We start from the raw sequence: 72,089 nt of genomic DNA, 5'->3' as shown, positions 1-72,089 counted from the left end.
TTCCAACTTCCCCTCGATAACAATAGTAACAACTTTCGAAGAAAAGCAGTGCAGAAAGTCACTTCAATGCAAAAAGTTATTGATGCTTCACCGCCTAGAAAGAAACAGCAGTTTAGTTTTTCAATACTTATACATAGGAAAACTTCTTTTTTAAAGTTACTATTTGGAACTCATTCTTTAAACATAAATAAAGTAGTTACTAATAAATGTTTTTTACTAGTTTAGAAATAAGAGTTAAATAGTAAGATATAGCTCAATTAAAAATGATTATATTTTTTCAATCAAATAACTCATATCTACACTTGTATTTAGATAACACAAACAATTTACTTATATTTATAAAGTTTTTAAAATACTCTTTAATATATAACTAAACATTAGATTACAATATTTTACAGATTTTTTCTGCCAGTAGCTCCCGAATCGCCAGTGAAGCCAAACAACCAAGCGTTTCGTTCAGTCACGTGACAAGTTTTTCGACCAATCAAATATCGACAAGCCGTCTTTCTTCAATTCGGATAAGTTCATCCTGCCTTCGTACAACGGACCCAACGGAACTTTCAGAAAATAAATTTTCTTTGAGATCCGTCGAGGAACTGTGTAAGTTATATATTTTAATGTTTTTTTCGCTAATTAAAAGCTAATTTGACTTCATATAGTATTTAGCATTGTTTTTTTTCTTAATAACTTCTTGTGATCTTTATTTATATAAATAATCTATTAAAGTTAATATTTTTTGAAATTAAGACAATAGCAGCATTATACCAATTTAGTGCTTGTGTAAATATTTTCAAAGTTTTTGGTCTCAGTGTTTTTTTTATAAAATTTTATTACTTATTTTTTTGTTTTAGTTGTTCAAAATTTGTTTATCGAATTTAATTTTTCAGCTGAAAGATACAATCAAGTTTATTGAAAATTTTCAAATTTCATAGCTGTTCAATCTATTGTTAGTTTGTAACAATTTTTACATAAGTAATACTGATTTATTTATTTTTTATTGCAACTTGGTTAACTCCTAAAGTCAACGATGTCATATTCTGTCCTTCTAATATAATCCGTAACGATAGGACAAGTAGAGGTGGAGGTGTTGCTGTCCTTTACAGATCATTATTTTCTTTATATGCTTAGAAATATTTTTTAATGTAACTCTTTAACTGGTTAAAAATTATTAGATAAATTTAAGAAATATTTATAAACGTTATTTTCTTATAACTGTTGTTGTTAAGCAATAAATGGATAACAAAACTGAATAAAAGAACTCCCCGTCGGGGAATCGAACCCCGGTCGCCCGCGTGACAGGCGGGAATACTCACCACTATACTAACGAGGAAGATATGTGGCCAGTACGGGGATCGAACCCGCGACATTCGCGTTATTAGCACGACGCTCTAACCAACTGAGCTAACCGGCCACACGTTCGGTAAGCATTTAAAAGGTCTATACTTCTGACTAGCGTATTATGACGCAACAATACCACAAATAATATTTTGGTAAAATTTCAGTTTATCATACAATTGTGCATTCTTAAATTTTATGAAACTTGTATTTTGGTGTAACTTACTGATGTTTTACAACCTGTTTCCTTGTACAATTATTTAATATTAGATAAAGTTTTAATATAAGTTTTGTCTAATTATATACACATATACCTAAATTTTGTAAGTTATTTGATTTGTTATGTGAATAACTTCTATATTAAAAACTTAATATGTGTGTTTAAATTTGGTTAAGCTTTTATTTAATCAAATTAAAACTTTATGCTAGTATACTTTCTGTTCTACAACAATTCATTTATTGAAAATTAAATACTTGAAATAACTTGTAATATTATTTTACAAAATTAAAAATACTTTCTTGATCAATTATATTGATTTGTTCTTATAAAGATTTATACTGTAACTATATTTGAACAATCTTTTAGCAGTAAAAAGTAAGGTGTAAATTTAAAACAGCTAAACAAATTTAGTTGGAATTTAAAGTTAAGTATTAATATTTTCAGTTTTAAGAAGTTGATTAGTTTGTAGTTACAGCTAAACTATTTTATTTGTACTTATTGCATTTTTTTATAAGTTATTTCCCATGTAGAATAAAACTCAAAAAATTGACATCTTTTGATGTATCTAGTATGTTTAAATGCAAATAGATTATTCTTATAACTTATCTAACAAATATATACCAGTTAAATTTATATTACTTACATTGTTTTTGTATAATTAAATCATTTAAATTTAGTTTATAATTGAGTTAAATACTAATAGAACCAAGTAAAATATAGTATCTCTATTTATTTAAAAATGTTTATAAAATATGAATATTATTTAACATAAACAATGTTTTAGAAGAAAAAATGGCCTGACAGGGGACTTGAACCCCTGAACGTTGGATTAATGGTCCAATGCTCTATCGACTGAGCCAGCCAGGCTTACGCTAAGTAGTTGATTGTTGACGATATAAAACTGATTACTACGTCATAACGCTTATACTGTCAAGTTTTGAGTTTAAAAAATGCAAAACCTTAATTGTTATACTGTGTATATCAAGGCGTGGATAGTTTTGTAAGTTAAAAATAACTTTCCTTTATTTCTTAATTTTCTCTTAATTATAATATAGTTTGTTTACTTAATTATATTATATTTTAACATTAAACGCAGTACTCGTTTTATAAAATAATATATGACTTATAAAAGTATATTTAAAAGTATGATAAGATAGAATTATAAATTGTTGACTAAACTAAGTTATAGTGTGTTAAAATTGTTTAGATGTTTCGAAAGTTTCATCGTCTACACAATAAAGTCAGGAGTTTGAGAATCCAAAATACCTTTAAATACATGTTTGATAATAAGATACTTAAATATACAACTTTTTAAACCACTTAATTTTTTATGCTTAATTTACTTTACTAAACATGTTGTGAAAAGGTATTAAGTTGTTTAATTGTGTTGGAAACTATTGCAAATCTAAAGTTTGTTTTCAAGTTATTTATCATTGTTTATTATTATTTACTTGGGAATAAAGATTTAAAAATAATGTTTATTACGTAACAGTTTTATACAGCACTTCAAAAGTTAGAAAGTGAGACAAAATTGATGTACATCAGATTAGTTTACATATTAATTTTAATATATGAAGAGTTCAAAGCAGAATTAATCATGTTAAACAGATTAAACTTGTTTATTAATTTGTTGCTTATATATTTAAACGTAGCATTGTTACGTCATATTATATATACGCTATTTCACTAATTTCACCACAAGTCAGGATGGCCGAGTGGTCTAAGGCGCTAGACCCAAGCGTAAAGTTTCATCGTAATGCGATGCTGAGTGTTCTGGTCCACAGTTGTGGGCGTGGGTTCGAATCCCACTTCTGACATACTTTTTGCAAGTTTCAAGGCAGTATTATTTTACAACCAGTGTAAGTATCATTTTTAACTATAATTAAATAAAATACACTGTTTAAATAAATGTTATTATGTTTTAATTTATGCAAGAAGTGTTGTAAACTACAGCAGGGTTGCCACATGGTCAGGAAAAGTCAGGAAAAATTTAAAAAAATGAAAAAAGTCATGAAAAAATTGGGGGTTGTGATTAAAAGTCAGGAAATTTGATAAAATTAAAAAAAAATCAGATTTTGTCAGTTTAATTTTACAAAATTCCTTATTTTCCAAAGCCTTCAAATGGTTAAAATTTATTAAAAATCCTTTAAAGTCAGAAAATAATTCCAAAATTTTCCTAGAAATTTACAAAATTAATTAATTTCCATGCTTTCATCTGGTATAAATTAGTACAATATCCTTTATAAAACTGCAAAGTTTTTCTATTAACATATTGAACAAGTACCCTACTTGAACAAGCAGATTTTGTAAGCTTTTTAGTATTGATGATCTGTAGCAAGGACATTTCCATAGTAAAACTGTGGTATATACACAAAAGTTTATCTAGCATAATTGTAGAAATAAAGTGTTTTTTGTTTAAATAAATAATTGAGTTCGTTATATTAAGCAGTTAGTTTAGTATTTTATGTAACAAACTGATGTGTATTCTTAACCTCTTTATAATTTTTTATCAATCTCTTTAATATACAATACAACAGCGTAACAGCACCTCATTGCACATTATATACATTACACAACATTATTTTTGAGTAAAAGAAAGTGAAATTTTACAATTAGAATAGATTGCTTTCTAATTTAATGTAGGTTAGGTATTAATCTTAGAAAATTAAATTGAATTATAATAAAATTAAAGCAAGATGAAATCAGCTTATTACATATTTTCAAATTTTGATTAAATACAAATCAAAATTGTCAAAAAAAAACAAGTTAAATGACAAATGTAAAACACAAGACGTAGTGAAAAACTGTTTTATGGCAAGTTTGAAACGTAAGACTTAATGACAGTAAAACTAAATATCTAAAAAACAAGACTTTAGCACTAAAAGAAATCAACGATTAAATAAAATACAAAAATTTTGGTATTTGAAAAAAAATTGCAAGTAACTTGAAAAACATTATCAAAGGTATTAATACATATTTGAAAGCGAATTTTTTTATATAAAATAGCTATACAATTTTAAACATAATAGCAAAATAAAAATCAATATCTTTTTTATAACTATTCAAAATATAGATTTAATCGTTTGCTAGTAAAAGATCCTAAAATAGATAAAAACAAATTATACAGTAATCTTTTTTACTAAAAATTATTTATACGTAAAGAAAAATAATGCAGATTAAACTTAAAATACTTAGCTTATACTAGTTTACTTAATTACTAGGAAACAATTAACAATACCGAATAATTATGCTAGAAAGTTGATAACTTTATCAGACATAAAAACATTAAAAGAAAGATATCAACTGAATTATACGTAATTGTCCTTTTTGAATGATTGTATTAGTATAAGCAAGTGGCTGTTTGCAAGATTATTACAAAATATCATTCATATAACAAAGTGATTAACAGACAAATAACGTACTTACGTATGCTAAACATGAAAAAAATCATCAACGCACACAGATAATGTAGTTAAAAACAAAGGTAAATGCAGATGTTTTTGGACATAAGAATACTTTTTGATAAAATTATAACTAAAACACACATCGGATCAACAGGGTTATCTTTTATCGGCCTTGCTACAAACATATTATACAACAACTGATATGTTTATGAATATATTATAAATTACAGTTTGAAAAGTTGATGCTTTTTGTGCACTATGGAGCTGTTAAAATATAAAACATTAAAGTTATGAAAACTACTCAAAAAAACTTAGTACAAAGCGTCTGTTTAAGTATATGATAAAAATAAAGAAAACATTGAAAAAATTTTAAAGCTTGATTGAATAGAAAAAAAAATTAATGGAGTTAAACGTAATAATCGAAAATAGTTTTTGAAATGTACAAGCATGTTAGTTATATACGTCTCGTTCTCTTTAAACAAATACTTGCTAAGGATGTGCTTAAACACTGAAAGAGCTATAGAAGTTGAAAAGTTTTACTTGTTCCTCTTAATATTATATATATGTATACAAAAGTTTAGAACGCAGAAAAAGTAAAACAGTATATCGGTTAGTCAAGTCTAACACTTACAAACCGTTATACAAAACATTAATATTTTTTTTTATTTTACAACACAAAATTAAAACTTAAATTAACAAATTTAAAACTGTTCATCTAAATTAACAATTTCGAAGCCAACTAAAATTAAATTCCTGAACAAAACTGCTTATATAAAATAACAAAATATTGAAATTCGATCAATTAAATATCATTAAAAATTTAGAAAAGTTTAATTTTGGTATTAACAAAAACTTAAAACTTTTCTGAGCTTTTTACAAAAATACTTAAGTATTCTGAGTCAGCCGGAGTTTAAAAAAATCATAAAACCCTTAGTTCCTTAATCAACCTGAGGTTTACAAAAATTTCAAATTATCCTGAGTTATCCTTAGTGTGTGGCAACCCTGATAAATTTTAAAAGTGTTTTAATAGTTATCATTAGCTAAATGACTTAACTATTAGAACATCACTCCTTAAACTGATTTTAGTAGTAGTTTCAGCAAAAAGATCAGTTTGTAATTTTTTCTAATAATCTATAGCTGTATAAACATAAATAAAACATGTAGTTGTTATATTTAAAACATCTATTATAAAACATAAAAATGCTTTCATCTAATGACTGTTACATTCTTAAAACTATACTTTTTATTAGTTATTGATTAAGTTAGGAAACTTATAAAAAAAAGTAAAACAATTGGCAGATAAATAATACTTTATGACTTTAGGTTTTAGATATCTAATTTTCCGTAAAGTTAGCTTCTAAATAAACTTTAAAAAAAAGGATAAACTCGATGGGTTCGTATGAAGTAAATTTTTGAAAACATTAAAGCATTTTCTCTCTGAAACTAGCTAAAAGAATAAGCTTATTAGTCTAATTTTACTTCAAAATACGTTGTTTTGTGAGCGTCTGGTAAAATTTATCAGCAAAAAATTAATCAGTAAATTAGAAGAAAAAGTCTAACGCTATTTTTAAAAACGTTCTCAAACTGTTACAACTTTTGCATTTAATTTGATTTAGTAAAAAATCTATAATACATTATAATTATTATTTCATAAGTGTAATCATTGTAAGCATGAATTAAGAAAAAAAAAATTTTAATAAATCGCATACAGATTAATTAATATTGTATTTGCCTCAGTAACATGACTATGTGTAATAATCAGTGTACATGAAAATTAAAGTTACGACTATTAAAATGACGACAACTTTTGTTTAAAAATTTAATTCTAATGGTTTTTTTAAGGGACCACACTTTGGAAAACAACTTAAAGTTTGAGAAAATAAATGTTTTAATAGATTTTTTTAACAAAGATTGTTTTTTGTTATTCTTTATTTAGTTGGGTTAGTAAAAATATTCGTTAAATAATTTTTTTTTCAAAATTCCTTAAAAATGTAAAAACTACCAGCTTCAGTTTTGAAGTAAAAACAAATGCTCATCACATGTTTTTGATTAAAGTTTAAGAAAATTATTTGAAGCACTCCCATTTTGTTTCAATTACACCAGTTTCTTATACTAAAAGCACAACTAATATGTAAACACAAGCATACTAAATGGACAATCTTTTTACAAAAACTTCAAAACTCTTCAATGATATGAGTTGAAATAAAGATGATAAAACAAAATATCAATGGATAACAAGTTTTAACCAAATCTAACAAGTAAGTTTAGATTGTTGTTAGTTTAATTATATAGTTAATTTTCTCTTAGCTTTTTCAAAAAAGATAATTCTTTTTAAATTACTAGATATATACTAAAAAAGTTAATAAAATATAGCAACTTTATTAATTAAGTTTTTAAAACAATCTTTTAATCTAGTATAAACCTAAGAAAAAGGTCCAGCAAGCTATTTTTTATATTTTAATTGAAAATACAATATCAGTAGATCAATAACAATAAAAGATTTCTTGGTTTAAAATAAGTTTATAAAGTGTTTTATAAAGATGTTTAATAGTATAAATATAAATTTTTATAACTATATGTGCAGTAACAAAGCCAAAATAAGGTTCATATTTAGATTTTCATTCTACAATTATCCTTAGGTAAGAAATTATAAAACAATTTATGGAGGTTGAAAAAGTGTAAGTTTACCTAATTTTGGACATAATAGATGTTAAAAATAGTCATTTTTACATAAAAAACTAAACTAACTGATGTTTCTTATTGTTTTCAAAAATTTAAAATAACTTTTGAGATATAAGCAATCAAAGTTTGAGAGTTAAGATAAATTTGTGCAAATTTTATGGGAGGTGCAAACTAAAAAGGCAAAAATAGTCTACTTAATTAAAAATGTATCTCCTCCTTCAGTTTTTAAGCTTGGTTTTTTGAGTTTTTTGTTTTTAATTTTCTCAGTCTTATCTTTAATGAACTTTAAACAATTTGTAGAACAGATAATTTTAATTTTTTTTTATGATTTTCTCTAGAATTTTATGTAGTTGTTGTAACATATTTAATACATGATATGATAATAAATTAATAAAACTTGGCTCAATATCTATAAAATATAAAAGATGGGAATTTAATTTATTAAAACTGTTTATAAAATTATTCATGTCAAATATAGGGTTTTTTCAATCAGTTTTTCTCATATAAATATCAATTAAGAAGGAAAATAAAAATTTAAACATAATTTCAACAACAGTAGAGGCAAGGTACATTTTTTCACAGACCATAAACTATTTGGAACCACAAGATGTGGTATTGTTTGGGAAGTAGAACATTTTCCTTTTAAACTAAAAATATTTAGTTTAAATAAGTTTCAGTGAAATTCAATAGTTTTCACTAAAAACAAGAGTAAAAAAGTAAATTATAAAATTTTATCACACCTAATTTAATTACTGATTCTTTTTTTTCTATTTATAATACTATTTTTTTCTAAAATCTCCACCGACAGACTATTAATTTACTTTTATTAAGTTTGTACAAATGTGTTATTTCTAAAAAACAATGCTTCTAAAAAGTGATTGATTTATTAGTACTTTCTTCTAAATGTGCATTTACTATGATTTTTTTTTTGTATATTCTATGTCTTTGCCTTTTATTTTAAACAAATAACTTTAGATTTTATAATTTAATTCTTTATGAGTTTAAATTTGTTGAATTGTTTTTTTTTTGTTTTTTTATCTTAAATTGTTGAGTATGAGTTTTTTTTTATTTCTTTTTTGCCTTGGTTAGTGGTTCAAGTTTTGATGCCTGAGTCCAACATTGCACAATAAACAATATAATAATGTGATAGTTAAAAAAATTTGGTCATAGATTTTTAAATTTTTATCATTTTTATTTTACTTTCTACAAGTTGTTTCTAGTTTTGAAAATAACATTTTTTAATAGCTTGATGTAAATTGCTTTAAAATTGAAGGAGAAGATAAATTTTTAGAGAGTTTTTTAAAATTCAGAGAATATTGTCTTTAAAAATTTCCATTAAATAAGGTTGTATCTTTTTTTTTGGTAACTGTAAAAAAACAAAATCTTAGTTTAATTTGTTTAAAATGAGCATATCAACTACTTTCTGAAAGCTAGTATAAAAAGTTATTAACAAAAGTTAGTTTTGTTTTAAAACTATTTTTAAAGCCTATTTTTTATAATGGACCCATTTTATAATTATCTTTTTTATAATTATAAATATGGAATCATTATAAACATAGAGTTAAAGAAAAACTTTATTAGTATTATCCTCGCCCCAGTAACAGGACTATATGTTAAAATCAGTAAACATGACAATTCAAGTTAGGTTAACTAAAATTACAGCTTCTATATCTAAAAACAAATTCATACGAAATATTTTTAGGGTGATTTTAGTTTATCTAATCATATTATTTTCTATTTATTTATATACAATAATATTACAAAACTTATAATAGGATAACAATACAGATGCGTATAAATAAGAAAAGTTTAATCAAGAGCAATTATTTTTTTTTTCCTTAGAAGTAAATGTTTGTTAAATTATTTTAGGAAACCATGTATTAAACTAAACTAGTAGAGCCTTAAAATATACTTAAATCTGCAATAGTTGACAAGTACACAACATTATTTTTCAAACAGCTCTTCAAAAACCTATAAACAAATAAATTAAAGCCATAGGAGGTTCAAAACAATTTATTAACCAAAATAACATTGACTTTTGTACAAAAGATAAATACATGAACTATAAGTAAAATTTTATAAAATTTAGACACTAAAATAATTTCTTGAGATATATTTAGTTTTGTAAAAATACAACATTACAAATGTATGGACCACAGTTTTTTTATTTTTAGTCTTTTAGTCTACAGAAAAAATTCTTAGTATTTAGAAAAGTTTTTAAACTTATGTATTAAACTTTTTACTACAATATATTTGACCAAAGTTAATAAAAAAACACTCAGTTTTTGTTTTCAAAACTTTATTTTAATATTTTGACAATAATTAAATTTTTTGACATCTGATTTTTTTACAGTTTGTCTTGTTCAGTAGTTACCTTATTAAATATAATTAAAATATTTGTATTATGTGGTATAACTTAAAAGTTTATTTTTAAGCATCAATTTATAAATTTAATAGCTTAGGTGTTACAAGTGTGCTGGTTAGGTTGCATCTGTTGCCCTGACATTAGAATTTTGCTTAGTCCATTTTTTGTAGGTGGGAAATCACATAAATAGACAGCAAAAAACTAGCTTGCTAGCTTTTACCACCGCTACGCTATTTAAATTTTTCTGAAAACCACCCCCTCTATATAGATTGTATTGGATCTTAAAATTTTTACCTTCGTGTATTTTACTGAAATTTTTTTTACATGTAGCAATCATCACAAAAACACATTCTACGCGTTTTCAGACCATTTGAAGAAAGTTTCATTGAGGTATTTTTATGTTTTCTGTTTTTTTAATCATTTTTTATTATTTTAAGTTCTTTTGAAGAAACCAAAGTTTTATGGTCCCATACAATTTACATAAAGGTTGTTTTCAGAAAAATGTAAATTGCTCATCGGTGGTAAAAGCTAGGAAGCTAGATTTTTTGCTGTTGTTTATTTATGAAGTTTGCCACGCACAAAAAGTTAGACTAAGTTTTACTACTAAATTTTCATTTTTATTGAGGGGCAACAGATGCACCCTAGTACTGATTTATCAGTAGAATTATTAAGTCATATGGTGGTAATTTAATTATTTTACAACTTGATCTTTTTTTGTAAAGTTTTAATTTTAAGTTTAATTTTATACTTATATCTTTACGGAAATTTTTTTAATATTACAAGAAACATTTCCTGAAAATTTGATGTGTACGTCTCAAAAAAAAGATAGGAAGAGCTAAATTTATAGTGAAACAGTCTATTTTGTACTTTTAGTTTGCACCTCTCATAAAGAATTTATTTATCTCTCTTACTTTGCTAGCTTTTATCTCATAAGTTACATTAAATTTTCAAAACAATAAAAAAGGAACTGATAATTTAGTTATTTAAATAAAAAATAACACAACAATAAAAATTATTTTTCCCCCCTCCCTATGCCCTTAGTCTGCAAATATCCATTAAAAAAAATTATATATTACTCAACTTTTATTACTAAGCTATTGATAAGTAGTTCTTGAAACAAAGAAGTTTATGAATTTATGATGCAATTTAAATATTGATCCTTTTCATCATAGAAGTTCAGTCACAGACTGTATAAAATGCAAACGTAAATTTCAAATTAATTAAAATGCAAATAAGTGTTTGCTGTATTACAAGAAATGTATGATTGAATTTTACATTCTCTTTTTGTACTTCTTTTAAGTCAACAGTTTAACTAATATTAATCTGAAAACACTCATATATTTTAACAAATTTATTTTCATTAGTTTTTTAAATACAATCAAAAACGAATAATAAAGTGTTGTTGATTTTTATTCTATTACCTTGAAAAATTTGTATTAAGTATTTTGTTTTGTGAAAATGAAACCCGATGTAAACCAATATTTAGTTATTTTATGTTTGTTTCTAGAAATATTTTTCTTTGTTAACTTATAAATTGTTTATGATGAATATTTTGACTTTCAAAAAGAAAATGCTGCTTCAAAAAGTTATAAAGTGTAAGTTTAATTCGTAAAAAAATCAGACTTGTCATATTTTTTAAGTTTCTTAAAAAAGTTTAGTAAAACATTGATCAATTTAAACATATATTAAAACTATGAGTTAAAATTTATTGTAAACAATACATGGAACTTGAAATACACAGAACAATTTTACTCTTAAAAAAACTAAAAGTTGTTCTCACCTTTCAAATGTTGTTCTTTGAACTTTATTTAACTTGGTTTTAGTTTAAGGAATGTTATAGTTAATTTTTAATGTATTTCAAATCAATATAAGGAGAATTACAATTAATATTCAATTACTTGTTGAACAGCAAACTTTTACTTGATTAATTTAAATAGACTAAAAATTAGTTTGATATTTTCTATTAAAAAAAGAAATGAAACTAAGTGAAAATTACTATAGTTTATTTTGGTAAAGGTAAGCATTTTTCTCTAGGTCCAAGGTGCGTATTTTTAATTAAATAAGTTTTAGTTAATATTACAATCACTAATATTACATACATATATTAGACTAGATAATATAAGAATTAGAGGATAAATGAATAAGATAAAACATCTTATTTTAAAATTATGATTCGAATCCCAATACTAAAATCTGGTAGATTATTTTATTATTATTACTATTATTATTACATTTTTACATACTCCAGCTTTATTAACAGTAACTTTTTTCAGTTTTAGGCTCTTTATACTTTATTTTTAAGTTTTGTAATCAAGTCATTTCTTATTGTTATGTTAGTTTTTGGTCACTTGACTGGATAATTGTGTGTATTTAAAAACCAGTAATTTGCACATATTGTTACAAGACTAATAACAACAAGATGTAAGTTTACAATGATCAAGTTTGATTTTTTTTGATCTATTTGTTATATGTTTGGGTGTTGTGGGATATTGATTGTGGGATTGATAGACTTAAAAATTAGTTATTCAAATTAAAAAAAGCTATGTTTAGATGTATGCAAATTAGTTGCAAGTTTTCGATGAACTTGAGTTTTTTGCTTTAAATTGTACGTAACATTTTTTTACTTGTACGCATACTTTAATAAAAGAAAGCTTACAGATAAAAAATCAAATCAGAATGTGAAAGTAACTTTAAAACCGCTGTTTAAAATAAGATGCTGCTATCATTTATTAAGCACTAGACTTAGCAGACAAATATCAAAATAACAGTCTATGTGACATTCTTAGACCTGGTTTTGTCCTCATTAAGCAGACACAGCCATGATGTACCGCTGTTTAATTCTAACCATGTGGGCTGATTGTATGTAATGTATATCAAAAATATATTTAAATACTATAACTTAAGTAAATAGAAGAAGTTTTAAATTATTTAACAATGAAATGTACACCAGCTATTACAAATGTTTACAAATAATACATTGTTGGAAAACTTGAAATTTTATATCACAAATTTATTTATGTATTTAGAAGCGTTTCGTGGACGAATTCCAATTTTATAAGTACTTAAAGTTTATAAACGCAATAATGCCTTTATTGCCACAAGCATTGTTAGTCCAGTGGTAGAATTCTCGCCTGCCACGCGGGAGGCCCGGGTTCGATTCCTGGACGATGCAATTTTTGGAAAATTATGTTAATTAAAGTTACTATTTACCATAAAATATGAAAAGTTATTTTTGAACATATTAGTTTATGACTAAAACTTATTCAAAACTGCTTCTAAATTAGTTTTAAGAATAATTAAAATGATTTTTTCTTAAAAAAATTTTAATCTTTTAACACTAATGTGTCAATTTCCCAAACAAAATCCATTTAATACAGTTTTAATGGTTAATATGTTTTTCAATTTTAAAAGCAAAAATTCTTATTAAATAAATTCAGTGACAAGTAAATGTATTGCTACAAAATTCAACCAAAATACAATTTTCAGGACTGTTATAAAATGATAAAAAGGTGCGCCCAACGTGGGGCTCGAACCCACGGCCGTTGGTTTAAGAGTCCAACGCTCTACCGACTGAGCTAGCCGGGCACGTTCGAAATTAACTGAATACATTTTATGAAGCCTCTGTGATGATGTACTGACGTAATAATGCTTTCACTGCCTTCAAAAAGGGCTCGCCCGGGAATGGAACCCGGGACCTTTCGCATACAGAGCGAGAATCATACCCTTAGACCAACGAGCCACTTATGTGACCATATCTTGTTCGCATTCTATTCATTAAACATGTATTTATGAATGAAATTTCCATTTCACACAAAAAATTTACTATGTAGATCAGGGGTCGGCAAACTGCGGCCCGCGGGCCATATGCGGCCCTCGAAGGGTAAATCTGCGACCCGCGAGCACGTTTAATTTTTGAATGGAATGCGGCCCGCGGAAGAAAATTTTGTGGCCCGCGAGCATGTAAACGTGGCCCGCTGGGCAAAAAAAATTAAGTTAAACTTATTTTGTTTTTTTGTTTAATTTAATAATTTCGTTTTATGTCCCTGTATAATATTTTAAAACAATAAAAAACTTTACAGTAACAGCTTAAAAATGTAAAAAAAAAACAGATTAGCATTCCACCAGGTTTTTTCTCAGTTTCATCATAACTTTCTTCTTACAACAGCAAGTTTAGGTATTTTTTACATGTTTTTAAAAACTCAGTTTCTTTTATAGATGTTTTATTACTAAAAGTTATGTTTGAGTGTGCACAAAAACATGTAAAAAAAAATTTAGTAAGAAAAAAGGTTAATTTTGATTTTTACACATTTTGATTTTTTTATAAGTTTTATTTAGCACTTTAAATTAACTCCTATGCACACAAATGTACAAAGATGGTCATATTTTAATCGGCATACTGACAATTCCGAATCCGCGATCATTTCCCACCCGATCAAATCCCATCCGCGCTCAATTCCCACTCAAAAATATTTTTAACTTTCTTTATTCATTCCTTTATTTTCTAATATTTTTGTTTTATTTTTACTTATTATTAATTTACGTTTTACTATCACTGTTACCCCTAACCTTTGGTTGGTAAGCGGTTCTCGGATTTGATCGGGTGGGAAATGATCGCGGGTTGGAAATGAGCGGTTCCCATTTAAAACGACGTTTTATTCAATACTTAAATTAGATTAAGTTTAGTTAATTCATAGTTATCTAAAATTATTGTTTATACATGTAGTATCTTGGTGTGTAAAGACACATTTAAAACAATACATGATATAAATTAAAATATTTCTTGATAGGTATACATTTTAATTTTTTAATCAATGTTTTTTTGACAAACTAAGTTGATTTTTATGCACTAATATACACAGTTACTGTTTTTTTGAACTAGCTATTTAAAACAAACTAAATTTAGAGATGATAAATTTATAAGGTTTGTATTTTGTTAATCAAAATAGTTCAAATTCAAGCTAATAAACAACTAAACATTGTCACACACTTAAATTATAACTACCTCTAGATTTCAAATCTTAAGTCAGTTTAGTCATTTTCTCAGTTTTTAGTTTAAAAAATTATTTGTATACTAAAATATTAGGCTAGTTTTTGGTCTTTTAGGCTGTTTTTTTTGCTTTATGAGTGGCAAATTAAATTTATGGGGATGTATGTTTTGTTCAAATTACAGTGTTGGTTTAAATTATGATATATGTTAAACTTTAAGTCTTGCAGCTGATAAAATTTGAAATATGTATTATTTATATTAGTTGTATACATATAGGTGTGAACAATTATTGATGCTAAAAAACTTGAATTCCGGAAAAGCTTGGAATTTGAAAATTTATGCTTCAACATTCTGGAAAAATCTTGAATTTGAGAATTTGTGAAAAAAACTCGAATTTTAAACAATTTTTACGTGTAAAGTAATGAAATTTCCATTTCACACAAAAAATTTACTATGTAGATACTTTTTTTGAACACATTAAAAGTAGCTTAAACTCTCAGATGAGCAATATTTGTTGTACCAGTTCTCTCATCTTAACAGATTGATTAAAGTTCTAATTTGATTTATGCTGCTTTATAATCTTTAGAGATTTACTAAACACGACTTCTTTTTGTCATTGAAGAAATAAACAAAAATATTTTACTACCGCCAACATAAATTCTTAAAAACAGTTTTTAACTCTAAACGGTATCTTCTTTTTATTAATTAGTTTTGCTACTTTATAACTTGCCTTAGCAGTTTTTTCTGATCAGTCTGTAGTTACTGAATATAATCATTTGCTTTGTTGAAACTGACTATAGCTATTTTCAATTTTTTTTCGCAATAACTCCTAATTAACGTTTTTAGTTTTTATAGCTCGTCTTATATTTCACATTTACTCTTTAAATACAACATCTTTATTGCAGATAAATAATTGCTATAATGTTCAATAAAAAGTTAAGTTTTTCTACTTTATTAATGGCTTAATAAATTTTAAAGTTTTGTTTAAAATGTTTAAGAAACGTAATTGTCCATTCAAACTGACTTATGATACTATTTTTGCTATATATCTAATTCACTGCTAATAAACTTCGTTATTTCTTTATTTGTGACTTTATTTTAAAACGTGTTGCTAAACATACAGTCTAGTTAAATTTGAAAAATTGAAACTAGGTTAAACCTGTTTGAGACATTTGAAAGAAACTCAGGTAAACTTTTATTTCAAACACTTTAAATAAATCTTCGAATTCTCAGAACATTTTTTATGACTATAGTGTAGTTTACTAACTGTAATTTTTTCTGGTCTATCTATACATTTTGTACTTTTTATACTGATGATATTTTAGTTAGGTATCTGAGCTTGATTAATTGCAAGTGTTTGCACTTTTTTCTTAAGTGGAAACCATGTTAAAAGCTATTTAGTTACTAATAAGGTACTTTATTAGAGTATTTGAGCATTAATTATGTTAAAAAAAGTACACAGTTAATTAAGACTTAAGTATATTTGTCAATGTAAATTTTACTCCTATAAATATTTAAAATTAAAGTAGGTATTCTATGTGTAGCTAAATATATTTAAAACTAATAAAGTGAAAAAAAGTAAAAATTTCTTCAATGTAACTATAACTAAAACCAAAAGATTTTTCAAATGTCACTAAAAATAAAACTGCGGCCCGCGAAGACTTTGGAAACTTGAAATTTGGCCCGCGAGCACCAACTGCCTGCCGACCCCTGGTCTAGGTGTATGATTCTCGCTCTGTATGCGAAAGGTCCCGGGTTCTATTCCCGGGCGAGCCCTTTTTGAAGGCAGTGAAAGCATTATTACGTCAGTACATCGTCACAGAGGTTTGATAAAATGTATTCAGTCACTTTCAAACGTGCCCGGCTAGCTCAGTCGGTAGAGCGTTGTATTCTTAATCCAACGGTCGTGGGTTCGAGCCCCACGTTGGGCGCACCTTTTTATCATTTAATAATAGCTCTAAAATTGTTTTTTGGTTGATTTTTGTAGCAATACATTTACTTGTTACTGAATTTATCTAATAAGAATTTTTGCTTTTAAAATTGAATAACATATTAACCATTAAAACTGTATTCAATGGATTTTGTTTGGGAAAATGACACACTAGTGTTAAAAGATTAAATATTTTTAAAGGAAAAATCATTTTAATTACTCTTAAAACTAATTTAGAAGCAGTTTTGAATACGTTTTAGTCATAAACTAATATATTCAAAAACTGCTTTTTGTGTCTTATGGTTAATAGTAAGTTAAATTAAACATAACAGCAATGAAATTATACAAAATTACGTATTACGTCATACCAGAATAGTTGATTTCAAACAAAGTTATTAACATAGTTTTTAAACAAATTGTTATTTGTGATGTATGCAGCCAGTTTGTAATTTATTTCTTTTGTTTAAAGATTCTGATTTTTCAACGTTTAAAATTTAGATTTTTTCCGCATTGCATAATTTGAATCTATTTTTTAAACTGTATTTGTTTTTCGTTCTTGTTTAATATTTTCCAGTGAACTTAAAATTAACTTTGTTATCTAAAATGCACGAAGAGACTTTTTTGCAAGGGTCGTTTTTTTTTATATAAATGAGTTTTCTTCTTTTTTTCTACTATCACTTTTACCCCAAATCCTTACTCATGGTCGATAACTTAAATTATTTATTTATTTATTTCTCATTTCTTTGAAATTATCACTGTTACCCCCAACCCTTACCCTTAGTCAGTCACTTTTTTTTTAGTCATCTTATTATAATTTTTTATTATTTTTTACTTTAATATTACCCATAACTATTACCCTTGGTCGTTTTTCTATTTTTGTTATTTTTATTTAAGATCGTGCAAAAATGTCACTCGTGCAAAAAGGTCTTCGTGCACCTTTAACTCGTCCCCATATTTTAAGTAGTAAAGTAGTTGTTATTTTGAGTGTTTATAATCGAGTACCAAGTTTAATGTTGAAATATAGTGTTGAACTATTTTAGAATGGAAAAAAAAAAGAGTTAAAGATAAGTTATATTAACTTACAAAACTATCAACAAATTGGTATACTTAGTTTAATGGTACATCAGTTAAGATTTCAGCTTTTATAAACTCATAAGTCGACAGTTCTGCATTATGACGTGATAATCAGTTATATATTCACAATAATCAAACTATTAGCAAGAGCCTGGCTAGCTCAGTCGGTAGAGCGTTGGACTTTTAATCCAACGGTCAGGGGTTCAAGTCCCCTGTCAGGCTTCTTTTGTTTTATAAAAATTATTAAATTAAGATTTTTATTCAAATAATATTGTAGTTTTTAAATAAACAAAAATATAATGTCTTAGTTAGCTCTACTTGTATTTAATTCATGATGATCAGTATAATTTTAATAAACTTATAGGATCAATAAAATAATAATAAAATACAAATTTTGTAATTAAAGTAAACTTAACTGGTATATATTTATTTGATAACTTATGAAAAATTATCCATTTGTTTTAAAAAATAGATTTATTAAAAGAAATCTTTTTTTTTTGAATATCATTCTACATTGGAAATAACTTATAAAACAAAATGCAATAAGTACATATTAAACCATTTAGCTGTAACTACAAACTAATCAAGAAAGCAATAACTTTAACTTTTAACTCTAGTTAAATTAGTTTAGCTGGTTTAAATTACTACCTTACTATTTGTTGCTAACTTTTTTTTTCACATATAGTTACAATATAAATCTCTATAAGAACTAATCAATATGAATATCTAAAAGGAAAGTATTTTTTGTTTAGTAAAGTGATGATACAATTATTTTTAAAACATTTAATTTTCAACTTATCACACAAAGTTTTGAATGAATTGTTTTAGAACAAAAGTCTACTAGATTTTAGTATTTTTAAATTTTTTATCAAATTAAATATAAGCGCAATTAATTGTAAACAGCCATAAAAATTTTTTAAATGTAAGTTTTACTATATAAAAAAGGTAAATAACTTGCACTATATATATAAATATTATATTATTTATATAAACTTGTATATATAAATAGACAAAAGCATTATTAAAACTTAATCTTATATTAAATAATTCTACAAGAAAACGGGTTGTGAAACATTAAGTTTAAACCAAAGCATAAGTTTGATAAAACTAACTTAACCTTAAGACTTCAAAGTTGTATGATAAACTGAGTTTTATCAAAATAAATATTTTTGGTATTGTTACGTCATAAAACGCTAGTCAGATATATACTGCTGAGGAATTCAGCTTTAACGTGTGGCCGGTTAGCTCAGTTGGTTAGAGCGTCGTGCTAATAACGCGAATGTCGCGGGTTCGATCCCCGTACTGGCCACATCTCTTCCTCGTTAGTATAGTGGTGAGTATTCCCGCCTGTCACGCGGGCGACCGGGGTTCGATTCCCCGACGGGGAGATTTTTGCATACTAATATTATCAAAGTTGGTATTGTTATCTATTTATTTTTTTCAACAACAATTTTGATAACATAAGGTATATAAAATATTTTATCTAGTTTTCTAACAAGTGTTAGACTAAAAAGAGTTTTTAGGTATATAAAGTTAATAATGAGCCGGCTCAACAGGTCTTCGTGGCGCAATCGGTTAGCGCGTTCGACTGTTAATCGAAAGGTTGGTGGTTCCAGCGTCCAGCCCACCCGAGGACGTTATTATCTCTGTTAAAATATTTTTACACTGAGCATGTTTTCTCACATTCACACTTTTACAATAGTTTTAAGTTATTTTAAACATCCGGTTCTTATACATAAGTGTTTCTTATCTTTTTTGTTGTTCAAAAAGTTCGTCTTTAATTACTAGTTAACCGTAAATACAAACTCAGTATTAAGTAACTAGTATTAAAGCGGATATACCAAGATAATAGGGTGGCAAAAAAACCTGGAATTTTGTACAAAAATTGTAAAAAAATTACATAATAAAATTACTTTTTAACTTGCATTTCCATTGTTTTGAATGTCGTGTAAAGTCAGGTTACAAGAACCCATTTGAGGCGAATTTAATTAACTTTCTTGAATTTTATCTTCTAACATCTTAAAATCTTATATTGGATTCAGATAAAAATATCTGAAATCAAAACTCTTCTTCTTTACTGAAATTAATCAATAAAGCTTTTAAAATATTTTTTATAGCAGGGTTTCCCAAGTTCATTTTAATAAACGCTTTCTTTTCATTTATTAAAACTAGCTGCCTTACTATTATTGTACCCTGATAGTAAAATTCGGCCACTTACTAGTTAACAGTAAGTACAAACTCTCTATTAAGTAACTAGTATTAAAGCGGATATCAGGGTTGCCATTAGTTTTTTCAAAAAATTTTCCAGGCTTAAAAGTAAACGTTTTTGGGTCTATTTTTAGTTTAAAGTTAATTTCTTTATAAGAAACTGTCTTAAATAGTATAAAAACATTGAAAAGATACTGTAAAGTTACTCAAAATATTTTTTTAATATAAAACATTTTTGAGTATGACAAAAAAATCTTATTCATATGATAGATTTTTCGTGGCAAATCGAAACTTTACTACTGAAAATGTTAAAATTAATAAAAATTTCAGGTTTTTCCAGGTTATTTTTGCTTAAATTGTCAAAATCCAGGTTTTTCCAGGTAAAGTGGCAACCCTGAGATATACCAAGATGGGTTGCAAAAAACCTGGAGTTTTGTACAAAAATTGTAAAAAAAACCTGGTATTTTTAAAATCTTAGCTTATTAACAACTTTGATATAATAAAAAATGTAAATTTTATCTTTATTAGACTTAGAAAAGTGTGTCGAAGTTTTAATTAGTAATCGGTAAACTATTAGTATAATTATCACCTTAACTATTAAAACTACTTTGTTACTTGCATTTACATTGTTTTGAATGTCAAGTCAAGTCAGTCAACAAAAACCTTTTTCTGATTGGTCTAACTGAATAGAGTTCAGATTAAGAGAAAATTGAGAGCAGAGCCGAGTAAAAATGTCTGATGCAATGTTTTATGCTTAATGTATTTTATATTAAATGTTGCAAATTTTAAATACGGTTTTGCCACAGATCGAGCTGAAATTTTTTTCCTGACTTATCTAAATCAAACTCTTAATTAAATCCTACTAAAAAATACATAACTAAAGACTTAAAAGCTTTTAGTTTTTTAAAAACTCATTTGACCCTGAAAAAATGATGAATTGCAAAAGAAATGTTTTTTAGAAAATAGTATTAGCAAAATGCAGTTATTAGTGATGATAAACTTTTTTTATTTAAAGCGTATTTACATCAAACTTCTAACATTTTCAAAAGCCCCCATCTTTTCCTGACTTTTGTACTTTCTACTTGTTTTTCCTGGCTTTGTGACAACCCGAACTTATTATTTAATTAAATAGGTTGTTGAAAATAATCAAAAACAACAAATTAAAACTAAAAACAAATTTAATCTAGATTGTATGGCTTTTATGTTATTTATCAACATAAAGGCTTTTGAACAATCATATGAGAAAATTTAAACGAAATTGATTCAAAATATTAGGATAGGTTGCTATAATATAAAACAAAGATTGAATAATAGTTGCACTCTATCGTTTAAGTATTATAAATCTATCATGAAATACATTTTTTAAGTTAAGATTAACTTAGTACTCAGAATGGACAAAAAATGATGTACTTGCAAAACCTAAAGAAATTCTGAAAACGTTGTCAAATTTACCAAAATCATTTGGCCACCCTGAGGTAGGTTAAACCGTAGTAGTCTTGGATATTTAAATAATAAGTTTCTAAATTACAAACTTAAGTCTTAAAAATAAATGATCCTTTAAAATTATGCATTTAAAACTCCGAACCAAATATATGTATTCAGTTTACTACACAAGTTATGCCATTTGGTGGGAGGAGATTTAAGTGTTTTTGCATAGATCAAAATTTGATCTCTTTAAACAATATAAAGTTAAGTATCTAAATAATCGTTTAAAAACAACTCTTACTTTTTAGTATTTGATTCCTACAAATTATAAGTTTTGTTTGATAATTTAAGTTAGTAGTTTTAACAAACTTTTCTTAGCAGTTTTCAATAAAAAAATTTTTTTTTAATTTTTTGGGTCATTCATCTAGCAAACCTTACATTTTTTTTACTTACTTTAGGGACAATTTAGTAACATAAGTTTATACATCTTCTAAAACAATTGATTTATTAGATTCTAAAACGATTTTTAAAATAGAAGTAGTCCAAAATAATCTGAAAAATATTTCTTTAACTTTGTAAGTATTTCTAGCATAAGTGTTTTTCAGAAATACCATATAAAATAGGTTTTCTTGTAAATAAATTAAGTAGTCGAATTTGACTATCAGGGTACAATAATAGTAAGGCAGCTAGTTTTAATAAATGAAAAGAAAGCGTTTATTAAAATGAACTTGGGAAACCCTGCTATAGAAAATATTTTAAAAGCTTTATTGATTAATTTCAGTAAAGAAGAAGAGTTTTGATTTCAGATATTTTTATCTGAATTTAATATAAGATTTTAAGATGTTAGAAGATAAAATTCAAGAAAATTAATTAAATTCGCCTCAAATGGGTTCTTGTAACCTGACTTTACACGACATTCAAAACAATGGAAATGCAAATTAAAAAGTAATTTTATTATGTAATTTTTTTACAATTTTGTTACAAAACTCCAGGTTTTTTTGCCACCCTATTATCTTGGTATATCCGCTTTAATACTAGTTACTTAATACTGAGTTTGTATTTACTAGTAATTTAAAGACGAACTTTTTGAAGAACAAAAAAGATAAGAAACACTTATGTATAAGAACCGGATGTTTAAAATAACTTAAAACTATTGTAAAAGTGTGAATGTGAGAAAACATGCTCAGTGTAAAAATATTTTAACAAAGAAAAGAACGTCCTCGGGTGGGCTAGAACCACCAACCTTTTGATTAACAGTCGAACGCGCTAACCGATTGCGCCACGAAGACCTGTTGAGATGGCTCATTATTAACTTTATATACCTGAAAACTCTTTTTAGTCTAACACTTGTTAGAAAACTAGTTAAAATATTTTATATACCTTATGTTATCAAAATTGTTGTTGAAAAAAATAAATAGAAAAAATAAATAGAAAATAAACAAAAAATACTTTCCTTTTAGATATTCATACTGATTAGTTCTTATAGAGATTTATACTGTAACTATATGTGAAAAAAAAAGTTAGCAACAAATAGTAAGGTAGTAATTTAAACCAGCTAAACTAATTTAACTAGAGTTAAAAGTTAAAGTTATTGCTTTCTTGATTAGTTTGTAGTTACAGCTAAATGGTTTAATATGTACTTATTGCATTTTGTTTTATAAGTTATTTCCAATGTAGAATGATATTCAAAAAAAAAAGATTTCTTTTAATAAATCTAATTCTTAAAACAAATGGATAATTTTTCATAAGTTTTCAAATAAATATATACCAGTTAAGTTTATTTTAATTGCAAAATTTTTATTTTATTATTATTTTTTTGATCCTATAAGTTTATTAAAATTATACTGATCATCATGAATTAAATACAAGTAAAGCTAACTAAGACATTATATTTTTGTTTATTTAAAAACTTCAATAATATTTGAATAAAAACCTTAATTTAATCAATTTTATAAAACAAAAGAAGCCTGACAGGGGACTTGAACCCCTGACCGTTGGATTAAAAGTCCAACGCTCTACCGACTGAGCTAGCCAGGCTCACGCTAAAACAGGGGTCGGCAAACTGCGGCCCGCGGGCCAAATGCGGCCCGCGAAGGGTAAATCTGCGGCCCGCGAGCACGTTTTTATTTTGAATGGAATGCGGCCCGCGAAAAAAAATTTTGCGGCCCGCAAGCATGCAAATGTGGCCCGCTGAGCAAAAATATATTTTAAGTGAAATTTGTTTCATTAATTTAGTTTTAAGTTCCTGTATAACATTTTGAAACAATTAAAAGACTTTACTGATTTAGCTTAAAAAAGACAGGTTAGCATTATACTAGATATTATTTTCTCAATTTCATAATAACTTTCTTCTTACAACAACAAATTATTTTCTGAAAAAAAAATGTAAAAAGTGCTTTGAACTAGTAAGATAATTGTATAATGCCTACTTGGTAAACAAACTAAATGCAAATGTTTTCCGTTTTGTACAAAAGTAATGCACAGTAACTAACTAAAATGTCATTTCTTTACAGTTCAATTATTTGCACTTTTTTATACCTGAGCTTCTATTACAGATATTTTGTTATTAATGTAATATTTTAGTTTGCAGAAAAACATTTGAAGTAACATAATAAAAAGAAATAAGGTTATTCTGTTTTGGTTTTGAAACCTTTGATTTTTTAGAAGTTTTCTTTGCATTTTAAATAAACTCTCATGCACACCAATGAACAAAGATGCTCATATTTTAAATAAAACTTTTTATTAACTACTTAATTAGAATAAAATTTAGTTTATGATTATCTTTATAACATTATTGTTTCTACATCTAATATCTAAGTGTGTATAGACACATTTAAAACAGTATATACTTTTATACAATAACTTAATAACTTATATACTTATATACATATAAGTTTGAACAATTAGTATTGCCTAAAATTCCCGGAAAAAAAAAATTGACAATTTATACTTTAAAAATATGAAAAAGCCTTGAATTTAAGAATTATCGAAAAAACCTGGAATTTTAAACAATTTTTACAAGTAGAGTAACGAAATTTTGATTTGACACAAACAATCTACCATATAAATATTTTATTAAAAAACACATTTAAAGTAGCTTAATAGTATCTTTTAAATTTTTCTATATTATTTAAGACAGTTTTTTTTACCCTTTAACTTAATTTTATACTAAAAATAGAATCAAAAATTTGTACTTTTAAAAGCTTTATATCGGTGCATTGCACCTTTGCTTTTAAAATGTCTTCACCTATTACTGTGCTTTGTATTGGAACTATACCTAGAAATTCTAAAAAAATGTCAAAACTAGTTAAACCACCCTTAAAAAAATCTAAATAAGCAATATCTGTTGTATCAGCTCTCTCATTTTAACATATTGATTAAGGTCCTATTTTGGTTTAAGCGGCTTTATAATCTTCAGACATTTCCTAAACACGACTTCTTGTTGATATTGAAGAAATAAACATAAATTTTATTAACGCCAACACAAATTATTTAAATAAATTTTAAACTCTTAACGGTATCTTTTTTTAGTAATTACTTTTGCTACTTTATAACTTGCCTTAACAGTTTATTATGATCAGTCTGTAGTTACTGAAAATAATCGTGTGCGTTGTTAAAACGGACTTAGCGATATTTTTTCTTGCAATAACTCGAAACTAACGTATTATAGTTCTTATAGCTCGTCTTATAATTCACATTTGCTCTTTTTAAATGCAATGTTTTTATTGCAGATAAAGAAGTGCTATAATGCTCAATAAAAAATAGATTTTTCTAATTCATTAATAGCTTAATAAGTTTTTATACATTTGTTAAAAATGTTAAAATACTTAACTGTCCATTCAAGATGAATTATAATAATTTTTTAGTTATATAATCAATTCATTGTTAATAAAATTCAATATTTCTTTGTTTTGTGAACTTTATTTTAAACAGGGTTGCCAAACAAACAGGCTAGTTTCTTAATTTTAAACTCAGACTAGGTTAAGGCTGTTTAAGAAATTTTTATAAAACTCAGGTGTATCTTAAACTTTTATTTCAAATACTTTGAATAAATCTTCAAATTCTCAGAATAGTTTTTATGACTGTAGTGTAGTTAACTAATTGTAATTTTTTTGTCTATTTAAATATTGTACTTTTTTATGATATGACATTCTAGTTGTGTATTTAAGCTTGATTAACAGAAAGTTTTTAGCTATTTTAAGTTTTAATATAATTCAAAAATTTTTGCTTTTAAAGTGGCAACTGTGTAAAAGACTGATTAATTACTAAATATGTATTTTATTAAAGTATTCCAGCATTAATTATGTTAAAAAATTAGATTTAGCTTATTTACAGTATAAATAGATTTTAATTTTATTTAATTAACTAAATACTGAATTTTATAAAGACTGCAAACTATTTAGGACGCAATAACTATTTTCGAAAGATTAACATTTTTCTAAATATAGAAAGCCGGTTCATAATATAAAAAAATGTATAAAACTGACCTATAAATGTTTTTCAAGCTCGGTTTTTATACATAGCTAGGTTTTAAGTAAAATAATAAAAATAACTTATTAAGTTTAACTCATTATAAAAGTACATATTTTATTAAGACTTAACTATTTTAAACAATGTGAATTGTATTCCAATAGATATTTATATATTAAATAGGCATTCTATGTGTAGCTAAAATTCATTTAAAGTAATAAAGTAAATAAATTTAAAACAATCTCTGGTGTGACCAAAACTAAAGCCAGAAGATTATTCAAATATCACTAAAACTGTGGCCCACGAAGATTTTGAAAACTTGAAATTTGGCCCGCGAGCACCAACTGCCTGCCGACCACTGCCCTAGACCAACGAGCCACTTATGTGAACATATCTTGTTCGCATTCTATTCATTTAACATGTATTTATGACGCAATAAAGAGGATGATGTTGTGGTGTTTGTCAAAACTGTGCGTTTTATAGTTATTAAAAATCAGTTTTTATTTGAGTTAACACTAGTGTAAGGCACAGCTTATATTGTCTTCTTAAAGTTCTAAGATTTTAAACTAATTTATGAGTGTACCAAATAGTTATTTTCTGTCTAATTTAAAAAAGTAAATTACACCTTGCATTTAATTTAACTAAAGATATATAAATATTTAGTATTTTATTTTAATGATATATACTTCCTTATTTATGTTTTACTTTTAAGACAGTCTTAAATAAATGCGTACATTTACTCACTTAATACCATTTCTGTTGACATAAGAAATTAGATTAACAAGCAAAAATTACAATTACAAAATTTGTATATATTTTTTAACTTACTAGAACAAAATTATAAGTTATAGTAAAAAATAAGAAATAATTTGACGTTGAAAATAAATAAACTATTTACATATTAAATTTTATATGCCGATTTTATAGTTATTTTAGTTATAGTACTTACTTTTTTAAACGATAAATTTAACTATACCAGAGTCAGACTACATTAACAAAATAAATACTTAACAGAATTACAAAGTGATTACTTTAAATATAAAATTGGTTAGTTTATGACATCTAGTAAACTATTTAAGTTATAATAAATTAATATTCTCCTAACTATTATAAACAGAAATGTATTTTGCAAATAAATTTGATTAAGATTATTGGGATGTTAACTTACTGATAGTATTTTCATAACGTTGTTTTAATTGCACAGGAACTTTGTAAAATGCAAAAACTATAACTAAAATAAATATAATATTTGCATATATAATTTATTATGTACATAGTTTATTTAATTCCAACTTCAAATTGTTTCTTAGATTTTATTATAAATTACCATTTTGTTCTAGTAAGTTGAAAAATATAAACAAATTTTGTAATTGTAATTTTTGATTGTTAATCTAGTGTGAACAGAAATGTTATCAAGTGACCACTGTATTAAAAGTAAATGATAAATTAGTAAGTTTATATCATTAAACTAAATTACTAAACATTTATATATACTTAATTAAATTAAATGCAAGGTGTAATTTACTTTTTTAAATTACACAGAAAATAACTATTTGGTACACTCATAAATTGTTTTAAAATCTTGTAGCTTTAAGTAGACGATATAGGATGTGCCTTACATTATTTAAATAAAATAAAAACTGACATTGAATAACTATAAGACGCACAGTTTTGACAAACACCACAACATCGTCCTCTTTATTGTGTCATAATACATGGTACATGAATAGAATGCGAACAAGATATATTCATATAAGTGGATCGTTGGTCTAGGTGTATGATTCTCGCTCTGTATGCCAAAGGTCCCGGGTTCCATTCCCGGGCGAGCCCTTTTTAAAGGCAGTGAAAGCATTATTACGTCAGTACATCGTCACAGAGGCTTCATAAAATGTATTCAGTTAATTTCGAACGTGCCCGGCTAGCTCAGTCGGTAGAGCGTTGGACTCTTAATCCAACGGTCGTGGGTTCGAGCCCCACGTTGGGCGCACCTTTTTATCATTTAATAACAGCTCTAAAATTTTTTTTTAGTTGAATTTTGTAGCAATACATTTAATAAGAATTTTTGCTTTTAAAATTGAATAACATATTAACCATTAAAACTGTATTCAATGGATTTTGTTTGGGAAAATGACACACTAGTGTTAAAAGATTAAATATTTTTAAAGGAAAAATCATTATAATTACTCTTAAAACTAATTTAGAAGCAGTTTTGAATACGTTTTAGTCATAAACTATTATATTCAAAAACTGCTTTTTGTGTCTTATGGTTAATAGTAACTTAAATTAAACATAACAGCAATGAAATTATACAAAAATACGTATTACGTCATACCAGAATAGTTGATTTCAAACAAAGTTATTAACATAGTTTTTAAATAAATTGTTTTTTGTGATGTATGCAGCCAGTTTGTAATTTATTTCTTTTGTTTAAAGATACTGATTTTTCAACGTTTGCAATTTAGATTTTTTCCGCATTGCATAATTTGAATCTATTTTTTAAACTGTATTTGTTTTTCGTTCTTTTTAATGTTTTCCGGTGAATTTTCAAATTAACTTTGTTATCTAAAATGCACGAAGAGACTTTTTTGCAAGGGTCGTTTTTTTTTTTTTATAAATGAGTTTTCTTCTTTTTTTTTACTATCACTTTTACCCCAAATCCTTACCCATGGTCGATAACTTAAATTATTTATTTATTTCTCATTTCTTTGAAATTATCACTGTTACCCCCAACCCTTACCCTTAGTCAGTCACTTTTTTTTTAGTCTTCTTATTATAATTTTTTATTATTTTTTTACTATAACTATTACCCCTAACTTTTACCTTTGGTTGGTTTTCTAGTAATATTATTATTTTTATAAAATATTTTTTTTACTATAACTATTACCCTTGGTCGTTTTTCTATTTTTGTTATTTTTATTAAGTATCGTGCAAAAATGTCACTCGTGCAAAAAGGTCTTCGTGCACCTTTAACTCGTCCCCATATTTGTGTTTATAATCGAGTACCAAGTTTAATGTTGAAATATAGTGTTGAACTATATTAGAATGAAAATTAAAAAAAAAAAGAGTTAAAGATAAGTTGTTTTAACTTACAAAACTATCAACAAATTGATATACTTAGTTTAATGGTACATCAGTTAAGATTTCGGCTTTTATAAACTCATATGTCGTTAGTTGTGCATTATGACGTAATAATCAGTTTTATATTCACAATAATCAATCTTTTAGCGTGAGCCTGGCTAGCTCAGTCGGTAGAGCGTTGGACTTTTAATCCAACGGTCAGGGGTTCAAGTCCCCTGTCAGGCTTCTTTTATTTTATAAAATTGATTAAATTAAGATTTTTATTCAAATATATTTGAAGTTTTTAAACAAACAAAAATATAATGTCTTAGTTAGCTCTACTTGTATTTAATTCATGATGATCAGTATAATTTTAATAAACTTATAGGATCAAAAAAATAATAATAAAGTAAAAATTTTGTAATTAAAGTAAACTTAACTGGTATATATTTATTTGATAACTTATGAAAAATTATCCATTTGTTTTAAGAATTAGATTTATTAAAAGAAATCTTTTTTTTTTAATATCATTCTACATTGGAAATAACTTATAAAACAAAATGCAATAAGTACATATTAAACCATTTAGCTGTAACTACAAACTAATCAAGAAAGCAATAACTTTAACTTTTAACTCTAGTTAAATTAGTTTAGCTGGTTTAAATTACTACCTTACTATTTGTTGCTAACTTTTTTTTTCACATATAGTTACAATATAAATCTCTATAAGAATTAATCAATATGAATATCTAAAAGGAAAGTATTTTTTGTTTAGTAAAGTAATGATACAATTATTTTAAAAATATTTAATTTTCAACTTATCACACAAAGTTTTGAATGAATTGTTTTAGAACAAAAGTCTACTATATTTTAATATTTTTTAATTTTTATCAAATTAAATATAAGCGCAATTAATTGTAAACAGCCATAAAAAAATTTTTAAATGTAAATTTTACTATATAAAAAAAGTAAATAACTTGCAATATATATATATATATATAACTACTATATTATTTATATAAACTTGTATATATAAATAGACAAAAGCATTATTAAAACTTAATCTTATATTAAATAATTCTACAAGAAAACGGGTTGTGAAGCATTAAGTTTAAACCAAAGCATAAGTTTGATAAAATTAACTTAACCTTAAGATTTCAAACTTAAGATTTCAAATTTGATAAACTGAGTTTTATCAAAATAAATATTTATGGTATTGTTGCGTCATAAAACGCTAGTCAGAGATATAATGCTGAGGAATGCAGCTTTAACGTGTGGCCGGTTAGCTCAGTTGGTTAGAGCGTCGTGCTAATAACGCGAATGTCGCGGGTTCGATCCCCGTACTGGCCACATCTCTTCCTCGTTAGTATAGTGGTTAGTATTCCCGCCTGTCACGCGGGCGACCGGGGTTCGATTCCCCGACGGGGAGATTTTTGCATACCAATATTATTAAAGTTGGTATTGTTATCTATTTATTTTTTTCAACAACAATTTTGATAACATAAGGTATATAAAATATTTTATTTAGTTTTCTAACAAGTGTTAGACTAAAAAGAGTTTTTAGGTATATAAAGTTAATAATGAGCCATCTCAACAGGTCTTCGTGGCGCAATCGGTTAGCGCGTTCGACTGTTAATCGAAAGGTTGGTGGTTCGAGCCCACCCGAGGACGTTCTTTTCTTTGTTAAAATATTTTTACACTGAGCATATTTTCTCACATTCACACTTTTACAATAGTTTTAAGTTATTTTAAACATCCGGTTCTTATACATAAGTGTTTCTTATCTTTTTTGTTCTTGAAAAAGCTCGTTTTAAATTACTAGTTAACCGTAAATACAAACTCAGTATTAAGTAACTAGTATTAAAGCGGATAATAGTATATAAAATAGGTTTTCTTGTAAATAAATTAAGTAGTCGAATTTGACTATCAGGGTACAATAATAGTAAGGCAGCTAGTTTTAATAAATAAAAAGAAAGCGTTTACTAAAATGAACTTGGGAAACCCTGCTATAAAAAATATTTATACTAGTTACTTAATACTAGTGATGTACCGGACCCGGATCCGGACTTTTTTTTCAAATCAGAATCCGGCCGGAACCGGATACGGACTTTTTTTTCAAATTAGAATCCGGCCGGAACCGGATCCGGACTTTTTTTTCAAATTAGAGTCCGGCCGGAACCGGATCCGGACTTTTTTTTCAAATTAGAGTCCGGCCGGATCCGGATATCAGACAAAAATGGCAATATCCGGCCGGACCCGGACCCAGATAGTGAGTACGGTACATCATTAGTATAAACTAGCCTAAGTCACAATGAGGTTTTTAAAAACTAAAAAAAATAACTTTAATCTAATAATAAGTAGAACAGCTAGCCACAAGGTTTACAAATTTAGGTGTTATTTACAATTAAAAATCTGAAATCAAGTTCATGAACAAAATACACTAGAAAATTACAAAATATTGAAAACTGGATCAGCTCAAACTCATTCAAAATCTAAAAGAAAACTAGCCTGAGTTTTTATAAAAAACTAAACTAGCCTGAGGCAGTCCAAGATTTTATAAAATTCCCAAAAATTTCCAAACTAGCAGGGTTGCCACTGTTTAAGTCAATAAAACTAGCTTGAGTGAGTATAAACAAGTCTGCGTTAGAATGAGGTTTTTAAAAACTGAAAAAATTACTTTAATATAATAATCAGTAGAACAGCTAGCAAAGGTTGACAATTTGGTAGTAAAGTTGTGGACTGATTGTGGCACACTTAACTTATTTGCACTACCCATCATAATTAAATCCTACCTTATTTAATTAATATCTAACAAATACTAAATTCTAACTGAGACTACTTTCTATAATCAGACACGACAGTTTTGAGTGATGAATCTTTTATATGAAACACAACAAGAAATACTAGCATATACAAAATTATTAATTACTTTGGTAACACTTTAAAAAGTGGAAGCTATTTAAATCTATATCAAAAGACTTAAAACAAAAAACTAAAAATTAAATAAAACTTTTAGTAAACAAGAAACTGTAAAATTTTTAATAAACTATTAAACTATTAACCTGGCTTAAATATTTAAACAATAAAAAACCAGTTGAAATATTCACTTTTAAAACAAAACACTACTTACAATAAGCATTCACAAAAAGTTCAAGATATTTTGTTGCTTCAAGCTGCTCACAAAACTAACTAACTGCTTACATATAAACTGCCTGTCATGTTCTGATGTTTTGTTGCATCAGTATTTAGTTTGAGACATTTCGTCATATGATTCTCATTGGCTCGTACATTCAACCGTATTAACTCTAAATATTCTCTGAGCTCGACTTTAAACAACAAATAATGCAAGTATTCATTCCAAAGTTTTCAATTTTACAACATTTGTAAAGAGTTGCATTTCTAAAATGTTTATTTCATAGTTTAAATATAAACAAGTGTAAATTAGTCACGTGTACAAAATGAGCCAATCGGGGTAGGTGTTTAATTTTAGGTGACGAAAATGACTCTTATTAATTAACACAGGGTTTGATTTTAAAAAAATAATTTTTCAATATGCTCTTTTTTACTAACTAGATCCGGGTCCGGCCGGATCTCTGTTAGGATCCGGCCGGACCCGGATCCGGACTTTTTTTTCAAATTAGAATCCGGCCGGAACCGGACCCGGACTTTTTTTTCAAATTAGAATCCGGCCGGAACCGGATCCGGACTTTTTTTTTTAATTAGAGTCCGGCCGGATCCGGATATCAGACAAAAATGGCAATATCCGGCCGGACCCGGGTAGTGAGTCCGGTACATCACTACTTAGTACTGAGTTTGTATTTACGGTTAACAAGTAATTTAAAACGAACTTTTTGAAGAACAAAAAAGATAAGAAACACTTATGTATAAGAACCGGATGTTTAAAATAACTTAAAACTATTGTAAAAGTGTGAATGTGAGAAAATATGCTCAGTGTAAAAATATTTTAACAAAGAAAAGAACGTCCTCGGGTGGGCTCGAACCACCAACCTTTCGATTAACAGTCGAACGCGCTAACCGATTGCGCCACGAAGACCTGTTGAGATGGCTCATTATTAACTTTATATACCTGAAAACTCTTTTTAGTCTAACACTTGTTAGAAAACTATATAAAATATTTTATATACCTTATGTTATCAAAATTGTTGTTGAAAAAAATAAATAAGAACAATACCAACTTTAATAATATTAGTATGCAAAAATCTCCCCGTCGGGGAATCGAACCCCGGTCGCCCGCGTGACAGGCGGGAATACTCACCACTATACTAACGAGGAAGAGATGTGGCCAGTACGGGGATCGAGCCCGCGACATTCGCGTTATTAGCACGACGCTCTAACCAACTGAGCTAACCGGCCACACGTTAAAGCTGCATTCCTCAGCATTATATCTCTGACTAGCGTTTTATGACGTAACAATACCATAAATATTTATTTTGATAAAACTCAGTTTATCAAATTAGAAATCTTAAGTTTGAAATCTTAAGGTTAAGTTAATTTTACCAAACTTATGCTTTGGTTTAAACTTAATGCTTCACAACCCGTTTTCTTGTAGAATTATTTAATATAAGATTAAGTTTTAATAATGCTTTTGTCTATTTATATATACAAGTTTATATAAATAATATAGTAGTTATATATATATATATATATATATATTGCAAGTTATTTACCTTTTTTATATAGTAAAATTTACATTTAAAAATTTTTTTATGGCTGTTTACAATTAATTGCGCTTATATTTAATTTGATAAAAATTAAAAAATATTAAAATATAGTAGACTTTTGTTCTAAAACAATTCATTCAAAACTTTGTGTGATAAGTTGAAAATTAAATATTTTTAAAATAATTGTATCATTACTTTACTAAACAAAAAATACTTTCCTTTTAGATATTCATATTGATTAATTCTTATAGAGATTTATATTGTAACTATATGTGAAAAAAAAAGTTAGCAACAAATAGTAAGGTAGTAATTTAAACCAGCTAAACTAATTTAACTAGAGTTAAAAGTTAAAGTTATTGCTTTCTTGATTAGTTTGTAGTTACAGCTAAATGGTTTAATATGTACTTATTGCATTTTGTTTTATAAGTTATTTCCAATGTAGAATGATATTAAAAAAAAAAAGATTTCTTTTAATAAATCTAATTCTTAAAACAAATGGATAATTTTTCATAAGTTATCAAATAAATATATACCAGTTAAGTTTACTTTAATTACAAAATTTTTACTTTATTATTATTTTTTTGATCCTATAAGTTTATTAAAAATATACTGATCATCATGAATTAAATACAAGTAGAGCTAACTAAGACATTATATTTTTGTTTATTTAAAAACTTCAATAATATTTGAATAAAAACCTTAATTTAATCAATTTTATAAAACAAAAGAAGCCTGACAGGGGACTTGAACCCCTGACCGTTGGATTAAAAGTCCAACGCTCTACCGACTGAGCTAGCCAGGCTCACGCTAAAAGATTGATTATTGTGAATATAAAACTGATTATTACGTCATAATGCACAACTAACGACATATGAGTTTATAAAAGCCGAAATCTTAACTGATGTACCATTAAACTAAGTATATCAATTTGTTGATAGTTTTGTAAGTTAAAACAACTTATCTTTAACTCTTTTTTTTTTAATTTTCATTCTAATATAGTTCAACACTATATTTCAACATTAAACTTGGTACTCGATTATAAACACTAAAAATAACAACTACTTTACTACTTAAAAAATGGGGACGAGTTAAAGGTGCACGAAGACCTTTTTGCACGAGTGACATTTTTGCACGATACTTAGTAAAAATAACAAAAATAGAAAAACGACCAAGGGTAATAGTTATAGTAAAAAAAATATTTTATAAAAATAATAATATTACTAGAAAACCAACCGAAGGTAAAAGTTAGGGGTAATAGTTATAGTAAAAAAATAATAAAAAATTATAATAAGAAGACTAAAAAAAAGTGACTGACTAAGGGTAAGGGTTGGGGGTAACAGTGATAATTTCAAAGAAATGAGAAATAAATAAATAATTTAAGTTATCGACCATGGGTAAGGATTTGGGGTAAAAGTGATAGTAAAAAAAAAGAAGAAAACTCATTTATAAAAAAAAAAAACGACCCTTGCAAAAAAGTCTCTTCGTGCATTTTAGATAACAAAGTTAATTTGAAAATTCACCGGAAAACATTAAAAAGAACGAAAAACAAATACAGTTTAAAAAATAGATTCAAATTATGCAATGCGGAAAAAATCTAAATTGCAAACGTTGAAAAATCAGTATCTTTAAACAAAAGAAATAAATTACAAACTGGCTGCATACATCACAAAAAACAATTTATTTAAAAACTATGTTAATAACTTTGTTTGAAATCAACTATTCTGGTATGACGTAATACGTATTTTTGTATAATTTCATTGCTGTTATGTTTAATTTAAGTTACTATTAACCATAAGACACAAAAAGCAGTTTTTGAATATAATAGTTTATGACTAAAACGTATTCAAAACTGCTTCTAAATTAGTTTTAAGAGTAATTATAATGATTTTTCCTTTAAAAATATTTAATCTTTTAACACTAATGTGTCATTTTCCCAAACAAAATCCATTGAATACAGTTTTAATGGTTAATATGTTATTCAATTTTAAAAGCAAAAATTCTTATTAAATGTATTGCTACAAAATTCAACTAAAAAAAAATTTTAGAGCTGTTATTAAATGATAAAAAGGTGCGCCCAACGTGGGGCTCGAACCCACGACCGTTGGATTAAGAGTCCAACGCTCTACCGACTGAGCCAGCCGGGCACGTTCGAAATTAACTGAATACATTTTATGAAGCCTCTGTGACGATGTACTGACGTAATAATGCTTTCACTGCCTTTAAAAAGGGCTCGCCCGGGAATGGAACCCGGGACCTTTCGCTTACAGAGCAAGAATTATACACCTAGACCAGGGGTCGGCAGGCAGTTAGTGTTCGCGGGTCAAATTTTAACTTTTCAAAGTCTACGCGGGCCGCAGTTTTAGTTTTAGTGACATTTGAATAATATTTTGTTTTTAGTCTTACTAGTGAAAGTTTTACTTTTATTCACTTTGATATTTCAAATTACTTTTAGATATACAGAGAATGTCTATTTAAATTATAAATACTTTATAGAATAAAATTTACATTGACTAATGTACTTAAGTCTTAATAAAATATGTACTTTCTTAAAGACTAATAGGTTAAACTTAATATTTTGTAATTTTACTTATAACCTAACTCTGTATAAAAATTCAAGCTTAAAAATATTTTAGAGGTCACTTTTATGCCTTGTTTGTACTATAAACCCTTTTTTCATGTTTCTAAAAATATTTATTTAAAAAAATAAAATTTGCGTCTAAAATAGTTTACAATCTTTTAAAAATTCAGTAATCAATTAACTAAATAAATCTAATACCTATTTGTTATGTAAAAATCTAAAACAAATTTTTAACATGATTAACTCTCAAATACATTAATAAAATACGTTATTAGTAATTAATTAGTATTTTACATGGTTGCCACTTTAACAGCAAAATGTCTAAGTTATATCAAACCAGCCAAGTTAATTAAAAGTTGAAAAAACATAAAACTTAGTCTTAATCAAGCTTAAATACCTATTTGAAATATCATCATTATAAAAAAGTACACAATATCTAAAGAGACAAGAAAGAAAAATGCAACTATTAAACTACATTACGGTTGTAAAAACTATTCTGAGAATTCAAAGTGTTTAAAATAAAAGTTTCACACACACACCTGAGTCTTAAAAAAAATGTCTTAAACAGGTTTAACCTAGTCTGTATTCTTCAAACTTTTAAACTAGCCTGCTTGTTTGGCAACCCTGTTTAAAAGAAAGTTCACAAAATAAAGAAATAACGAAGTTTATTAACAGTGAATTAAATATAAATCAAAATAAGTATTACAAGTCAGTTTCAATGGACAATTACGGTTTATTAAACACTTTTAACAAAAGTATAAAAGCTTATTAAGCCTTTAATGAAGAAGAATAACTAACTTTCTATTAAGAATTATAGCAATTCTTTATCTGCAATAAAAAACTTGCATTTGAAAAGAGTAAATGTGAAATATAAGACGAGTTATAAGCATTGAAAAACGTTATTTAGGAGTTATTGCAAGAAACGAAAAAAAAAAAGCAAATTACTTAAGTTAGTTCCAACAAAGCACATGATTATCTTCAGTACCTACAGACTGATTGAAGAAAAAGTTAAGGCAAGTTATAAAGTAGCAAAACTAATTACTAAAAAGAAGATACCGTTTAGAATTTTAATTTTCTTAAAGAGTTTATGTTGACGGTAGTATAAGATTTTTGTTTATTTCTTTACTGACAACAAAAGTCGTGTTTAAGAAATGCCTGAAAATTATAAAGCAGCATAAATCAAATTAGGACTTTAATCAATCTGTTAAGATGAGAGCACTGTGAAAACATATATTGATATCTGAGACTAAATTTGAAATTTTAGAAGAATTTCTAAGTTTAGTTCCAATGCAAAGTACAGCAATAAGTAAATAGATTTTAAAAGCAAAGGTGCAATGCACCAACATAAAGTTTGTGAAAGTACAATTTTTTTTTTTCTGTTTTCAATATAAAATTAAACTAAAGGTAAAAAAAATCTTTTAAACATAATATCAATTTTAAAAAGATGCTCTTAAGCTACTTTAAATGTGGTTTTTAATAAAAATAACTATATGGTAAATTTTTGTTTCAAATTAAAATTTCATTACTTTACTTGTAAAACTTGTTTGAAATTCCAGGTTTTTCAAAAATTCTCAACTTCAAACTTTTTTCAGATTGTTTAAGTATAAATTTTCAGATTCCAAGATTTACCGGGACTCAAGTTTTTTGGCAACACTGATTATTCACACTTATATACAGTAGTATAAACAGTATTTCAAATTGTATCAGCTGCAAGATTTAAAATTAACATACATTATAATTCAAACCAACACTGTGTATTGACCAAAACATATATCATAAATTTAATTTGCCACTCTTTAAAGAAAAAAATCCAGCCTTAGTGACAAAAAACTAGCCTGATATTTTTGTATACAAAAAGCAATTCAAGTAAATAACTGAAAAAAAGACTAAATTGGCCAGAGATTTAAAGTCTTCAAATAGTCATAGTCTAAGTTTGTAGCAATGTTTAGTTATTTATAAAATTGAATTTGAACTTATTTGATTCACAATGTACTACAAACTTAATAAATAAACCATCCTTGAATCTAGCTTGTATTAAATTGGTAGTTTCAACGAGCAGTAATTGTTTATATTAGTATGCAATGCATAACAATTAACTTCACTTGCCTAAAACCATTATTTGAAAAATAAAAATGTGTACATAACAAAAACTATTTTAATTTATGTCATATATATTCTTTTAAATGTTTCTGAACACACTTAGAAATTACATTTAGGTACAATAATGTTAGACATTTATGCATAAACTAAACTTAATCTAACTTAAGTAGTAAATAAAAAGTGGTTTAAAATATGAGCATCTTTGTAAACTTGTGTGCATTGTCCTAGACCAACGATCCACTTATGTAAACATATCTTGTTCGCATTCTATTCATTAAACATGTATTTATGACGCAATAAAGAGGATGATGTTGTGGTGTCAAAACTGTGCGTCTTATAGTTATTCAAAGTCAGTTTTTGTTTGACTTAACTAATGTAAGGCACAGCTTATATTGTCTTCTTAAAGCTCCAAGATTTTAAAACAATTTATGAGTGTACCAAATAGTTATTTTCTGTGTAACTTAAAAAAGTAAATTACACCTAAAGTGTATCATGACGTAATATAAAGGGTGTTGTTGTGGCGTTTGTCAAAACTGTACGTTTTATAGTTATTCAAATCCAGTTTTTATTTAAATTTAACTAATTTAGTGGACGATACAGCTTATATTGTTTACTTAAATCTTAAAGTTTAAGATTTTAAAATAATTTATGTGTGTTGTGTACCAAATAATTATTTTCTCTGTAACTTAAAAAATAAATTACACTTTGCATTTTAATTTAACTAAAAACATATAAATATTTAGTAATATAGTTTAGTTATCATCTGCGTTGGTGTCAATTTAATTTCGAGTTGCGTCTTTTTCCTTACTTGTTGCTCTAGTGACGATTTGTTGTACAGAGAATATATTTATTGACTTAGTTGATTTATTGCAAATTTCCGAATAAGACATTTAAAATTTATTAACTAAAACATAAATTTCTGGTTTAATTAATATAAAAAAATTTCAATAGTGAGGTAAGTTCACACAATTATATTATAAAATATACACTAACGGTTCTTGATTGAAATATATTTTTGAACCCTGCTCGATAATGTGTTGAGCTTTGAACTTATAGATTCTTTCGTAGTAGAGTTAAAGTGGTTTCCGCGTCTCTTATTTTTTGAGAATAACTTTTTCCAACTTCGCATCGACGGACGGAAATTTTCAAATTAAAACGAATGGAACAAATCAGCCCCAGAAACATCGTATAGCGACCAATGGTTTTTAAAAAAGTAACACTAATTAAAAAGCAACCGCCTTTATATATTTATATATACAAGTTGAAAATACATTAACTCCCTCGAATAAACAATGTTATCGTGGGAAACAGAGGGTTTTAAAAGCGTTGTTGTTTATTGTTTTAAAATAGTTTATTTCTATAAATTATATACCATCGGCACATAGTGATATAAGCTTACTAATTTTTGATTTACTTTTACAGTGGCCTTAAATGCAAGACGGTAGTTTTAAATAACATTTTTGGTCACATTTGAAACTAGATTTAATCAAAAATTACAGTTACAAAATTTGTTTATGTAATTTAACTTACTAGAACAAAATGATAAGTTGTAGTAGAATCTAAGAAACTATTGCCGTTGGAAATAAATAAATTATGTACATATTAAATTTTTTATATCAAACTTATATTTACTTTAGTTATAGTTTATTACTTTTTAAAAAATTCCTGTGCAATTTAAAAAAGTTATGAAAATACTATCAGTAGGTTAACATCACAAACAAATTTACTTCAAAAATTGTTTTCTGTTTTAAATATTTAAGTTAAGGGAAAACTTAAATAACTTATTAGATGTCATAGATTTACCAACTTAATGTTTAAAAGTTAATATTTTCTAACTCTGTTAAGTATTTATTGAGTTGTTGTCATCTGAATCTGGTACAGTTTATTTTGTTTTTGAATATTGTATTCTATACATAGCAAACAACTAAAAAGTTTTACTTTATTGGATTAACATACTAATAATTAGCATGTTTCATTTCATATACACTATGAAAATAGTATGAACTTACTAGTAAATAAGTAATATTATAAATATTGAACGCAGAATCAGTTGATCCAAGCAAAAGTTTAGGGGTATGATTCTCGATTTGGGTGCGAGAGGTTCCGGGTTCAAATCCTGGACGAGCCCTTTTTGATATCATTAAAGCATGCATGGTTACGTCATTACATCGTCACAAGGACAACTTAAACTGTATATAGTTGTTTCCGAACGTGCCCGGCTTGCTCAGTTGGTAGAGCGTTGGACTCTTAATCCAACGGTCGTGGGTTCGAGCCCCACTTTTGGCGCATTTTTTTATCATTTAATAAAAGCCTTAAAAATTGTTTTTCGGTTGTAGTTTGTAGCAATACATTTACTTCTTATTTAATTTATTTGAAAAAACTTTTACCTTTCAAATTGAATAATATATGAATCATTAAAATTGTATTCAATGGATTTTGTTTGGGAAAATGACACATTGGTGTTAGAGATTAAAAAAGAAAAATTTCAATTTAATTTTACTTAAAAATAATTTTTAAAGAGTTTTAATTACTTTTTAGTCATAAACTATATATTCAAAAAAAAATTTTTGTGACTTATAGTAACTTTAATTCATATTAAATTTATTTATTTACACAAAGGCAACAACGTTTCATCCCTAAGGGATCTTCAGGCCTGCAAAATAAAATAAAAATAAGACGATGGATAACTAAAAATGTATAATAATGCAAAACATTATAAACAGATTTAAATTAAAAATCATAATATCAATAAAATGTTATTACTAAATAACTAAATTAACAAAATTAAAAAACAAAACTAATAATAGTAATAAGAATAATAAATTTTAAATAGCATTTATACTTACAACAATTGATATGCTTTATATATATTTAGATTTAGCTTATAACAACACAAAACAAAATGGCATTTAACAAATAAGGGTACAAGCAAAAACAAAAATAAGTAACAAAAGATTTAAATACGCTAAGTTTTAAAATAAAATTTCCTAAAGTGAGGGCGGGTGTAAAAGAGCTGTTGTCTTTTGTTTAAAATTCGTTTCTTGTTAGCAAGTGCTATTTTAATTTTTCCAGGTAGCAAGTTTTGCAGATTTTACCTATACTTTTTATTTCTCTAATCTTATGCATGATGTTCCACCTTAATTCGTAGCAAGTGTTATTGTTTTTTAATCTCTAAATGTACTTGTAAAATTCTGCTCCTTTGTTATTTTCATTCCTAATATCACTTATGTGTGCATACCACCTCTTTTTTAATAGGCCTCCCTTTGATCCTATATATTCCTTTGTTTCGATCTGACTAGTGATTGTCACCTTATATACAACATTCTCATGCAAGCACTTGCCACTTAAGGGGCAGGAGTCTTTGTCGCGGCAGTTGCACGTCTTATTCTCTTGGTCTTTCTTATGGTTCAATTTACTTAGTATCTTCTTGTTGTGGCCACTTATCAATGATTTTACATACAACAGTACGATACTTTGCAATTACTTCTGTTAAAGATCTTTTTCATGCTCTCTGTTTTAAAGTGTTGGTCAATTAGATCCAAGAACTTTTTCCCAATTTTAGTTTTAACTGATTGGCAGTATGGGGGATTAAAGAACATTTTTTTTCTTGTTCGTTTACGTTTCTTTTTGTCAACAGGGTTGGTTTGTTTTCATATTTAAGTTTTGTGTTTGAAGTTAGACTGGCGTATAGCAACTTGATAGCTATGTTTTGTATTATCAAAGGTTAGTTGGTCTGTAGACAGCCTATTTAATCTTTTCTCTATCATTTTGGGTAGGTTTTTCTTGATTATCGTCGGGTGGTTGGAGTTATTGTTGATGTATCTGATTGAGGAGTTTTCTTTTCTGTATGGCATATGACAACTATTGGTTAGGTCTAATGTGATGTCCAAGAAGTTGCATCTAGTCATACCAATTTCTATTGTGATGCTAAAACCGATGTCTTTAAAGATCTTTATTGTTTGCTTTTTTTGTGTTCTCAAGATCCTGGTTGTTTTTGTGCTTGATGAATGCTAAACCATCATCCCTATATAGGCCTATTTGGTTTGACATGTATGTTTTCCCTATCAAGAATTAATAGGCTAATAAGGTCGCATAACTCAGCTCCAAAGTATGACCCCATGTAACTTTAATTCAGATTATTTCCCAAAAATGCATTGCCGTTAATCAAACCCGGGCCTCCCGCTGGCAGGCGAGAATTCTACCACTGAACCAACTATACTCGTGGTGAGAAAGACAATATTGCGTTTACATTAACTTAAAGTTTTATATTAGGAATTTGTTTACGAAATGCTTCTAATTACAATATTAATTAACGTTGATTTGCTTTATTTTAACCTTATTTTTCAAGACATTTTATTAGGAGTAATTTTTGTTGTAATTTTTTTAGTTTTAAAACTATGTATTATTGGCAAACAATCGTTATTGCTGCTGTACATTTCTTTGTAAAAAAATCTAAAACTTATTTGAATGTATTTTAGATATATAATACATACAATAAGCCCACATGGTTAGACTTCAACAGCGGTACATCGTGTCTGCTTAATGAAGACAAAACCAGGTCGCAAAATGTCACATAGACTGTTGTTTTGATGTTTGTCGGCCAAGTCTAGTGCTTATTAAATGATAGCAAAAATAAAAACCAAAACATCTCAGCTTTACTGAATATAGCAGAATTTTTCTTGTATGTTGTTTAAAAGCTGACTAAGCATTTATTTTATAGGTTTTACATATATAAGTTTCCATTTTAACTTATTAGTTAAACATAACTTTAAATGGTTTACTGCAATTATAATGAACTCAATTATTTACTTAAACAAAAAACACTTTATTTCTACAATTATGCTAGATAAACCTTTGTGTATATACGACAGCTTTACTATGGAAATGTCCTTACTACAGATCATCAATACTAAAAAGCTTACAAAATCTGCTTGTTCAAGTATTACTTGTTCAATATGTTAATAGAAAAACTTTGCAGTTTTATAAAGGATATTGTACTAATTTATTCCAGATGAAAGCATGGAAATTAATTAATTTTGTAAATTTCTAGGAAAATTTTGGAATTTATTTCTGACTTTAGAGGATTTTTAATAAATTTTTACTATTTGAAGGCTTTGGAAAATAAGGAATTTTGTAAAATTAAACTGACAAAATCTGATTTTTTAAAAATTTTATCAAACTTCCTGACTTTTAATCAAAACCCCCCATTTTTTCATGACTTTTGTCATTTTTTTAAATTTTTCCTGGCCATGTGGCAAGCCTGCTGTAGTTTACAACACTTCTTGCATTAATTGAAACATAATAACATTTATTTAAACAGTGTATTTTATTTAATTATAGTTAAAAATGATACATACACTGGTTGTAAAATAATACTGCCTTTAAACTTGAAAATAGAATGTCAGAAGTGGGATTCGAACCCACGCCCACAATTGTGGACCAGAACACTCAGCATCGCATTACGATGAAGCTTTACGCTTGAGTCTGGCGCCTTAGACCACTCGGCCATCCTGACTTGTGGTGAAAACAGTGAAATAGCGTATATATAATATGACGTAACAATGCCACAATTAGATATATTCAAACAATACTTGCCTATCAAAAAATATAATCTACTGAGCAACTATAAAAACAGAAGATATAACAAAATTTTACGTGGGTTGCACTAGTACAACATTTAAAAACAGATATAGCAACCATAAAACAAGCTTTACTAACAAATTAAAAAAGCACAATACCGAATTATCGAACTATATTTGGGAGTTAAAAGACGCAAAAAAAGACTATAATTTTAAATGGGAAATACTCAGCAGAACCAAAACAAAACCGAAAAACAACAAAACATGCCATTTATGTTGCTGGGAAAAGTACGAAATTAAAAAAATTAAAAAAAAAAACTTTCATAAAATAAAAGAAAAGAAAGGCAGCAACCCTGCCTCCATAATCAAAACATGTATTTTAAAAGAACAAAAACCACTAATTAATAACAAAAAATAACAACAAAATAAAACCAAAAACAAGAACAAACAAAGCAAAAATAAGTTGACTTGTACATAAGTTGTTTTTAAAATAGTTGAAACGTCACAATGTGTTTTTATATGTGATTCTTTAAAAAAATTGCTTTGTTATTTATTTCGTTCTGAGAATATGCAAAAAGCATTGAAACTAAGTAAACGATTCGAAAATTAGTCGTTATTTTATATCATAAATAGATATATGTATATTCATAATAAGGCTTAAATTCGTCAAATATAGTTTAAGATTTACTGATCATTTTGGTAAATAAAAGTTTAGTTGAAAAAAGTATTTGATTTTAAAAACTACAAATTCAGGCTTAGTTTGCCCAAAATCCAAGTAAATTATTGTTTTGCATATAATTACCAAAATATTACATATCAGCTACTTACAAACAGTAGCTATAAAATCGCTTGTATGTGCGTCATACCACAAGCCGCTGTGGCCGAGTGGCTAAGGCGATTGAATAGAAATCAATTTGGCTCTGCCAGCGCAAGGTCGAATCCTGCCGACGACGTTTTTTAATTTTTTATTATTGAAGGTTATTTTATACTTTTAGTAGAGAAACATAAATTTCAATTTCAAATAGCAGGATTATAAAGTTTTAGTTAATATTATCATAAACAGACAATCGAAATACATGGTGCCTGCCGCTCAGATCAACTCAGACTTTTCAAAACTTCCCAGCATCGAATCTTCGCCCATTTCAAAAAAACTGAACATGTTCCAACTTCCCCTCGATAACAATAGTAACAACTTTCGAAGAAAAGCAGTGCAGAAAGTCACTTCAATGCAAAAAGTTATTGATGCTTCACCGCCTAGAAAGAAACAGCAGTTTAGTTTTTCAATACTTATACATAGGAAAACTTCTTTTTTAAAGTTACTATTTGGAACTCATTCTTTAAACATAAATAAAGTAGTTACTAATAAATGTTTTTTACTAGTTTAGAAATAAGAGTTAAATAGTAAGATATAGCTCAATTAAAAATGATTATATTTTTTCAATCAAATAACTCATATCTACACTTGTATTTAGATAACACAAACAATTTACTTATATTTATAAAGTTTTTAAAATACTCTTTAATATATAACTAAACATTAGATTACAATATTTTACAGATTTTTTCTGCCAGTAGCTCCCGAATCGCCAGTGAAGCCAAACAACCAAGCGTTTCGTTCAGTCACGTGACAAGTTTTTCGACCAATCAAATATCGACAAGCCGTCTTTCTTCAATTCGGATAAGTTCATCCTGCCTTCGTACAACGGACCCAACGGAACTTTCAGAAAATAAATTTTCTTTGAGATCCGTCGAGGAACTGTGTAAGTTATATATTTTAATGTTTTTTTCGCTAATTAAAAGCTAATTTGACTTCATATAGTATTTAGCATTGTTTTTTTTCTTAATAACTTCTTGTGATCTTTATTTATATAACTAATCTATTAAAGTTAATATTTTTTGAAATTAAGACAATAGCAGCATTATACCAATTTAGTGCTTGTGTAAATATTTTCAAAGTTTTTGGTCTCAGTGTTTTTTTTATAAAATTTTATTACTTATTTTTTTGTTTTAGTTGTTCAAAATTTGTTTATCGAATTTAATTTTTCAGCTGAAAGATACAATCAAGTTTATTGAAAATTTTCAAATTTCATAGCTGTTCAATCTATTGTTAGTTTGTAACAATTTTTACATAAGTAATACTGATTTATTTATTTTTTATTGCAACTTGGTTAACTCCTAAAGTCAACGATGTCATATTCTGTCCTTCTAATATAATCCGTAACGATAGGACAAGTAGAGGTGGAGGTGTTGCTGTCCTTTACAGATCATTATTTTCTTTATATGCTTAGAAATATTTTTTAATGTAACTCTTTAACTGGTTAAAAATTATTAGATAAATTTAAGAAATATTTATAAACGTTATTTTCTTATAACTGTTGTTGTTAAGCAATAAATGGATAACAAAACTGAATAAAAGAACTCCCCGTCGGGGAATCGAACCCCGGTCGCCCGCGTGACAGGCGGGAATACTCACCACTATACTAACGAGGAAGATATGTGGCCAGTACGGGGATCGAACCCGCGACATTCGCGTTATTAGCACGACGCTCTAACCAACTGAGCTAACCGGCCACACGTTCGGTAAGCATTTAAAAGGTCTATACTTCTGACTAGCGTATTATGACGCAACAATACCACAAATAATATTTTGGTAAAATTTCAGTTTATCATACAATTGTGCATTCTTAAATTTTATGAAACTTGTATTTTGGTGTAACTTACTGATGTTTTACAACCTGTTTCCTTGTACAATTATTTAATATTAGATAAAGTTTTAATATAAGTTTTGTCTAATTATATACACATATACCTAAATTTTGTAAGTTATTTGATTTGTTATGTGAATAACTTCTATATTAAAAACTTAATATGTGTGTTTAAATTTGGTTAAGCTTTTATTTAATCAAATTAAAACTTTATGCTAGTATACTTTCTGTTCTACAACAATTCATTTATTGAAAATTAAATACTTGAAATAACTTGTAATATTATTTTACAAAATTAAAAATACTTTCTTGATCAATTATATTGATTTGTTCTTATAAAGATTTATACTGTAACTATATTTGAACAATCTTTTAGCAGTAAAAAGTAAGGTGTAAATTTAAAACAGCTAAACAAATTTAGTTGGAATTTAAAGTTAAGTATTAATATTTTCAGTTTTAAGAAGTTGATTAGTTTGTAGTTACAGCTAAACTATTTTATTTGTACTTATTGCATTTTTTTATAAGTTATTTCCCATGTAGAATAAAACTCAAAAAATTGACATCTTTTGATGTATCTAGTATGTTTAAATGCAAATAGATTATTCTTATAACTTATCTAACAAATATATACCAGTTAAATTTATATTACTTACATTGTTTTTGTATAATTAAATCATTTAAATTTAGTTTATAATTGAGTTAAATACTAATAGAACCAAGTAAAATATAGTATCTCTATTTATTTAAAAATGTTTATAAAATATGAATATTATTTAACATAAACAATGTTTTAGAAGAAAAAATGGCCTGACAGGGGACTTGAACCCCTGAACGTTGGATTAATGGTCCAATGCTCTATCGACTGAGCCAGCCAGGCTTACGCTAAGTAGTTGATTGTTGACGATATAAAACTGATTACTACGTCATAACGCTTATACTGTCAAGTTTTGAGTTTAAAAAATGCAAAACCTTAATTGTTATACTGTGTATATCAAGGCGTGGATAGTTTTGTAAGTTAAAAATAACTTTCCTTTATTTCTTAATTTTCTCTTAATTATAATATAGTTTGTTTACTTAATTATATTATATTTTAACATTAAACGCAGTACTCGTTTTATAAAATAATATATGACTTATAAAAGTATATTTAAAAGTATGATAAGATAGAATTATAAATTGTTGACTAAACTAAGTTATAGTGTGTTAAAATTGTTTAGATGTTTCGAAAGTTTCATCGTCTACACAATAAAGTCAGGAGTTTGAGAATCCAAAATACCTTTAAATACATGTTTGATAATAAGATACTTAAATATACAACTTTTTAAACCACTTAATTTTTTATGCTTAATTTACTTTACTAAACATGTTGTGAAAAGGTATTAAGTTGTTTAATTGTGTTGGAAACTATTGCAAATCTAAAGTTTGTTTTCAAGTTATTTATCATTGTTTATTATTATTTACTTGGGAATAAAGATTTAAAAATAATGTTTATTACGTAACAGTTTTATACAGCACTTCAAAAGTTAGAAAGTGAGACAAAATTGATGTACATCAGATTAGTTTACATATTAATTTTAATATATGAAGAGTTCAAAGCAGAATTAATCATGTTAAACAGATTAAACTTGTTTATTAATTTGTTGCTTATATATTTAAACGTAGCATTGTTACGTCATATTATATATACGCTATTTCACTAATTTCACCACAAGTCAGGATGGCCGAGTGGTCTAAGGCGCTAGACCCAAGCGTAAAGTTTCATCGTAATGCGATGCTGAGTGTTCTGGTCCACAGTTGTGGGCGTGGGTTCGAATCCCACTTCTGACATACTTTTTGCAAGTTTCAAGGCAGTATTATTTTACAACCAGTGTAAGTATCATTTTTAACTATAATTAAATAAAATACACTGTTTAAATAAATGTTATTATGTTTTAATTTATGCAAGAAGTGTTGTAAACTACAGCAGGGTTGCCACATGGTCAGGAAAAGTCAGGAAAAATTTAAAAAAATGAAAAAAGTCATGAAAAAATTGGGGGTTGTGATTAAAAGTCAGGAAATTTGATAAAATTAAAAAAAAATCAGATTTTGTCAGTTTAATTTTACAAAATTCCTTATTTTCCAAAGCCTTCAAATGGTTAAAATTTATTAAAAATCCTTTAAAGTCAGAAAATAATTCCAAAATTTTCCTAGAAATTTACAAAATTAATTAATTTCCATGCTTTCATCTGGTATAAATTAGTACAATATCCTTTATAAAACTGCAAAGTTTTTCTATTAACATATTGAACAAGTACCCTACTTGAACAAGCAGATTTTGTAAGCTTTTTAGTATTGATGATCTGTAGCAAGGACATTTCCATAGTAAAACTGTGGTATATACACAAAAGTTTATCTAGCATAATTGTAGAAATAAAGTGTTTTTTGTTTAAATAAATAATTGAGTTCGTTATATTAAGCAGTTAGTTTAGTATTTTATGTAACAAACTGATGTGTATTCTTAACCTCTTTATAATTTTTTATCAATCTCTTTAATATACAATACAACAGCGTAACAGCACCTCATTGCACATTATATACATTACACAACATTATTTTTGAGTAAAAGAAAGTGAAATTTTACAATTAGAATAGATTGCTTTCTAATTTAATGTAGGTTAGGTATTAATCTTAGAAAATTAAATTGAATTATAATAAAATTAAAGCAAGATGAAATCAGCTTATTACATATTTTCAAATTTTGATTAAATACAAATCAAAATTGTCAAAAAAAAACAAGTTAAATGACAAATGTAAAACACAAGACGTAGTGAAAAACTGTTTTATGGCAAGTTTGAAACGTAAGACTTAATGACAGTAAAACTAAATATCTAAAAAACAAGACTTTAGCACTAAAAGAAATCAACGATTAAATAAAATACAAAAATTTTGGTATTTGAAAAAAAATTGCAAGTAACTTGAAAAACATTATCAAAGGTATTAATACATATTTGAAAGCGAATTTTTTTATATAAAATAGCTATACAATTTTAAACATAATAGCAAAATAAAAATCAATATCTTTTTTATAACTATTCAAAATATAGATTTAATCGTTTGCTAGTAAAAGATCCTAAAATAGATAAAAACAAATTATACAGTAATCTTTTTTTATTGTACCAACATACGTTTCTGTGTGTTAACGGTTCAATACACTTCAAATGGGTTTTTAATGAAAAGAAATACTCGTTAAAGAAAGTATTTCTTTCCGTTAAAAACCCAGTTGAAGTGCATTGATTCGTTAACACACAGAAACATATTTTGGTACAATAAAGGAAGATTACTGTATAATTTGTTTTTATCTATTTTATACCAATAAGATATAATTGTTTGAAACTCAAAAAAAATCATACTTTTAGATATCGCAGCTTTTAAATACTATCTTAATCTTTATTGTTGATTTTTTAAACAAAAAATTTAAAATATTCAGTATTAGAATTGAAATTTTTAAATTATCTTTAGAATAAAATTAAAAAGTTAACTTTTTTGTCTTAGTTCATATTTTTTTAGCTACTTTTTTCAACTGACTTCTCTCTGTCTACAAAATGTGAAGTTTTCTACAAAATTTATATATATTATAAATTACTTTAAGAGACAACATGCAAAGAAAATGTGTATCCAACATGATTTATCTGTTAAATATTTCGATCTACAGATATGTAACTTATGTTTAAAAATATGCAGTTTTTACATTATTTTCATTAATATTTTAACTTATCAGTTAATGAATTTAGTATTATTACATACAACTAGTTTACTAAATTTAGCTGTATTGTAATATTTATTGTAAACTTGTCTTAAATTGTATAGGAAATTTAATAGATTACTATAATAAAACTATGAAAACAAATTGTACAGTAATCTTCCTTAATTGCACCAACATATGTTTCTGTGTGTTAACGAATCAACACACTTCAACTGGGTTCTGTAAAAAATAATTACTGTAATGAAACAATAAAAGCATAGAATAAAGTGGATATATACATGTTTTTCATTATGATAAAATTATTTCTACAGATAATAGTTAATAATAGGTAAAATACTTAATATTAAATCCGACTGTTATAGAACTGTATAATATTTGTAATTATTAAGTCTAAAAAAATTAAAGTAAACTAAAATACACAACAAATCATAATATAAACAAAGCACTCACGTTAATAGGAAAGATAACTAATTAAAATTTACTGTTGTTAATCAATGAACGAAATACATTCATTAAATCTAATAATTACGGTACAATATAAATGAGGGTATTTCAACTGTTTAATTTGTGTTGCAAAGTTTGTTAATTCACTTTTTTATGTTTGTAATCTATTTTGAACAAAATAAAACATCAACCATTGTTTAGTGAATCAATAAAATTTAATAAAACTTAACAACGGCGAAGACAATAAAAATCACAGAAACTCGATGTAACATGTATATTATATATTAAAAGCTTGTAAAGATTAAATCAAAGTTATATACAATTAGGAAGCAGATTAAGTTTAAATGAAAAAATGAAAATCTAAGAAATCAAAACACAAAAAAAAAAACTTGTTATTGAGCTTACAAAGTACTGACCGATAATTAAGTTGCAGTGACATAAATAATAAAACTAAACCGTAAAGTAACAAAAGTTTTAACATTATAATATAACTTTACTTGAGATATATTTGAGTTTAAGTATCAATTTGAGTTTAATATTAGAAGTTTTATTTTACCAAAACTTTAAAAGTACAGATAATAACATGGAAACATTAAAAATTAAATACTCAAAACTCCAATTATTTATAATGAAAGTTAATATAAAGTTCAGAAAAGTTTTACTTCAGTTGCTGTACTTGATAGCTTACACTGTAGCATGATTGCCACAGATCAAACTGAGAAAAACTTCTTGAATTTTCCTGACTAATTACCAAAATTTTCCTGACTTTAATAAATCAAACTCTTAATTTAAACTTATTCTAAAATACCTATTCTAACACTTGAAACTATATAAAGCTTTCAATCTAATTTTAATAAAGGTTAAAACAACAGTTTTTTTGCTGAATTTAATCATCAAACTTCCATTACATCATTTGAACCATCTGTGTATGATTGATATATTTGCAATAAACAGCTCTATCAGCAAAATACTTGTATTATTACCTTATAATCACAGCTTGTCTGAAAAAATTTTGTAAAATTAAACTGACAAAATCTGATTTTTTTTTAATTTTATCAAATTTCCTGACTTTTAATCAAAACCCCCCATTTTTTCATGACTTTTTTCATTTTCTTAAATTTTTCCTGACCATGTGGCAACCCTGCTGTAGTTTACAACACTTCTTGCATAAATTAAAACATAATAACATTTGTTTAAACAGTGTATTTTATTTAATTATAGTTAAAAATGATACTTACACTGGTTGTAAAATAATACTGCCTTGAAACTTGCAAAAAGCATGTCAGAAGTGGGATTCGAACCCACGCCCACAATTGTGGACCAGAACACTCAGCATCGCATTACGATGAAACTTTACGCTTGAGTCTGGCGCCTTAGACCACTTGGCCATCCTGACTTGTGGTGAAATTAGTGAAATAGCGTATATATAATATGACGTAACAATGCCACGTTTAAATATACCAGCAACAAATTAATAAACAAGTTTAATCTGTTTAACATGATTAATTCTGCTTTGAACTCTTCATATATTAAAATTAATATGTAAACTAATCTGATGTACATCAATTTTGTCTCACTTTCTAACTTTTGAAGTGCTGTATAAAACTGTTACGTAATAAACATTATTTTTAAATCTTTATTCCCAAGTAAATAATAATAAACAATGATAAATAACTTGAAAACAAACTTTAGATTTGCAATAGTTTCCAACACAATTAAACAACTTAATACCTTTTCACAACATGTTTAGTAAAGTAAATTAAGCATAAAAAATTAAGTGGTTTAAAAAGTTGTATATTTAAGTATCTTATTATCAAACATGTATTTAAAGGTATTTTGGATTCTCAAACTCCTGACTTTATTGTGTAGACGATGAAACTTTCGAAACATCTAAACAATTTTAACACACTATAACTTAGTTTAGTCAACAATTTATAATTCTATCTTATCATACTTTTAAATATACTTTTATAAGTCATATATTATTTTATAAAACGAGTACTGCGTTTAATGTTAAAATATAATATAATTAAGTAAACAAACTATATTATAATTAAGAGAAAATTAAGAAATAAAGGAAAGTTATTTTTAACTTACAAAACTATCCACGCCTTGATATACACAGTATAACAATTAAGGTTTTGCATTTTTTAAACTCAAAACTTGACAGTATAAGCGTTATGACGTAGTAATCAGTTTTATATCGTCAACAATCAACTACTTAGCGTAAGCCTGGCTGGCTCAGTCGATAGAGCATTGGACCATTAATCCAACGTTCAGGGGTTCAAGTCCCCTGTCAGGCCATTTTTTCTTCTAAAACATTGTTTATGTTAAATAATATACATATTTTATAAACGTTTTTAAATAAACAGAGATACTATATTTTACTTGGTTCTATTAGTATTTAACTCAATTATAAACTAAATTTAAATGATTTAATTATACAAAACAATGTAAGTAATATAAATTTAATTGGTATATATTTGTTAGATAAGTTATAAGAATAATCTATTTGCATTTAAACATACTAGATACATCAAAAGGTGTCAATTTTTTGAGTTTTATTCTACATGGGAAATAACTTATAAAAAAAATGCAATAAGTACAAATAAAATAGTTTAGCTGTAACTACAAACTAATCAACTTCTTAAAACTGAAAATATTAATACTTAACTTTAAATTCCAACTAAATTTGTTTAGCTGTTTTAAATTTACACCTTACTTTTTACTGCTAAAAGATTGTTCAAATATAGTTACAGTATAAATCTTTATAAGAACAAATCAATATAATTGATCAAGAAAGTATTTTTAATTTTGTAAAATAATATTACAAGTTATTTCAAGTATTTAATTTTCAATAAATGAATTGTTGTAGAATAGAAAGTATACTAGCATAAAGTTTTAATTTGATTAAATAAAAGCTTAACCAAATGTAAACACACATATTAAGTTTTTAATATAGAAGTTATTCACATAACAAATCAAATAACTTACAAAATTTAGGTATATGTGTATATAATTAGACAAAACTTATATTAAAACTTTATCTAATACTAAATAATTGTACAAGGAAACAGGTTGTAAAACATCAGTAAGTTACACCAAAATACAAGTTTCATAAAATTTAAGAATGCACAATTGTATGATAAACTGAACTTTTACCAAAATATTATTTGTGGTATTGTTGCGTCATAATACGCTAGTCAGAAGTATAGACCTTATAAATGCTTACCGAACGTGTGGCCGGTTAGCTCAGTTGGTTAGAGCGTCGTGCTAATAACGCGAATGTCGCGGGTTCGATCCCCGTACTGGCCACATATCTTCCTCGTTAGTATAGTGGTGAGTATTCCCGCCTGTCACGCGGGCGACCGGGGTTCGATTTCCCGACGGGGAGTTCTTTTATTCAGTTTTGTTATCCATTTATTGCTTAACAACAACAGTTATAAGAAAATAACGTTTATAAATATTTCTTAAATTTATCTAATAATTTTTAACCAGTTAAAGAGTTACATTAAAAAATATTTCTAAGCATATAAAGAAAATAATGATCTGTAAAGGACAGCAACACCTCCACCCCTACTTGTCCTATCGTTACGGATTATATTAGAAGGACAGAATATGACATCGTTGACTTTAGGAGTTAACCAAGTTGCAATAAAAAATAAATAAATCAGTATTACTTATGTAAAAATTGTTACAAACTAACAATAGATTGAACAGCTATGAAATTTGAAAATTTTCAATAAACTTGTTGATATTTTTCAGCTGAAAAATTAAATTCGATAAACAAATTTTAAACAACTAAAACAAATAAATAAGTAATAAAATTTTATAAAAAAAACATTGAGACCAAAAACTTTGAAAATATTTACACAAGCACTAAATTGGTATAATGCTGCTATTGTCTTAATTTCAAAAAATATTAACTTTAATATATAAGTTATATAAATAAAGTTCACAAGAAGTTATTAAGAAAAAAAACAATGCTAAATACTATATGAAGTCAAACTAGCTTTTAATTAGCGAAAAAAACATTAAAATATATAACTTACACAGTTCCTCGACGGATCTCAAAGAAAATTTATTTTCTGAAAGTTCCGTTGGGTCCGTTGTACGAAGGCAGGATAAACTTATCCGAATTGAAGAAAGACGGCTTGTCGATATTTGATTGGTCGAAAAACTTGTCACGTGACTGATCGAAACGCTTGGTTGTTTGGCTTCACTGGCGATTCGGGAGCTACTGGCAGAAAAAATCTGTAAAATATTGTAATCTAATGTTTAGTTATATATTAAAGAGTGTTTAAAAAACTTTATAAATATAAGTAAATTGTTTGTGTTATCTAAGTACAAGTGTAGATATGAGTAATATAGGTTGAAAAAATGTAATCATTTTTAATTGAGCTATATCTTACTATTTAAATCTTATTTCTAAACTAGTAAAAAACACTTATTAGTAACTACTTTATTTATGTTTAAAGAATGAATTCGAAATAGTAACTTTAAAAAAGAAGTTTTCCTATGTATAAGTATTAAATAACAAAATTACTGTTTCTTTCTGGGCGGTGAAGCATCCATAATTTTTTGCATTGGAGTGACTTTCTGCACTGCTTTTCTTCGAAATTTGTTACTATTGTTATTGAGGGGAAGTTGGAACATGTTCAGTTTTTTTGAAATGGGCGAAGATTCGATGCTGGGAAGTTTTGAAAAAACCGAGTTGGTCTGAGCGGCAGGCACCATGTATTTCGATTGTCTGTTTGTTTAAATACTAATTAAAATTTTATTGTATGTTATTTAATTGTGAAATTTATGTTTCTCTACTAAAGGTATAAAATAAACTTCAATAATAAAATATTAAAAAAAGTCGTCGGCAGGATTCGAACCTGCGCGGGCAGAGCCCAATTGATTTTTTGTCAATCGTCTCAACCACTCGGCCACAAAGACCTGTTGCAAGAGGCATATACAAGCGAATTTATAGCTACTGTTTGTAAGTAGCTGAAATGTAATTGTTTGGTAATTATATGCAAAACAATAATTTACTTGGATTTTGGGCAAACTAAGCCTGAATTTGTAGTTTTAAAAATCAAAAATTTTATCAACTACACTATTTTTTACCAAAATCATCAGTAAATCTTAAACTATATTTGACATTTATAAATATACATATATCTATTTATAATATAAAAAAACGACTAATTTTCGAATCGTTTACTTAGTTTCAATGCTTTTTGCATATTCCAAATACTTTGCAAAATACCAAAAATTGTTGGTATTTTTCAGCTGAAAAATTAATTTAGGTAAAAAAAGTTTGAACAACTCAAACAAAAAATTAGTTATAAAATTTCATTAAAACATTGATACTAAAAACTTTAAAAATCTTTATACAAGTATTAAGTTGGTATAATGCTACAATTATCTTAATTAAAAAACATATTAAAATTTAATTGATAACTTAGATAAATAAAATTTACAATAAGGTTTTTAAAAAAATTCTAAATACAAATTGAAGTTTTCTTTTAATTAGCAACAAAAAAGCATCGTTTGTAAGTAGCTCACAAGTAGTAATTGTTATGCATACATATGATAAACATGAGTTTACTTGGATTTTGGGCAAACTAAACGAGCATTTGTAGTTTCAAAAAAAAAAAACTTTTATCAGCTACATTGTTGTTAAAGAAAACTATCAGTATATATAAATAATTATACATATATATATATAGTAAATTTTCATTATTCATTAAACAGCATACCAATAAGTAGTAGTTATATATACATATATATATATATATATATAACCTCTCAAATTATAGATTTTGAATTCAATAAAAAGATCATAGTTATAAATACTAAAGTTACAAAACTTAAAATATAATTGCGGTAAAACATTTAAAATTTATTTATAAATAAAAAAATTGTAAATTTTATAAGTAAAACCTAGAGAAAATTATGTTTTGTCAGCTTTTAAAAAACACATATTTTAATAATATTTCTGCTATCTTCAGAAAAGCTTAGATGTTTTGCTTTATTTATGCTGTGATTTAATAAGCACTAGACTTGGTCGACAAACATTAAAATAACAGTCTATGTGACATTCTTCGGCCTGGTTTTGTCCTCATTAAGCAGACACAGACAAGATGAACCGCTGTTTAAGTCTAACCATGTGGGCTGATTGTATGTAATGTATTTCAAAAAATATATTTAAATACTATAACTTGAGTAAGTAGAAGAAGTTTTAGATTATTTTACAAAGAAATGTACACCAGCTACTACAATTGTTTGCAATTAGTACATTGTTTGAAAACTTTAAAAATTATATCACAAATTTATTTATGTTTTGTTGGATTTAGAAGCATTTCGTAATTTTATTCAATTTTATAAACAAAATTTGTTTTAAATAGATTCAGTAACAAGTAAATGTATTGCTACAAAATTCAACCAAAAACTATTTTAGGGCTATTATTAAATGATAAAAAGATGCGCCCAACGTGGGGCTCGAACCCACGACCGTTGGATTAAGAGTCCAACGCTCTACCGACTGAGCTAGCCGGGCACGTTCGGAACTAACTATATACATTTTATGAAGCCTCTGTGACGATGTACTGACGTAATAATGCTTTCACTGCCATCAAAAAGGGCTCGTCCGGGAATGGAACCCGGGACCTCTCGCATCTATAGCGAGAGTCATGCCCCTAGACCAGGGGACGGCAGGCAGTTGGTGGTCGCGGGCCAAATTTCAAGTTTCCAAAATCTTCGCGGGTCGCAGTTTTAGTTTTAGTGACATTTGAATACTCGTTTGGTTTTAGTCTTAGTCACACTAGAGAAAAGTTTTACTTTTATTCAATTTATTGTTTTATATGACTTTTAGCTATACATAGAATGTCTATTTAAATTAATATTTATTAGAATAGAATTTACATTGACTAATAAACTTAAGTGTTAATAAACTATGTACTTTAAGAAGCACTTAAAAAGTTAAACTTAATATTTTTGTAATTTTACTTACAACCTAACTCTCTATAAAAACCTAACTTGAAAGACAATTTATGGGTTACTTTTATACATTTGTTACATTATCAACCGTTTTTTCAAGAATATTAACTTTAAAAAAATTTTTGCGTGTTAAATAATTTACACTTACTAAAAATTTAGTGATTAGTTAACTTAATTAAATTAATACCTGTTTGTATTCCAGAAAGCTAAAACAAATTCTTTCAAAATAGTTAATTTTCAAATACTTTGATAAAATATTTTATTAGTAATTAGTCTTTTAAATAGTTGCCATTTTAAAAGCAAAAATGTCTGAGATGTATCAAACCAGCCTAAGTTTATTAAAAGTTAAAAAAGCCAATAAATAGTTGTTATCAAGCTAAAATACCTAGTTAAAATATCATCATTATCAAAAAGTACACAAAGTGTAAGAAAACAAGAAAAAAATACAATTAGTAAGCTACACTACAGTCATAAAAACTATTCTGAGAATTGGAAGACTTCTTTAAAGTGTTTGAAATAAAAGTTTCACAAACATCTGAGATTTTAAGCTTTTATAACAGCCTGTTTGTGTAGCAACCAAATTAAAAAAAAGTTCACAACATATAGAAATAACGAAGGTTATTAACAGTAAATAAACTACTTGCCAAAAAAATATAAGTTAGCTGGAATGGATAATTAAGTTTCTTAAACAAATTTAACAAAAGTATAAAAATTTATTGAGTCATTAGCGAAATAGAAAAACTTATTTTTTAATAAACATTATAGCAATTCTTTATCTGCAATATAAATATTTCATTTAAAAATAGTAATTGTAAAATATAAAACGAGCTTAAAAAAAAATTAGTTTTGAGTTATTGCGAGAAAAATTTAAATCAAATCACCAAAGTCAGTTCCAACAAAGCACATGATTATCTTCAGTAACTACAGAATGATCAGACAAAATTGTAAAGTTATAAAGTAGCAAAATTTATTACTTAAAATGAGATACCGTTTATAGTTAAAAACTTTTTAAAGAATTAATGTTGGCGGTAAGGAAAAACTTTTGTTTATTTCTTTAATTACAACAAGAAGTGGTGTTTAAGAAATTTATTAAGTTTATAAAGTCGCATAAATCAAATTAGGACTTTAATCAATCTGTTACCATGTGAGTACTGATAGAAAAACTATTGCTCATCTGAGAATGTTAATTAGAGATGTTTTTACTAACTTTGACATTTTAGTAGAATTTCTTGGTTTAGTTCCAACACGAAGCACAACAATCAGTAAAATTTTACAAATAAAGGTGAAAAGCAACAATACAAAGTTTTTGGAAGTACAATTCCTTCTTTTATTTTTAGTAAAAAGTTTAACTAAAGTTTAAAAAAATGTCTTAAAAAATATATCTATATTAAACAATACTGTTAAGTTACTTTAGTATATTTTTTAATTAAAAAAAATTCATTTGGTAATTTTTTTTGTCAAATCGAAATTTTATTAGTTTACATGTAAAAGTTGATTAAAATTCCAGGTTTTTCAAAATTCTCAAGTTCAATTTTTTTTCCAAAATTTTTAACATAAATTTTCAAATTCAAAGCTTTTCAGGGATTCAAATTTTTTGGCAACACTGTTTGTTCACACTTAAATGTACACAATAATATAAACAATATGTTGAATTATATTAGCTACAAAACTTAAAATTTAACATATATTACAACTCAAACTAACACTGTGGATTGAAAAAAAAACATACATCATAAGTTTAATTTGCCACTCTTTTAAGCAAAAAAGCCAGCCTGAGTCAACAAAAACTTTCCTGATATTTTTGTATACAAAAAAAACTCTAGTCAAAAACTTAAAAAATGACTTAGTTGGCCTGGGATTTGAAGTCTTCAAGTAGTGATAGTCTGAGTGTGTGGCAATGTTAAATTGTTTATTTGCTTGAATTTGAACTATTTGATTAAAAATGTACAAACTTATTAAATTTACCATCCCTAAATCTAGTTTATATTAAATAGATAGCTCCAAAAAACAGCAATTGTGTGTATTAATATGCAAGGCATTAAAATTAACTTAGTTTGACAAAAGCAATGTTTGAAAAATGAAAATGTATACATAAAAAAAACTATATTGATTTATGTCATATATATTGTTTTAAATGTGTCTGTACAAATTTAGATATTACATGTAGAAACAACAATGTAGAAAATTATGCATAAACTAGACTTAAACTAACTAATATTAAAGTATTAAATAAAAAGTGGCTTAAAATATGAGCATCTTTTTAAGTTGATGTGCATAGAAATTAATTTAAATTGCAAAAAAAACTTCTAGAAAATTAAAATATGTCGAAACAAAAATCAAATAAACCTTATTTCTTATTACTATGTTTTTTTTATATGTTTTTACACTAGAATATAACATTTACAAATAAAAAATCTATAAAAGAAATTAAGGTATAAAAAATAATGAAAAAGAATATCTAAGATATAAAGAAATGACACTTCAGTTAATTACTGTGCATCACTTTTGTACAACATTGAAAACACTTGCATTTAGTTTGTTTTATAAATAGGCATTATGTAACTAACTTATTAATCCCAAGCACTCTTTAAACTCATTTTTCAGATAACTACTTGCTGTTGTAAATAAGAAGTTATTATGAAACTGAGAAAAAAATCCTGTTTGAATGCTAATCTGTCTTTTTCACATTTTTAAACTAAAGCAGTAATTTCTTCTAAATATTTTAAAATGTTATACAGAGACTTAAAACCAAGCTAATCAAATTAAGTCGAATTACCGAAAAAAAATTAATTTGAAATATATTTTTGCTTTAGCGGGCCACATTTAGATGCTCGCGGGCCACAAAAATTTCTTTCGCGGGCCGCATTCCATTCAAAAAAAAAACGTGCTCGCGGGCCGCAGATTTATCCTTCGCGGGCCGCAATTGGCCCGCGGGCCGCAGTTTGCCGACCCCTGCCCTAGACCAACGAGCCACTTACGTGAACATGTCTTGTTCGCATTCTATTCATTTAACATGTATTTATGACGCAATAAAGAGGACGATGTTGTGGTGTTTGTCAAAACTGTGCGTCTTATAGTTATTCAATGTCAGTTTTTATTTTATTTAAATAATGTAAGGCACATCCTATATCGTCTACTTAAAGCTACAAGATTTTAAAACAATTTATGAGTGTACCAAATAGTTATTTTCTGTGTAATTTAAAAAAGTAAATTACACCTTGCATTTAATTTAACTAACTAAGGATATATAAATATTTAGTAGTTTAGTTTAATGATATATACCTACTAATTTATCTTTTAAGACAGTGGTCTTAAATGTGAAAAAATGAGTATATTTAAGCACTTAACAACATTTCTGTTGACATTAGAAATTAGATTAACAAGCAAAAATTACAATTACAAAATTTGTTTATATATTTTAACTTACTAGAACGAAATGATAAGTTATAGTAAAATCTAAGAAATAATTTGATATTGGAAATAAATAAACTATGTACATACTAATTTTATATGCAATTTTTTTATTTATTTTAGTTATAGTTTTTACGTTTTACAAAATTCCTGTGCAATTAAAAAAAACGTTATGAAAATACTATTAGTAACTTAACATCCCAATATTCACAACCAAATTTATTTGCAAACTAGTTTGCTACTTTAAATAGTTAAAAGAATATTAATTTTTTAAAAATTAAATAGTTTACTAGATGTCATAAACTAACCAATTTAATATTTAAAGTAAAAACTTTCTAATTCTGTTAAGTATTGTATTCATAATTTGGGTATGTTGTTTAACATTAAATTTACAACTAAGTTTCTTTTATAGATACATTATCACTATATGTTATATTTGAAGGTAAACATAAACATTTAAAATACGATAACAATAAGAAACAAGGTTTATTTTATTTTGGTTTTGAAAAACTTTGATTTTAGTAGAAGTGTTCTGTGCCTTTTAAATTAATTCCTATGCACAACAATGTGCAGAGATGCTCATTTTTAAACCACTTTTTAAATAACACTCAAGTAAGTAAAAACACCTCTAATAAAAAAAATTAGATGAGCAGTATCTGTTGTATCAGTGTTCTCATCTTAACAGGTTGATTAAAGTTCTAATTTGATTTATGCGGCTTTATAATCTTCAGACATTTCCTAAACACGACTTTTTGTTGTCATTGAAGAAATAAACAAAAAACTCTTACTACCGCCAACACAAATTCTTTAAAAGAGTATTCAGTTATAAACGAAGTTTTCTCTTTAGTAACTACTTTTGCTACTTTATAACTTGCCTTGACAATTTTTTCTGATCACTTTGTAGTTTTTGAAGATAATAATGTGCTTTGTAGAAATTGACTTAAGCGATTTTTTTTTGTTTCTTGCAATAACTTCTAACTATCGTTTTGTAATTTGTATGGTTCTTCTTATATTTCATATTTACTCTTTTTTAAATGCAAAGAAATATGGTTGCCAAACAAACCAGCTAGTTTGGAAATTTGAAAAACTCACACTAGGTTAAACCTGTTTAAAACCATTAAAAAACTCAGACGTGTGTTAAATTTTTATTTTAAATACTTTGAATTAATCTTCGAATTCTCAGAACAGTTTTTATGATTTTAGTGTATTTTACTAATTGTAATTTTTTACTAGTCTTTTTACATATAATGTACTTTTTTATAATGGTAATATTTTAGTTAGGTAAGCTTTTGTTTTTGAAAAAATTGCACAGGAATTTTGTAAAACGTAAAAACTATAACTAAAATAAATATAAAATTTTTGCTTATTCAACTTTTAATAAACTTAGGCTGGTTTTGTAAAATGTAAAACCTATACCTAAAATAAATAACGAATTTTTAGCTTTTTTAACTTTCAATAAACTTGGCTGGTTTGATGTAACTTAGACATTTTTGCTTTTAAAGTGGCAACCATTTAAAAGAATAATTAATTATCAATAAGTAATTTTTAGAAGTATTGAAGCATTAATTATGTTAAATTGTCTTTTTAGTTTTATTACGATACAAATAGATATTAGTGTTGTTTAGATATCTAGTCACTGAATTTATTAAAAATTGCAAATTTTTTGAAACACAAAAAAATTTTCAACAGTTAATATTTTTCTAAATATGAAAAAGTAATTATAAGTATTATAACACAAAAAATGTATAAGAGTTACTTATAGATGTTTTTCAAGCTCGGATTTTATAGAGAGTTAGGTTGAAAATAAAACAAAATAAATATTAAGTTAAACTCACTTACTGTATAAGATAATACAAAGTTTATTAAGACTTAAGTACATTAGTCAATGTAAATTCTATTCCATTAAATATGTTTAACTTAAATAGGCAGACTATGTATGTCTAAAAGTCATTTGAAATAATAAACTAATTAAAAGTTTTTCATTAGTGTCACTAAACCTAAAACTTTGGTCCGCGAAGATTTTAAAATTTGGCTCGCAAGCCAACTGCCTGCCGACTCCTGCCCTAGAGCAACGAGCCACTTATCTGATCATGTCTTGTTCGCATTTTATACATGTAATATGTATGAGTTATGACGCAATATAGAGGATGTTGTTGTGGTGTTTGTCAAAACTGTGTGTTTTATAGTTATTTAAAGCCAGTTTTTGTTTAAATTTAAGTATTGTAGTAGAGTGTAGACAGTGCAGCTTATATTCTAGTAATACAGCAAACACTTATTTGCATTTAAATTAGTTTGAAATTTACGTTTGTATTTTATACAGTCTGTGAATGAACTACTAAGACCAAAAGGATCAATATTTAAATTGCATCATAAAATTTTTTGTTTTTAAGAACTACTTATCAATAGCTTAGTAATATTAGTTGAGTATTTTATAAATTTGTTTAATAGATAACTGCAGACTAAGGGCATAGGGAGGGGGGCGAAATTAATTTTTATTGTTTTATTATTTTTTATTTAAATAACTTAATTACCAGTTCCTTCTACCGTTTTGAAAACTCAAAGTAAATTTTGAGATAAAAACAAGCAAAGTAAGAGATAAATAGACACTTTATGGGAAGTGCAAACTAAAAGAACGAAAATAGACAGTTTCACTATAAATTTAGCTTTTCCTATCTTTTTTTGAGATATACACTTCAAATTTTCAGGAAATGTTCCTTGCAATATTTAAGGGCATATGGGGGAGGGGGGAACGGTTAAACACTTGTTTTGAAATTTTATTTGGTTTTATATAGTTTTTACTAAGCTACAAGATGCTTTTACATAAATTCAAGCTAATTTTTGAGATATAGCCGGTCAAAGTCGGAGGCAACAATAGGATCCTTATGGGAGGCGCAAACTTAAACGGCGAATAACTAGAAATCACTAAAAATCTATCTTCTACGTTTTTGAGATGACTACCCCAAATTTTCATGAAATGTTCCTTGTAATATTTAGAAAACTTTGTCTGAACAAAAATTAAAAAAAAAACGTATCAGCACGCTTGTAACACCTGTGTAATTACAAATTGATGCTTAAAGATTAATCTTCTAAATTATACCACATAATAAAAATATTAACATTATATTTGTTAAGGTTACTTACTGAACAAGATCTCTTCGTAACTATTTTTTTATAGCGAAAAATAACTTTTTTTAGTGAACAAAATACGTCAAAAATTTAAGGTCAAAGACTGATTTGCAAAACTACATACCTTGGGGAAGACGCCCATACCATTTTCAAAGACCATTTTTGACTGTTTATAGGAGGATTATCCGAAACAAAGTTTTCAAAGCAAAATTTTAATTTTCATTGTGATGTCATTTTTAAACAAAATTTTGAAAATCAGACTTGTTTGCAAAAGTACAGGGTTTAGGAAAGACGCTAATATCTTTTTAAAGACCATCATTGACTCTTTGTAGGAGAATTCTCCGAAAAAAGCTTTTTTAGGATATAATATATATAAAAAAATGTACTACTATTGTGACGTAATTTAAGGTAAGTTAAAAATTATATACTTAAAAATAAAACTGTTTTCTGAAACACCAGACCTTCTAGAACAAGAAGATACTTTTTTTTTTGGTATGTACTTAACTTTTATATAATAAATTATCTTTTGAAAAAAAACTTTGAATACTTGGCGAATACTACTTTAAATGCTGCAACGTTCCATATCTTCAAATATTGTGACAATATTTGTCGTACAGATTACAACGAAATTAGTCATAAATTTTGTCTCGGATTAACGCTCTTAGCTACAAAAAAAAGACTCTATAAAGCTTAAATGGGTTGATACAATTTAAATACATTTCAAGTTTTTTATTAAAACAAGATATAAAATATGTTTCTGTTTAATCAAAAGTGAACTGAAAAATAATTTTGTTTTAATTATTATAAACTAAAAAAAAACAAGATTTATGAAATAGTTTCAATAAAACTATCAATTACATTTATTAGATAATTAAAACGAAATATTAAAGAAAATAATTGATGATAAAATTTTAAAACTAAATGGAACTATTTAAAACAATTAAGAATTCTAAAGAATTAAAAGAAGATTAATTTAAACTTGAACAAATCTAATAATTAGAAGAATCAAAAATTGATATGAGTTGAGTAATAATTAACAATGAACTTAAATTTAAAAAAAATTAAAAAATAGAATCAAAAATACATGAAAAAGTTTTTCTAGCTTCTTCTAATTCCTTATCTTGATTTGAAGTACTTTTTTGTTTTTTTCTATAAATATGATTTTTATTTTATAAACTTCAAAAAAAGTTCATATTTAAATACAATTTTATAACTTAACAAGATATTATTATGCATTTGTAATTGAAATAAAAATAGTTTAAATATCTTTATTAGCATCTTGGTTTACAATTTGTTTAGTCTTGTAAAATGTAATCGAAATTTCAACTTTGTGTTTAAAAAAACATTTATTAACTAATAATGAAAATACTTAAAAATCTGTCAAAGAAAATATCTACAAACTAAACTTACAAGTTTATTAAAATAACTAAAAATTCAGGAACTACACATCAAAATATTGCAAAATCATTTTAAAGTTGTGAATTTTAAAACTTTAAGCATCTTAAAAAAATTAATCGAATGTTATTATTATTGTTGTATCATTATTTAATTTTAATAAATCTAATTTTAGTAAAAAATGAATACTAACTGAGTGAAGAACTTGTTATTATTGACTTCAGCTTTTATTTTTCATTTCTACAAGAATTTTCAGAACTAAAGGAGAGAAAAAATATCAACACGTTGACTATAAAAACTACTTACTGTCAAAGTAACTTAAAAACAACTAACAGTGCTATTATTATGGAAAAATGAATCATTGTTAAATGAATCAGTTTCATTGGATATTTTGGAAGATTCTTTTTTAAAATTCTTCAATGGTTTAGTTTTATTATCAAACTTTTTTGGTATTTGAATTCAGGTAGACTTTTTTCATACTTTAAAGGCTGGTCAAATTTTCTAAACTAAATATTTTATTATATACATACTTAAAATTAACCTAATTCAAATACGGGAACAGGTCAAAAATGCACGGAGCGTCACTTTTACACGAGCTTTGACTGTTCTAATTAAGAATTTTTATAATCTAAAACATTATTTTGAAAAAAAAAAATTGCATGTTCATTTAAACATTGAACTTTTTTGATAATACTTTGGTCAGTTTGTGTAAAAGTGACGCTCTGTGCATTTCTGACACCTAGCCGTAATACCTGGCCGCTAAAAACTAAAAAAAAAATCATTACAAAAATGGTCGAAGAAAAAACAGTCAAGCTAAACTTCTACTTAAAAAATTTTTATTTTGTTGTTGGTTATTAAGAGAAAAAAGAATTTATCAAAGTTCAAAGGCTTGTTAAACTTTTTGAACTAAAACAAATATTGCCTTAGAAATATTTACAAAAAGTAAAAAAAAACTTATAAACAATAACTTTTTGAATACTTGAGAAAAAACAGTAAAATAAAACAAACATTTTGTTGTGGATTTTTATTTGAGAAAGCAGACTTTTCAAAGCCGTCAAAAGTTGAATCTTTGTTAATTTTTCCACACTACAAAGTTAAAACAGTAAAAACATTTAGTCTTTTATTTTGTTTATTTAGGGCTAAAGAGCATAAAAATAAAAAGCCTTCATTGTTTTAAGATAAAACGTTTTAAAACGTTTACCTATTATCACGTCACAATTAAAATTTTATTTGAAATCTATTTCAGCTGGGCAAAAACGAGCATTTTTTGTTAAGGAAACTTCTAATCTTTCAGTGTTAAAAATTTAACATTCATTATTGAAAGTTTATTAATTAACCAAAACAAAGTTAATAAACAACGTTTTTAAGGATATTCTAAGAATTATTTTTTTCAGGGGGTTCACAGGAAACAGGAAACCAGTTAAAAGACGCCCCTGAGTAATAATATCACTTGACTTAAATATTTAGTTGTTTAAAAGTTTTTGTAAAATATACTTTTTAAGTTAAAATTAGTTTTTTAACTAGATCGAAAACTAAAGTTATTGGTTTTCGAGTTTTCTAATAGTATTAAGGTTATTAATTACTTACTCTTAGGTATTTTAATTTAAATCGATTTTGTCTCGAAGACCTTATTATAAGTTAGATGGTTATATATATACACTAAATGAAATTTTAAAATACAGACTAAATTTTCAAATGGTGTTAAAGTTAACAAGTTTGTCAGAATAAAAAATTGCTTACCTTAATAGTTAAAAAATATCAAACGGTCCTAAAAACTGTATTTGCAATAAAATAGGTAAAAATTATGAGAGAATGTAAACTAAAACCTTCTTTTATAACAAATTATTGTTTACGTATATTAAATTCTTATATTCGATAAAGATTTATAAATACAAAGGATCTAGAAAAATACTTTTGATCGATTAAAATTAAATCAGGTTCCATAAATTTGATCACTGGAAAAAATCTATATTGAATTTTTTTCAGATAGTCGTATTTCAGGTATTTTATTTTACAGAAATTTAGTATACAGTACTTTCATCAAAAACACATACTACATTTTGAGACTTAAATTTAACTGACTAAAAATTGCCAGTATTCCTAAAGATCAGTCTGATTTGCATATATGCTGAATCAACAAAAAAAATTCTATGTAATTTTTGTTCTAATTAGTAGAACTTTATATTTTGAATTTTTAATTTGTTTGGGGAAGGTGGGTTAGGTATAACGGTATACATTAAAAAAAAGATTTTTTTAAGCAAATTTAAAAAAAATTGAAAGTTTGCGCTCGTAAACAATCATTTTAAAATCTTGATAGTTTTTGACAAAGTTTCAACAACTGGATATCACTCTTGTAAAGAAAATACAAGCAATTTCAAACCTACATATAACATCTAAACTTGAAGTTTATAATGCTACTGAAAGATGTTTAAACTATATTTTTGAAAATCGTAGCAAACATGCAAAAGATCTTTTGGTAAAATTACGTCTTTTCTTGTTTTCAGATCACACTTTGAAACACTTCTTACTAAAAGTTCTCCTAAATTGAAGAGTGTGTTCCATTATTTAACAAAGTTTTATCATGCAAAGAGAAATTTTTAGATCCAAATCTAGTCTTTGTAATTTAAATAGATATTTTAAACAAGATAAAAAACGTTTTTTAGTCTATAAATTTCGCATAAAAATTTTTATCTTAAAAATATTGTTCAATTTAAGGCAAGTAATTTCCAAACTGCTCAAAATTTATGAAGAAAACTTTTGTTTTAAAGCTGATTGCCCCAAAAACAATGTTTTTGAATTTTGTGATTATAGTTCTAACAATTTTGTCAAAAAATCGGTTAAAAAATGTTCACGTTCGACTAAAACGTGAAAGAAGGTAACTGATATATACGATATCGTTTATAATTGCAGTTTTTGTACATTAATGGACCAAGGATACTTGATGGTAGGATTGCTTTTAGAGCCAAATAAAAAAACTGCGTTCAGTGAGACACAGTAAGTAACAAATTGATAAAACTTACCAGAATGAATTCATTAAGATCGAATGCAGCTTGTGCAGTTTAAAAAAAATGTGTTGTCTGGAGGACTAGGTTTGAGTCACACTTTTTTAACACTGTAAAGCATTATGACGTCAAAACAGATACTTGTTCAATTTAAACATGAAAACAAAAAAAAAAAACAAGCCACATTTAAGTTGTTGCAAAAAACAAATTGTATGTAATAGATTAGATTTTTCACCACGTGAAGTTTTTGACAATATTTATAAAACTTTATTGAACTAAAGTGTTCATAAATAATTACAAGTTATGTTGATGAATTCTGAGTTTTAATGGTGTAGAAGCTAAAATATTTGTAATCGAACACCTAAACACATTTTCACTACTTTGTTATGATGTTGACAAAGATGACCAATCAAAAGAATCAATTTGAGTAACTAAAAGGTGTATAATTATCGTTGTGTAAAATTTCCATCATACTAATTACTTTAGCTAATAAAAGAATATTAATTTTAATTTTTACTTCTTTATTATTAATTCTAGTAAAAAAAAAACTTTTTATTAACATTAGGTGCTAAAGCTACATTCTTTCTACGTAATTTCTGAAAACTTATAAACTAAACAAAAGTTTATACGAGGGGTGGAAAACATACGGCCCACGATGTGAAAATGACCGACCGGACAATGTTTTTAAAATTCAAGTGGAACCCGGCTTGCGATCTTTTAAGCGGCCTTCTAAATTTAAACGAGGTTTTCTAAAATTCGAAATGAAAGTTCCAAAAAAGTGTCTCAGGTTTACAGTATATTTTGAACTTACATTAGATATAGTAAAAAATTCCATGAAGAATTATCATTTTGTCGAAATAAAACAGATAATTGAGTAATTTTCATGAATTAAATTTAATTGAAATGCTCAAGCTCACAATGGAATAAATTTTTCCACATCTGGCTCACCAAGAAAAAATATACTCAATTCTACATTTTAATCTTCAAAATTTTCGATACGCTTACATGTTTAAAGTTATTGTATTTAAAAATGTTGTTTTTTAGTTGTGCTATAGTTTTTAATTGCCAATAAATAATTAACGAAAAAAAAAATTAACTATATAGTTTGTAATAAAAGTTTACCTCTTTACTGCTTTATAAATAACATTTTTATTTATTTTGTGTTAATAAAACGTGTGTATGGTAACATTTGATAAATGAACAAGTAATTCAAATTGTAATGTGTTGAAAAGTTATCTAAAGCGTTTATAAAAGTAGTTAAGTTATAGAATGTTTAGTAAATTGAAAATTATTGTGTATAACTTCAAACTTAAAATTAAAATGCACAGACCTGTTTAGATAATGGATTTAAAACATACATTAAGCGAACCTGAACATTTTTGTTTTATTTATTAAGAAACAACAACTTTTAGATATAACCTTTCTATAAAAAACCTTTTAAACAGTTATGTAATTTAACAATCCGAAAAAGCATATAATTTTGACTGACCGTCTACCTTTTATTTCATTAATAAATATCTGCCTAGACCTACAGGAAAAAATCAATGACACTTAAACAGATTTGTTTGTTAATGCAACAAGTAGGAGGATGATCATATCTCGTCTAGTTAATTTTTTTTCTAACATTCAATTAAGTTTATATAATATATAAAAAAATTGGTTTATTTTAATTGTTTTAAGCACAACTAAAATAAAACTTATGTTGATATATTCATTATTTTAAATTTACTATATTTAAATGCGTTAAAAACATTTAAGCTTAAACAAAATAACAACAAAAAAAGAACTTAAAAAAAATATATATTAATACTTATACTTAAAATAATTGAGAGCAAAAGATCTTTTAAACTCTTTTATTATAAAGTAAATGTAAAATAACAAATATAAAAACTTAAGTATTAATTCAAGTCCTAATTAAAATATTTTGGATGTTATATAAACCTAATTGAAACTTTTTTAAAAGATTAACTAGACGAGATTTGATAACCCTCAAGATTTATTTCATTAATAAACAAATTTGTTAACTTGTTATATCTAAAAATTATAATTTTCAACTAAGTTAAACAAAAGTGTTCTAAAGTGTTTAAAGATTGTTTTAATTCCATTAACTAAACAGGTTTTTGCAAGCTGTTGAACAATTTGTGCAGGTTTTTAACAGGGTTGCCAAATGTTTTTGGCAAATTTTCTCCAGGTTTTAAAAGGACACATTTTTGGGTCTATTTTGAGTTTTAAGTTAAGTTTAAGGTAAGAAACTGTGTTAAGTAGTATAAAAACATTGAAAAGATACTGTAAAGCTACTTTGAATATGTTTTTTAATAATTTTTTTTTTATGATGACAAAATGTTTTATCTATATGATAGATTTTTTGTGTCAAATCGAAATTTTACTACTAAACATGTTAAAAATCCAATACTTTTAGCCTAAATTGTCAAATTCCAGGATTTTTATCAACCCTGTTTTAAGCTTAAAGTAGAAACTTACAGTCTATAACATAGTAATATATTAGTCAACAACAATACAACACTTGCACTATACTTACAACAAAGCTCTAGACTGTAATATGCAGCGACGTCGCGTGGGGTGGAACGCTGGAGCTCCACCTAAAAAAATGAAAAATTATGCTTTTTTATTTTATTTTAGAGTTTAATTCTTTGAATACTTTGCTTTAAATGGGCCCTTGCTTTAGCTGTACAACCCCAAACTACGTCAAAGTAATTTTATTTTAAAGCTGAGGAATTAAGCTTTGAAATGATATAAATTTTTTTTATATTAGCTTGAAAAAAGGAAAGTTATGTTATCATGAATTTATACAAAAAATACAGCCAAATGTGTACATGAACGTCCTAAATTTCCCTGATAAATTATTTTTTTTCAAATTTTTATATTTGATGTTCAAAAAGTTCGTAAAATTGAAGATGCAAGCTCAATCTGTGTCAGCTGCATCTTAAATGTTTACAAGTTTTCTGTACAAAAAATGTTGAAAAGTTGAATTCAAGAGCTGCATGAACTTTCAGCACCATGTGAATTAAACCATGATTAACATTTAAAATTTGCTAAAATGCCAGAACAATAAGACAAGTTGAACTCGAGCAGGGAATACTTAAGCAGAGCAACTTGAGCTGGGGCAACTCGAGCAGGGAAAACTCGAGCAGGGGCAATTAAAGCAGTGGCAACTCGAGCA

The 72,089-nt window shown here is 26.3% G+C and overlaps 27 non-coding genes across 27 annotated transcripts; 12 read left to right on the top strand and 15 right to left on the bottom strand.

Annotated features, from left to right (window-relative positions):
* Positions 1–1,258: 1,258 nt before the first annotated feature.
* On the bottom strand, positions 1,259–1,330 carry Trnad-guc (transfer RNA aspartic acid (anticodon GUC)). The gene has a single exon. It is a non-coding gene; the product is annotated as a tRNA-Asp (tRNA).
* Positions 1,331–1,337: 7 nt separating this feature from the next.
* Positions 1,338–1,411, bottom strand: Trnai-aau (transfer RNA isoleucine (anticodon AAU)). The gene has a single exon. It is a non-coding gene; the product is annotated as a tRNA-Ile (tRNA).
* Positions 1,412–2,349: 938 nt separating this feature from the next.
* Positions 2,350–2,422, bottom strand: Trnan-auu (transfer RNA asparagine (anticodon AUU)). The gene has a single exon. It is a non-coding gene; the product is annotated as a tRNA-Asn (tRNA).
* Positions 2,423–3,256: 834 nt separating this feature from the next.
* Trnal-caa (transfer RNA leucine (anticodon CAA)) lies at positions 3,257–3,372 on the top strand. The gene is made up of 2 exons: positions 3,257–3,294; positions 3,327–3,372. It is a non-coding gene; the product is annotated as a tRNA-Leu (tRNA).
* A 14,774-nt stretch (positions 3,373–18,146) lies between these two features.
* Positions 18,147–18,219, top strand: Trnak-uuu (transfer RNA lysine (anticodon UUU)). The gene has a single exon. It is a non-coding gene; the product is annotated as a tRNA-Lys (tRNA).
* Positions 18,220–19,232: 1,013 nt separating this feature from the next.
* Positions 19,233–19,306, top strand: Trnai-aau (transfer RNA isoleucine (anticodon AAU)). Its single transcript has one exon. It is a non-coding gene; the product is annotated as a tRNA-Ile (tRNA).
* Positions 19,307–19,313: 7 nt separating this feature from the next.
* Positions 19,314–19,385, top strand: Trnad-guc (transfer RNA aspartic acid (anticodon GUC)). The gene has a single exon. It is a non-coding gene; the product is annotated as a tRNA-Asp (tRNA).
* A 4,209-nt stretch (positions 19,386–23,594) lies between these two features.
* Positions 23,595–23,667, bottom strand: Trnak-uuu (transfer RNA lysine (anticodon UUU)). The gene has a single exon. It is a non-coding gene; the product is annotated as a tRNA-Lys (tRNA).
* A 4,345-nt stretch (positions 23,668–28,012) lies between these two features.
* Positions 28,013–28,085, top strand: Trnak-cuu (transfer RNA lysine (anticodon CUU)). The gene has a single exon. It is a non-coding gene; the product is annotated as a tRNA-Lys (tRNA).
* Positions 28,086–29,330: 1,245 nt separating this feature from the next.
* Trnak-uuu (transfer RNA lysine (anticodon UUU)) lies at positions 29,331–29,403 on the top strand. The gene has a single exon. It is a non-coding gene; the product is annotated as a tRNA-Lys (tRNA).
* A 1,030-nt stretch (positions 29,404–30,433) lies between these two features.
* Positions 30,434–30,507, top strand: Trnai-aau (transfer RNA isoleucine (anticodon AAU)). Its single transcript has one exon. It is a non-coding gene; the product is annotated as a tRNA-Ile (tRNA).
* Positions 30,508–30,514: 7 nt separating this feature from the next.
* On the top strand, positions 30,515–30,586 carry Trnad-guc (transfer RNA aspartic acid (anticodon GUC)). The gene has a single exon. It is a non-coding gene; the product is annotated as a tRNA-Asp (tRNA).
* Positions 30,587–30,754: 168 nt separating this feature from the next.
* On the top strand, positions 30,755–30,828 carry Trnan-guu (transfer RNA asparagine (anticodon GUU)). Its single transcript has one exon. It is a non-coding gene; the product is annotated as a tRNA-Asn (tRNA).
* A 2,309-nt stretch (positions 30,829–33,137) lies between these two features.
* Trnan-guu (transfer RNA asparagine (anticodon GUU)) lies at positions 33,138–33,211 on the bottom strand. Its single transcript has one exon. It is a non-coding gene; the product is annotated as a tRNA-Asn (tRNA).
* Positions 33,212–33,378: 167 nt separating this feature from the next.
* Trnad-guc (transfer RNA aspartic acid (anticodon GUC)) lies at positions 33,379–33,450 on the bottom strand. The gene has a single exon. It is a non-coding gene; the product is annotated as a tRNA-Asp (tRNA).
* Positions 33,451–34,568: 1,118 nt separating this feature from the next.
* Positions 34,569–34,641, bottom strand: Trnak-uuu (transfer RNA lysine (anticodon UUU)). The gene has a single exon. It is a non-coding gene; the product is annotated as a tRNA-Lys (tRNA).
* A 1,269-nt stretch (positions 34,642–35,910) lies between these two features.
* Positions 35,911–35,983, bottom strand: Trnak-cuu (transfer RNA lysine (anticodon CUU)). Its single transcript has one exon. It is a non-coding gene; the product is annotated as a tRNA-Lys (tRNA).
* Positions 35,984–43,916: 7,933 nt separating this feature from the next.
* Positions 43,917–44,032, bottom strand: Trnal-caa (transfer RNA leucine (anticodon CAA)). The gene is made up of 2 exons: positions 43,995–44,032; positions 43,917–43,962 (listed from the first exon to the last, which is right to left on the bottom strand). It is a non-coding gene; the product is annotated as a tRNA-Leu (tRNA).
* Positions 44,033–46,514: 2,482 nt separating this feature from the next.
* Positions 46,515–46,586, bottom strand: Trnad-guc (transfer RNA aspartic acid (anticodon GUC)). The gene has a single exon. It is a non-coding gene; the product is annotated as a tRNA-Asp (tRNA).
* A 7-nt stretch (positions 46,587–46,593) lies between these two features.
* On the bottom strand, positions 46,594–46,667 carry Trnai-aau (transfer RNA isoleucine (anticodon AAU)). The gene has a single exon. It is a non-coding gene; the product is annotated as a tRNA-Ile (tRNA).
* Positions 46,668–47,605: 938 nt separating this feature from the next.
* Trnan-auu (transfer RNA asparagine (anticodon AUU)) lies at positions 47,606–47,678 on the bottom strand. Its single transcript has one exon. It is a non-coding gene; the product is annotated as a tRNA-Asn (tRNA).
* An 834-nt stretch (positions 47,679–48,512) lies between these two features.
* Trnal-caa (transfer RNA leucine (anticodon CAA)) lies at positions 48,513–48,628 on the top strand. Its single transcript has 2 exons — positions 48,513–48,550; positions 48,583–48,628. It is a non-coding gene; the product is annotated as a tRNA-Leu (tRNA).
* Positions 48,629–52,267: 3,639 nt separating this feature from the next.
* Trnal-caa (transfer RNA leucine (anticodon CAA)) lies at positions 52,268–52,383 on the bottom strand. Its single transcript has 2 exons — positions 52,346–52,383; positions 52,268–52,313 (listed from the first exon to the last, which is right to left on the bottom strand). It is a non-coding gene; the product is annotated as a tRNA-Leu (tRNA).
* An 834-nt stretch (positions 52,384–53,217) lies between these two features.
* Trnan-auu (transfer RNA asparagine (anticodon AUU)) lies at positions 53,218–53,290 on the top strand. Its single transcript has one exon. It is a non-coding gene; the product is annotated as a tRNA-Asn (tRNA).
* A 938-nt stretch (positions 53,291–54,228) lies between these two features.
* Positions 54,229–54,302, top strand: Trnai-aau (transfer RNA isoleucine (anticodon AAU)). Its single transcript has one exon. It is a non-coding gene; the product is annotated as a tRNA-Ile (tRNA).
* Positions 54,303–55,846: 1,544 nt separating this feature from the next.
* Positions 55,847–55,928, bottom strand: Trnaf-aaa (transfer RNA phenylalanine (anticodon AAA)). Its single transcript has one exon. It is a non-coding gene; the product is annotated as a tRNA-Phe (tRNA).
* Positions 55,929–57,461: 1,533 nt separating this feature from the next.
* Positions 57,462–57,534, bottom strand: Trnak-cuu (transfer RNA lysine (anticodon CUU)). Its single transcript has one exon. It is a non-coding gene; the product is annotated as a tRNA-Lys (tRNA).
* Positions 57,535–72,089: the final 14,555 nt, after the last annotated feature.

This window comes from Thalia democratica, chromosome 8 (assembly GCF_965202585.1).
Source record: "Thalia democratica chromosome 8, ktThaDemo2.hap1.1, whole genome shotgun sequence".
NCBI classification, from domain to species: Eukaryota; Metazoa; Chordata; class Thaliacea; order Salpida; family Salpidae; genus Thalia; species Thalia democratica.
Note: the sequence above shows the minus strand (reverse complement) of the source record. Positions and strands in the feature narration are given on the sequence as shown.